Raw genomic sequence first — 72,089 nt, 5'->3', positions numbered from 1 at the left:
AGCTGTATATTTCCAAATTGGAGTAGTGACTAGTTGCAATAGATTATTGAAATTAATCAGGGTTCTTCTATTTCTAATTGATTTGCAGTAACTTAGTTCTCTAACCAACACTGTTTCTTCAGTGTGAGCCGGAAGCATGAAAGTAACTAGAAAGGTTACTTGTACTTTTTGTAAATGGTGCAATTGATTAAATTGATGGCCGTATTGTTACAAGAGCTGATGGGGTAAATGTTTTTGTAAAGTTTAGTTAGACAACACCACCATTGATTCTATTGGTGTATAAGTTAGATATTAGAGGAATATTGAATAAATTATTTGAAGCCTTGTACCAACTATCGTGATCAACTGTCAGTACGTTGAGATCTTCTAGGATTATAGAATATTGCATGGTTGTTCATCATAAATTTTCAAGTAATAATATTGGGATTTCGTAATTAGACCAGTCCTGTATATCTATTCAGATATTAGGTGATAAGACTGTCATTCGATTCAGTCGCGTGACAAGGGAATTGATGCTTGAGATTTGATAGCTTGGGCAGTAGCGCCTTATATCCTAAACCTAGAAACTGCTAGAGCTTAGCATCAGCATGGTGATACGACAACATAATTATAGACATGTCATATTCAATTGTTCGAGACAGGAATATGCATATTATACTCAAGTAATTACGTTTCATGTTTAATGTAGAACGGGAGATTTTAGATGCTAGAAATTAATCTCGTTCACTAGATATATTTAACGACTAGTAGAGTGACTAAGTGAATCTTTGGCGTGGAAGAGCTTAATAAAGAGATGCTTCAGTTCCAAATATTATGGAATTTCAGACATGTTTTGTGATTGGATTAGACTATGTTTTAATCCAACCACAAAACATGTCTGAAATTAAGTTCAATATTTTTGGATGGTGTAGTTAAGGGATTAGAACGTATATGTATTCGACAACGTATATTGGTTGTTGAGGATATATTTTTATTTTGGTGTAGATCATTAATCAGCAATTTTGGAAATCATATTGTGGGTACATTATCAGGGTTGACCAAGTCCTGATTTCGAGGAAGAAACTTAAGGTGGGGAAAATGTAGTAGTCCAATTTCCAAATTAAGCTATTAAATGTCTAAGCATGTTTAGAATGGTTAAAACATGATTAAATAATCTTCGGTTGAAATTAATAAATAAAAAATCGGATTTAAGACGTTAAAAAATGCTCCATAGGATTTCAGGTTCGAGTAGCGGAAGATCAAAACTTGAACCAAGAACAGATCGGTGGTTCCAAACCTTGCGAAAGCAAGAATTGAGTTTGGAAGCTTCAGGTAGTTCGGAAGCTTCGATCCTCAGTTCCGAATATCCGAACTTCCCCCCGACAAACATATATGGGATTTTGATTTGTGATTTGACAATGGTGCATTCGGAAGGTTTGAACATTGTCGATAGCATGAATTGTCCAATCATGGTACACGTGTTCGGTGGACAGTGATCGAAAGCTCCGATCAGGTGATTGGAAGTTCCAAAGTGCGATCGGAACATCCGAACTCGCGATCGGAAATTCCGATCGATGCCTATAAATAGGGGCCGAGATTTCCATTTTCAAATGTCATATTCTCAGCATTCCTCTCTCATTATTAGTCCATATTTGGGGCTTTTTAGGCATCGTCTCAAGGGTGGGTTCGGGCGATAAAAAGATGCTACCGGGGTCGTAGAGAAGTTCTGCCTAGAATTTAGGGCCATCTTCATCAGTGGGCTAACGACGAATACTAGGCCGTTCACCTGGACTTGACCTATAGAGGTACGTAAGTACTGACAGAGATATTCAGCTGAGTATTCATTCTTATGTGTTGCATTTTATCTTCCATGATATGCATGAATTATTGTTCATATGTTACATGTCCATGTATCACATTGAGTCGAATCTCCTTTTGAGATAGCCATGTTTAGTAGGGTCGCTTATCCCTAGTTTGTGGATGGTTGGACATGATGAATCACATGGCCAACGGGCACAGAGGTATGTGATGCTTCCAGGATATTTCTAGATCCACGTCCCATGTTTTGTGCTAGTTATCCAGATGGGTATTTCAGTGTTGGTACTATGCACTCTGGCCTGTTGAGCATGAGTTTTTCTCTGTTGATCCAGTTACCCAGTTAACGTCATATGCATACACATATATGTTTGTATACTCATATTTATTGTACTGGATGTTAATGCTCACATCCGTGTATTTATTTGGACACCTCATTGGGTGGGGAATTTTAGGGGCCAAGGTTTTTGATCAATATGTAGTTGGCGACCAGGGGTTTTGGTCTCAGTTGATGCCAGTAGTTTTAGTTAGGATTGATCCTCTTGTACTTTGGATATTTTGATTGGGTTGTATATTATTTCTAGTTTTAGTTATTTACCGGTTGTATACTGTTGGGATAGTATTTGATTTAATTTTTCCGCAGTTATCTCTGATTATTGTTGTTTAAGTTTAATTGCATGCTTACGTCTATGTTAATAGGTGATTTCGGAGCGGGTCAATACAGGTACGGATGTACTATCCGAGCTATCCCAGTTGAATATACATGTTCTATGCAGTTCATGTTTATCTTGCATGTATTATATGCATATATTATGTCATGATTATTATGTTGCATGCATTATTATGTTGAGCTTATACCTTTTTATAACCTGTAGTGGGGTTGCTCAACCCCTTAATATTTGGTGGATGGTTGGACCCATTAATACGGGATCAGGTTACCTTTATCCACAGACTCTTTCTGGTGTGTGAGTCACCTCCTGATGTGACGGTCTAGAGTGCACATACCATGTCTCATTTTCAGACTAAATAAGTTTTCGGTACCCTGTACATTTGTATTCACGTACTCATAGCATGTGTATACTCATATTTCCTACTGAGCGCTGTTATAGCTCATGTCCTTGGTTTTTTCTTGGACGCCCCATTTCATGGGGCAAGAATTAGGTTGGATCGATCTAGTGGTCGCTGACGCTGAGGTTGTAGTTGTTTATGAGGATCAATGTTTATTTCCCGATTTAGTTGTCACTCGATATTTAGTGATGGTTGTATTATGCCGATTGTACTGTTATTTTGGTTTCATATGGATTTATCTGCTTTTGTTTATATTAAGTTAATTTCATGATTTTAATTTATTAAGTAGGTGATTCGGGAGTGGGTCACTATACTACCCCAGAATTACAACTGAATTTGTATAAGGTTTTCCCTACCTAACCAACTTTGAGGAATCCACGAGCACTACAAATTGTACTATTTCCAGAAAGGAAAAGTGACATTGACAAAGACAAATTTAATGGCTACTATATTTGGAACGGATCTATTTTTCATTTTAGTGACCGTTACTTCAAGATTGCAATAAATAGAAGTGAAGATCAGTCTAGTTAGCTATATTAGTTCTTCAATAATCTGCGTACATATTCAAGTTTTCAAAGAGTTTAACTGATCAAAAAAGTCAAGCACACTCTTCATAGATTTTACATCTGATCATTGAGGATCAATTCTTAGAAATTTCAATGTAAAATCAATTGTAAATGGACAGGTTTCCACACTATTCAAAATTGTAAAGTTGAGTATTAAGAGTTTCAGTTTTAGGATGTGTTACGAACTAAATTGAATTTAGATTTTGCAAGCTGTTGTAATCTCCAATGTCTTCTAGTGATATCCTTCCCAAAAAAAAGGGTGACGTATGAGTTTTTCAAATCTCCGAACATCCAAAAATAATCTTGTGAGTTTTACATTCTAGTAAGTCTACCTTAGTTTTCATATTCAAGACTTTTTTCTATCCATCGGTTGGCTATCTTCCACACAAATATATTTTTTTAGCCATATTATATTGATATAAGATAATCACAAATTTCAGTTGCTAACTCAGCTGAATTTATTTTAAAAAAAATTAATGTGATCGTTTATTCAAGCCCCTTCTAAACCAGTCACTTGATCCTGACACTATTTTTTCCAGAAATTTTTCTAATTTTTTTTTGAAGCAAACAGATCCTTGTCTAGACCTGCATAGAGTCTGGGCATTTAGTTTTGAAAATTGTTTTTCCTTTTTTCTTATGATTTTTCTTATTTTCTAGAAAATTTCAACACGACACCGTAAAGTTTGAGTTTTTTTTTCCTTTTTTGTGCTTTTATTTCTCTTTTTTTGGTATGTTTCCCACCTTTTTAATCAAATAAAAATGTTTGTTACTTGAAATCCTAAAATCGACACAAACAAAATTAAAAAGACATATAATATCATTCAAGAAATAACAAAATCAATGTTAAATCCTATAAAATAAAAGTGCAATCAATGATTTTGAATTTTACACACATAAAAGAGAAGTGAGGTTTCTATTTGGTAAGTATGTCTAAGTTTGGGGCTGACACAACATTAAATCCTATAAAATAGAAGTGAAATCAATGATTTTGAATTTTACACGCATAAAAGAGAAGTGAGGTTGCTATTTGGTAAGAATGTCTGAGTTTGGGGCTGACTAGATTTTTGTAGACAAATAAAAAAAAAAGAGTGAAAGAAAATATTCAAAAACAAGAAAGTTTCTTATTTCAAAAAAAAAAAAATCAAGTTACCATGTAAAACCTATAAAGATGCACAATGTGGAAAAAAAACAAATTCCCATCAATCTCAATAAAAGTAATGTGGGTAATTTAATAATATCCTCTCAAGAAAGAAAAATAAAAAACAATTCTAATATAATCTACAAATTATTATAAGAAAACAAGATCAATTTATAAAGAGATAACGCTTTTCTTGAAGACTTTCTTTGTTCTTTATTGTTCAAGTTGAAATAATTGTTTTAAAAGATATTATTTCAAAATTGTATTGTATCTTCAATTTATAACTGTATTGAAACCTGTTTTCCGTTTTCAATAATCTATATAGCTAGAGTTCGGATAACCTTATTCGATCTTGAATTTGAGCTTAATTTTTTTTTTTATTCAATTCGGTTTGTTTACATCCCTATTTAGAATTTACCTCACGACATTTTGAATATATCGTACAAATTTTTTGCCCAATCTAACAATTAAATTTTTTTCAAAAGCCTTCGCGAGTATACTTTGCAGATTCTATGCCCAAAACAACAACTTTTTTGAACGTATTGATCAAATTTCCCTCTCACGATTAAATTTTTTTTCCAAATACATGTGATCCAGACTCATATCTAACCAACACATGTTTGGATATGTCTTCATATAAAAAATTTTATTTCATAATTGATTATGGGATAATTTTCCAGCAAATGTTTAATGAAAACTAAGACAATCAGTACCATTAATTTTGATGGAACCGAATGTTTGTGATTTCAATAAAAATGAAAGATCTCATGTTGGAAATTATATATGATACTTGAAAAAACCAAAATGAACATGTTCCTAAAACGTGAAGGAACGAAGGAACCAAAGTAAGAAAAATCATAGCCGAAAGAACCAAGAACTTGGTGAACCATGGTGTGAGCAGTTGCGTCTATTTATGGAGTTAATTCAGGTTTGAAATGAACAGATCCGTCTGGTCATGAAATTCCTTTGTTGTTTGGCAGTTTTTTATGATTCAAACGAATGAATATCATCAAAGTGACATCCCATTTCCTGGTAAAAGCTCTCATAACCTTCATAGAAATTTCTTGATTACTATAAGTCTTAGCAAAAGTAATAAGTTCACAAATGATACTTCTAATTAACCGTTTGTCGAACTTAGCCATGGTTTCCCATGGCTTCATCTTGGCACTATCGAACTTCTAGATAGCCACAGTGAGCTTGTTTTCCTTCATTTGGTCATTTCCCTCGCTCAGTTGGGTGAGATTTTCCCAGATCTCTTTGGATGTGGACTTAGAGCTGTCAGACGGGCCAACAAATGGTGAGATAGTCTGGTCCACCAAAAATCCACCGTTTGACGGGTCGAGAGCGGGCAGGCCCACCATCCCGGCAGGCTGAAAGTCCTCAACCCAACCCAACCTAAGGTGGGTTACGGGTTAGGCAGGTCGGCCTGCTGGTTGGCTCACTACAAATAAACATAAATAAAAAATAAAAAAATCATTATAATTAATTATAAATTTTATTTCATAAATAAATATTAATAGAAACATATTAGTAAAATATCAAAGTATTACACATCATATTATATATAAGGTAATTATAGAAAAAAATTCACAACTTTCATTAAAAAAATAGATATATTACCATAAAGTAAAAAAAAATTAATTCTTTTTATCCAGGCCCGCGAGCCAACCCTAGCCTGCCTCGAGTTGGTTTGCTTCAGGTTGGCCCACCTAGGCCCGCAAACTGCGTGGGTTAGCCCACCTAGGCCCGCATTTAGTTGGATTAAAAATATTTCAACCCAACCCACTTAAATTGTGTGGCGGGATGGCCGACTTGTTGGAAACTGGCGAGTTCCCAGACCAATTACGATTGATACCCGGTGCAGCGGAAGTTTAAAAATTTTTCATGGAACGTTTCCATGGTATGGGTATCAACCGTTCATCGATTGAATTACGTGTGTGTAAAATTTAAATAACAATTAAATAAATTTTACCTCAAATCTCGCAACGAGATTAATGGACACCAACAGAACAATTCTGCTCTTGTTGTCTCTCCCTGGAACCGATGAACGCCTTCAATCAGGTCCACGAACAGAGGTTTAATCCCTCTGATAGATTGCACTAGAAAATCTATCAGAAGTTTTCTGCGAAGAGAATACACGAATTTGATTCGTTATTCCTTACTGCGATTCAAAATCACAGACCGGAATTTCTCGGGCAGAGCAAGGAGGGGGCGGCCGAAATATGTTTGAGAGAGAGGGTAGGGTTTTCGAAAATTGCTCTCAAAATAATGACCTGTTGTGTGTAATTTCTGTACTGAAATAACTTATTTATAATGCAGGCCACTAACACCTTAGGGCCCATTAGTCATAAGCTGGGGCCCGACAAGCAAAGCCCGCTCGTTCAGAAATTAATATAAAATTCATCGTGACTCCGATTGATGAAACGATTTCACCAATGTGCACAGAAACCATTTCTGCACGTTTTAAAGTCAAAATAAATTTTCCTGAATCCGAATTCAGTGGTTTCCAAAAATGTCCATCCCTATGTCATTTTAGGAAATCCTACTCCCTTACTCTTATTTAAGAAGTCCAACTCCTTAGTTCATTAAATTTAACTCTTTAAATTTAACTATCTCAACGGGGATTAAAACTCCATTACACTGTGTGACCCTCAATGGTTCAGGGATACAGCTAGCCGTGGGCTCACAACTCCTTGTGACTCGGAACAACACTTTCCGACTTGCCCAACGAATCATGGTAAAGCGCCTAGCAACATCGCCCCATGATTCCCTAGGTATCACTGATAGTGCCTACAAGAACCAGTAGATTTTGGTTAGCGTACAGTACGGTCCCTTCATCCATATATCCCGATCGAATCAACAACCATTGGTATATCGAGAGTCGCTCAAGATTCGATAACTATGCAATGCATCTTGAAGATCAAATTAGTGACATCGCATGTGCTACTAAGAAACCATTTCTTAAATCACATCAAGTACTCTGGCCAGAGATTTGTCACACTAATATCTCCTCAGATCGCATAGGATATCCACACTCGCAAGTATGTGGTGAATCCTTGACAACAATGCATTGACTCCTATATGTGTCGTAACTGTACCCAATCTCGACACCTGATGACCCCCTCAGAGTCGGTAAACGAGTCAAAGCACAGTACTAGCATATAGAGTCTCCATGATGTTTCAAGTCGTAAGGACTAATGGTGTACAACCAAAACCGCGGACTTTATCCACTCGATAAGTGATAACCACTTGGAAAGTCCGGATAGGGTAGTTCGACTATTCATCCTATGAATATCCATTTGCATGCTTCGAACATCTCCATGTTCCCTACCAATGAAACGTGGTACTCCGCATCGCAAATGCTAGTCTCAAACTCGAGCGATCCTTATCCTTATTATCGGACGGCTCAATCGACTAGGAACGGTTTTAGAATATACAGTGACTATAAGATGTATTTCATGATAGACATCTCCATGTTCTACCACATCTTACATACACTATAGTATATTCAAGGTCTTTATCAAAACAACAATAGTATATCACAATATAACAATATGAAGTAATATAAAGTCATTGCCATAAAAGTGTAAATAATATTAAACAAAAGATTGTTTATACAAAGAGTCAACAAAGCCCATAGCCACACAGTTGGCTCACTGGGCACCCACTCTTACAATCTCCCACTTGCCCTATAGCCAACTAGTCATACTACGTAGACCCATTGCTTCGCGATGTTTGTCAAACAATGGTCCTGGCAAAGGCTTAGTAAGTGGATCAGCGATATTGTCTGCAGAGGCCACTCGTTCGACACTGATGTCTCCTCTTTCCACAATCTCCCGGATTATGTGGTATTTCCTCAGTACGTGTTTGGATCTTTGATGAGACCTTGGTTCCTTTGCTTGAGCAACGGCACCCGTGTTGTCGCAGTACACCGGGACTGGACCAACAAATTCAGGAATGACGCCCAACTCTTGGACGAAATTCCTCATCCAAACGGCCTCTTTAGCAGCAGCTGATGCTGCAATGTATTCAGCCTCAGTGGTGGAATCCGCTGTGGTGTCTTGCTTGGAACTCTTCCAAGAGACAGCACCGCCATTGAGCATGAACACAAATCCAGAGGTTGACTTCGAGTCATCCACATCACTTTGGAAGCTAGAGTCGGTATAGCCTTCCAGTTTGAGTTCTCGTCCTCCATAAACCATGAACATATTCTTAGTCCTTCGCAAGTACTTAAGAATGTCCTTCACGGCTTTCCAATGCATCTGACCAGGATTAGACTGATATCTGCTCGTGACACTCAGAGCAAATGCTACATCCGGTCTGGTAGATATCATCCCATACATGATACTACCTATAGCTGACGCATATGGTACATGTGTCATATTCTCTATCTCTGCATCAGTCTTGGGACACATAGACTTGGATAGAGAAACTCCATGACACATGGGTAGATGTCCTCTCTTGGACCCATCCATTGAAAACCGTTTCAATATGGTATCGATGTAGGTTGATTGAGTGAGTCCTATCATTCTCTTAGATCTATCCCTATAGATCTGTATCCCAAGAATGTAGGATGCCTCACCCAAATCCTTCATCGAAAATCTACCTGATAACCATATCTTTGTTGACTGCAACATCCCTACATCATTCCCAATGAGTAGGATGTCATCAACATAAAGTACTAAGAATGTCACCGCATCCTTAACTACTTTCTTGTACACGCAAGGTTCCTCCGGGTTCTTGATGAAACCAAAGTCTTTAATTGTTTCATCAAATTTCTGGTTCCAACTTCTTGATGCTTGTTTTAGACCATAAATTGATCTCTGAAGCTTGCATACCTTATGCTCGCTTCCCATGGATGTGAACCCCTCAGGCTGCTTCATATAGATTTCTTCCTTAATGTCTCCATTAAGAAAAGCAGTCTTCACATCCATTTGCCATATCTCATAGTCATACCATGCAGCTATGGCAATAAGGATTCTTATGGACTTGAACATTGCAACTGGTGAAAAGGTTTCGTCATAGTCAACTCCTTGCCTTTGAGTATAACCTTTAGCCACCAATCGCGCCTTGTAGGTCAATACCTTACCATCAGGCCCAAGCTTTCTTTTGTAGATCCATTTACACCCTATTGGAACAATTCCATCGGGAGGATCCACTAAAGTCCAGACTTGGTTAGTATGCATCGAATCCAATTCTGACTGCATAGCTTCAAGCCATAAATTCGAATCCGCATCAGAAATTGCTTCCTTGAAGCTTCTTGGATCACATCCAATGTCGGGTTCATCTTGACCCTCTTCAAGAAGAAGACCATATCGAACTGGAGGTCTAGAAGTCCTCTCGGATCTTCTAGGTGCAGGCGTGTCCAGCAATGGTTCCTGAGGTGTGGGATCATTATTTTGTATTTCGGGTTCTTCTCGAACTTCTTCGAGTTCCATCATCTCGCCTTTCTTATCCAATAAGAACTCCTTCTCCAAGAAGGTGGCATTCCGCGAAACAAACACCTTTGTTTCAGCAGGATAATAGAAATAATATCCGATTGAATTCTTCGGATACCCCACAAAATAACACAGGCTGGATCGACTATCCAACTTATCTCCCACTGTCCGCTTCACGTAAGCAGGACATCCCCAAATCCTCAAGTACGAATACTTAGGAGCTTTGCCATTCCATAACTCGTATGGTGTTTTGTCCACTGCTTTAGTGTGGACGTTGTTCAACAACAATACCGCCGTTTCAAGCGCATAGCCCCAAAACGAAGGTGGAAGCTCAGTGAAGCTCATCATGGATCGAACCATGTCCAACAAAGTTCGATTACGACGCTCCGATACACCATTAAGCTGTGGTGTCATAGGAGGAGTCCACTGAGAGAGAATCCCATTCTCTTTCAGATAGTCCAAAAACTCGGTACTCAAGTATTCTCCACCTCGATCCGATCGAAGTGCTTTAATACTTTTACCTAGCTTGTTTTCTACTTCAGCCCTGAATTCTTTGAACTTTTCAAATGCTTCAGACTTATATTTCATTAAATATAAATACCCATACCTTGAATAATCATCAGTAAAGGTAATGAAGTAGGTGTGGCCATGTTGAGTCCCTACTCTAAATGGACCACAAACATCTGTATGGATCAAATCCAACAGATTTTGACTACGTTCAGGCTTCCCCTTAAAAGGAGATTTAGTCATTTTCCCTTTTAGGCAGGATTCACAAGTAGGTAGAGAGTTAATATCAGACATATCAAACATGCCCTCTCCCACTAGCTTGTTCATCCTCCTTGAGGAAATATGACCTAGTCTAGCGTGCCAAAGGTTTGCCGGGTTTTGACTATCGATTTTCCTTTTGTTTGTTGTTGCCGGTTTGTCAATACAATTCACTGGAACGTCTTTTAGTTTTAAATTGTATAGATCGTTTTCAAGTTGTCCATTTCCAATTAAACATTCATTCTTGTAAATACTGCAAATCCCATTCACAAAATTACAAGAATAACCATCTCTATCAAGCATAGAAATAGAAATAATGTTTTTAATTAAATCTGGCACAAATAAAACATCTCTCAACAATAATTTAAAACCATTCTGCAAAATCAAACAAACATCTCCAATGGCCGTAGCTTCAACTCTGGAACCATTCCCGAGCCTCAGCTGGGTCTCACCCATTCTAAGCCTGCGACTTCTTGTCATCACCTGCAAATCATTGCAAATGTGAGAACCACATCCGGTATCCAATACCCAAGAAGTTGTATTAAGTGACATGTTTATTTCGATATAGAACATACCCTTTGCAGTTCCCAACTGCTCAAGATACTCCTTGCAGTTGCGCTTCCAATGACCCGGCTTCTTGCAGTAATGGCAAACATCCTTGGATTTTCCATCGTTTGAAGCCTTTGTCTTTTGCTTCTTCTCGGGTTCCACTTTCTTGGGTGGGGCAGAACGTTTCTTGCCCTTCATACTTGGCCCCTTCTTAGCAGAAGATGAGGAGCCCACCAAGAAAGCTGGCTTATCCTTCTTAAGTGTGGATTCATATGTAACGAGCATATTGACCATCTCTTCAAGGGTGGCCTCTATCTTGTTCATATTAAAATTTATCACGAATCCATCAAATGAAGAAGGAAGAGATAGAAGCAGCAAGTCCACATTGAGTTCATGCTCCAACACCAAATCAAGGGTCGCTAACTTCTGTATGAGCCAAATCACTCGTACCCCATGATCACGGACCGAAGTCCCTTCACGCATGCGGCACGTCATCAACTCCTTAACAGTAGAGAACCTTTCAGCCCTCGACTGAGCCCCAAAAAGTTCCTTGAGTTGCGTGTGAATGTCAGCAGCATTCACCGTGTCCTCAAATCGCCTCTGGAGTTCATCAGACATCGAGGCTTGCATATAGCATTTGGTCTTGATGTCATGGTCACACCATGCATCAAGTTTGGCCAATTCCTCCGGACTTATGTCAGCTGGTGCTTCCTTCGGAGGTGCTTTCTCTAACACGTAGAGCATTTTCTCCGAAGTTAAGACAATCTTCAACTTCCGGAACCATTCCGTATAGTTGGCGCCAGTCAGCTTGTTTTGTTCGAGGATCGAGAATAAAGGATTTCGCGAATTCATTGTATGAAATACTGAAAAGAAAAAACAGACATATATCAATGATTGTTTAACAATTTACTAAGACATAAAATAGGCGAATTTAATTTTATGAATCTCACTCCCACTATTTTAACGATTTCACCACCCTCTAGTGAAAACGGGAAACTTTTTCCTTAGTGAGAACATGGAGTCCAATTGACAAACTTATGGTCCCGAATAATATCAGCCAACCATAATTCTCAAAAGGTAGAGCCCAATTGCTTCCAAAGCAACCCCCATGTATTTACCTCATGTCCAATAAGGGCCCAATAATATGACGCCGTTTAAAGTGACATGTCAAGATGACCCATCAATATTAAGTTGTGATGGACGGTCGCCATGTGGATCCCCCAATAATATGAGCCGATCCCATGGGAGTTCCACCCAACTTACAACATTTTTCGATCCAATGTACAGCTTTCCGACGAACGGGCCCCCCCAATAATATGAGCCGGACCGTATCCGCGGGTAGCATCACATACATTGACCGTTGATGGAAGGTAGGAACATTTAAACAATATTTAAATTTCCTTTATTTATCTTGATATAAATTTTAAATCATATTTAAAATGAGGGATTTTATTTATAAAAATATTTGTCTCATCATTTTTAATTTATTGCATGCATTGCCGGATTCACGCAATTTATGTCTAAACATGCATACAATCATAATATATTATATAGGATGATCGATTCCATTTCTAATTGACCCGTGGTTGCCAATCACGGGTCTTAGTCCAATCCTAGGTAATATGCAGTATGCAAATGCAATCCTATTACATATGCTTCCAATTTACATTTCTTCAGTCTTCATTGTCTGCTGGGCCCACCATCTTCAAATCTTGATCTCCCACTAAATCTAATGTATTTACAATTAAATAACAATGACAAGTAGGGGATACATTTTTAGGGGGTGGGAACGGGCTATAAACCAAGCCCACTTTTATTACATATGACATTCATATCGGGCCATAAACCAGGCCCATTAATAAAACCAACAACAATAAAGACAAAATGTAAATTCCTAACATACACCTACAAAATTGGTCATGGCAATCGATCATCCTTATCCAATAACATTTAATTCAAAATTAATTTATTGGATAACATGCTGTGGCAATTCAAATTTAAACAAGATAAAATCATATTTTATATATAAAATCACATTTCACATATAAAATCATATTTTATCTCCATATCAAATAAAATCATATTTTATCTATAAAATCCAATTTTACAAATAAAATCATATTTTATCTAATATATCATAAGATCATATCTTATCATCAATTGTACCAAAATAATTGATTTCAAAATTCAATTTACGGATAAAATATTAAAATTTTCCAAAAATTCAAATTTATCCAAAATCAATTTTAAAATTTACGGACTCGAACAATTCGATCCGAAATCTCGTGAACCAATCAAAAACAATTTTTGACCGTACCAAAAATAAAATTTTAAATATTAAAATTAATAATAATATTAAAAATTAATTTTTCCCGCGGGCCACCCGGGACACTCCCGGGTCGGCCCGCACCCAGGGCGCGGGCCGGGGGCAGCCCGGCTGCCCCCTTAGGGCAGCGCCTGGCGCCGCCCCTGGGCGGCGCCGTGCGCTGCCCTGGGCGGCGCCGAGCGCCGCCCTGCGCAGCGCCCAGCGCTGCGCTGGGCAGCGCACAGCGCTGCCCTGGGCGGCGCCGTGCGCCGCCCTGGGCGGCGACGGTCGCCGCCTTGGGCGGCGCTGTGCGCCCCCTTTGGGCGGCGCCGTGCGCCGCCCGGGGCAGCAACAATTGCTGCCCCACCGGGCAGCGATCCAATCGCTGCCCGGGTTTTGCCCCGAAAAAATTTTTTTTTTATTAAAAATCTTTATTTTGTTTCATAAACCGAGACTCAAAAATTTTGTACAATTGATTAATTCAATCGATTGATCTGAGCAACCTGGCTCTGATACCACTGTTGGAAACTGGCGAGTTCCCAGACCAATTACGATTGATACCCGGTGCAGCGGAAGTTTAAAAATTTTTCATGGAACGTTTCCATGGTATGGGTATCAACCGTTCATCGATTGAATTACGTGTGTGTAAAATTTAAATAACAATTAAATAAATTTTACCTCAAATCTCGCAACGAGATTAATGGACACCAACAGAACAATTCTGCTCTTGTTGTCTCTCCCTGGAACCGATGAACGCCTTCAATCAGGTCCACGAACAGAGGTTTAATCCCTCTGATAGATTGCACTAGAAAATCTATCAGAAGTTTTCTGCGAAGAGAATACACGAATTTGATTCGTTATTCCTTACTGCGATTCAAAATCACAGACCGGAATTTCTCGGGCAGAGCAAGGAGGGGGCGGCCGAAATATGTTTGAGAGAGAGGGTAGGGTTTTCGAAAATTGCTCTCAAAATAATGACCTGTTGTGTGTAATTTCTGTACTGAAATAACTTATTTATAATGCAGGCCACTAACACCTTAGGGCCCATTAGTCATAAGCTGGGGCCCGACAAGCAAAGCCCGCTCGTTCAGAAATTAATATAAAATTCATCGTGACTCCGATTGATGAAACGATTTCACCAATGTGCACAGAAACCATTTCTGCACGTTTTAAAGTCAAAATAAATTTTCCTGAATCCGAATTCAGTGGTTTCCAAAAATGTCCATCCCTATGTCATTTTAGGAAATCCTACTCCCTTACTCTTATTTAAGAAGTCCAACTCCTTAGTTCATTAAATTTAACTCTTTAAATTTAACTATCTCAACGGGGATTAAAACTCCATTACACTGTGTGACCCTCAATGGTTCAGGGATACAGCTAGCCGTGGGCTCACAACTCCTTGTGACTCGGAACAACACTTTCCGACTTGCCCAACGAATCATGGTAAAGCGCCTAGCAACATCGCCCCATGATTCCCTAGGTATCACTGATAGTGCCTACAAGAACCAGTAGATTTTGGTTAGCGTACAGTACGGTCCCTTCATCCATATATCCCGATCGAATCAACAACCATTGGTATATCGAGAGTCGCTCAAGATTCGATAACTATGCAATGCATCTTGAAGATCAAATTAGTGACATCGCATGTGCTACTAAGAAACCATTTCTTAAATCACATCAAGTACTCTGGCCAGAGATTTGTCACACTAATATCTCCTCAGATCGCATAGGATATCCACACTCGCAAGTATGTGGTGAATCCTTGACAACAATGCATTGACTCCTATATGTGTCGTAACTGTACCCAATCTCGACACCTGATGACCCCCTCAGAGTCGGTAAACGAGTCAAAGCACAGTACTAGCATATAGAGTCTCCATGATGTTTCAAGTCGTAAGGACTAATGGTGTACAACCAAAACCGCGGACTTTATCCACTCGATAAGTGATAACCACTTGGAAAGTCCGGATAGGGTAGTTCGACTATTCATCCTATGAATATCCATTTGCATGCTTCGAACATCTCCATGTTCCCTACCAATGAAACGTGGTACTCCGCATCGCAAATGCTAGTCTCAAACTCGAGCGATCCTTATCCTTATTATCGGACGGCTCAATCGACTAGGAACGGTTTTAGAATATACAGTGACTATAAGATGTATTTCATGATAGACATCTCCATGTTCTACCACATCTTACATACACTATAGTATATTCAAGGTCTTTATCAAAACAACAATAGTATATCACAATATAACAATATGAAGTAATATAAAGTCATTGCCATAAAAGTGTAAATAATATTAAACAAAAGATTGTTTATACAAAAAGTCAACAAAGCCCATAGCCACACAGTTGGCTCACTGGGCACCCACTCTTACACGACTCGGTGGGACCAACCCAAATTGATTGCTCTAGATGTGGTGCAGGTCTTGATCTTGATGACATGGTCTTATTCAGTGTCTTGTAAAGTACGTCCTTAGCCAAATTGTCAAGATTGAATTTCTTTTTTTCCTAAATGGTCCACTCCGACCGGTTCTTCTCCACCATCTGAGATTCACCACTAGATATAGCAACGACCGTGTTGGCTATAAGAATCTTCATAGGGCCATCTGTGATAACATACCACATATCATCGTCTTGAGCAGAAAGATGTATCTGCATACGTATTTTTCAATCATCATATTCTTATTTTGAGAACATAGGGATCTTGTTGTAAGAATTCATGTTTTGAGCATAAAAATGTCAGAGGTCGAGATAAAACCCGCTTTGATACCACTTGTTGTGATCGGTTGTTTGTGTAGAGAGAGGTGAATATACACTGTCATATCCCGTGATCGAGACGTGTCATCGGCATTATTTCAAATTCGCACAAATTATAGAAACAACCAGCCTTGTAGTACAGTCTAAACCAAACAAGTATTTTTCATAAATAAACTCCAAAATACTGTCTTTACAACTCAGAAATCCAAAAACAAATAAAACTTGCGGAAACATCTTATAACTTTAAAATAATAAAAATACTGACGATAGAAGTCCAAAATTAATAAAACTAAATCAAAAAGGTCTTTTTCATAACCATCCCCAAAACATGTTGTGTTCCTTTATTTTAGCTGTTTCTCAGTATCATTTGGAAGGAAAAGTAAGGGGTGAGCGATGTGGGCGTCGCTCAGAAAGTGAGAGCCGATCGATCATACGACATTAAAATATACATACATATATACTCTTGACAAAATTCAAACTTGGCTTTAAAACATAACATAATTCATAGACATATTCATAGCACATGTCATCATAGCATAGCATAACACATCATAGCAAAACTTGACTTATGAAAACATAACTTGACATATCTTGACTTGACATGACTTGGCACTGAAATTCATCTCCTTATCTATAGCGACCCAACCAGTACCACTACTTAATCAGAGTTAGAGCATAATTAAGCATGCATTTAAAATAAATCGCTGTGGAAGACTTAAATAAAAGCTGACTGGCAGAATACAACCGGTTTAAATAAACCAATATACAACCCAATCGAATAATTAAGCCTAAGGACAAATAGAACCTACAGCTAATCCTGCTGCCTCCACGGTCACTGGCCACTCCAAGATACTGGGTACACCACCTGTAACTGTATCTGCCCCATCAAATGGGGTTTCCAGACATACAAAATACTGGACGTGAGCGACTACTCTCAATACAAAAGTACGGGTAAACATACAAACATGATGCATGCAAGTAAATGTGACAAGGTATACATATATGGGATAACTGTATACAATCTGCTCAGAATGGCGCCAAAGATATGAGTGGTACAACCTGGGACAACCCACTGAGTACACTCCTCATTCCTACTGGACGTGGACCGTGTCCTACAGATGCTAGTGTCGGCTAACTCGTTGGTCGTGGGGCGCTTGACATCAATCGTTCGAACAGGGCTGAGCGGCCCTATATGGCTCATCTCAAAAGATGTACAGACTTAATATGATATGAACATGACGCATAATAATCCATGCAAAACATAGCACATAAATGCAACACATAAGCATGCATACCCGTTGGCTATCTCAGTCAGTACTTACAAACCTCACTAAAGGCCATCCTAGCAGTCACAATCTAGGTTCCCAGCTTATCATCAGCTCTACAATGAAAATTACTCATGCATCAATAATTGAGCTCTAAAAGCCTGAACTAAGTTATTGCATACTCCAAATAATTTAAGGAGGCCATAGATATACCTGCGTCCGTCGTCAGCCTATTGATGACGATAGTCCCAAAACTTAGGCACAGCTCCGCTACTAGCACCGTAGCGCCTAGCCACTTTCGGCTCGTCAATAGGACGCCTAGAAAGCCCCTAAATTGCTAAAAGACTACAATAAGAAGAGAGGAATGGAGGAAAAAGGTGCGAGGATAAATGATCTCGGCTACCCTTTATATAGACAACGATCAGACCGTCCGATCCGCAACTTGGATCCTCCATTCCTGATCGGAGTTTCCGAACCCTCCGTCCGAACTCCCTCAGCCAACCACGTGTCTAGCTTCCAGAGGACGCCTTCCGACATGAGTTCGGAGCCTCCGATCCACCTTCGGAGCATCCGAAGTCCCATTGGTGACATCATCAATGATGTATTATTTCCAGACAGCTGGTCATGCAAGTTCAGAGCCTCCGATCTGAATTCGTAGCCTCCGAACTCATCAGAGCATCCGTTTTTGGCTATTGGCTCCGTTCTAGGTTCGGAGCATCCGATCTCTCGGAACCTTCCCGACTATTTCGGGTGTTCTGGATCCACTTCAGGACTTCGTTATATCATCTGGAATTTCCTTAATCATGTTTTTACTTAATCTAAACATGATCATTGAATTAATTGCAATTAATCCTTAATTCAAGATACGGGTAACTACATTCTCTCTCCATTAAAAGATTTCGTCCTTGAAATCTAGGGTAATTCTCGAGAACGTACTAGAGAACCTTGCTCGAGTGTCTGGTCGAAATAGCTTCCGACACATTCAGGCTCTTGTCTAATTCTCTGCAAGCTTCAACCGTTGAACAACTTTCAGCATGCCTTAAACTCCTGGGCTTGGTTCTGAAAGTCACTGCGCTAATATATGAAAGTCAACCCTTCCTTGGCACTTAATGTATCATAACTGTGACGCCTAAAATCCAATCTACTAAATCACATGCATTAAATTAAATAAATATTAGGATTATTATTTTTAAGTTTAATTGATTAAATCATTTATGTGAATTATGTGTTAATAAAATATTTTTACTATTTATTCAAATAATTTTTATTGGACAAAATATTTAATTAATGTTTTTAGTTGTTTAGGTTTATTTATCTAAATGATTTTATTGTGCAATTTAAATTATTTTAAATATTTTAAAGGTTTAAGCTTGCATACTTAAATTATTTTAATTTTAATTTTTAATAGTTTAGCTTATTCTTTTAAATGATTTTAACTGTTTAGCTTATTTTTTAAAATATTTTCGAGTGTTCAACTTATTTATTTTAAATAGCCTAAGTTTAGCTGTTTGTTATTTTAAATTATTTTAAACTATTTTAAATATCTAGCTTTTTATTTAAATTCTTTTAATTGTCCAAATCATTTTAAAGATTTTCATTTTCGCTGGTGAATTTATTTAAATTACTTTTAAATGTTAGTCTAGTTTGTTTAAATTATTTTAATCGCTCTGCTTGTTATTTAAATATTTTACTCGTTGCCGTAACATTGAAATATTTAAAGTGCTTAATTCTTAGAATTTTTAAGCTTGTATTTTTATTTAGTGCGATTTAATTTGTAGTTCTAATTTTCTTTATTGGTTTGGCATTTTTTTAGTGTATATCACTTTTCCCTAAATTTCATAACACTTCCATTTTTCTAGTGTTTACCTACATGTACACTTAAGTTCAAGATTTAATCCTAGCCACACACACTCTAAATTCACCCTAAACTCATGCACACACACACACCTAAAACACACACACACGAAGCCGCCTCCCCTGTTCTTGGATAAAACCTGCGCATTATTCCATTCTTCTTCCTTTAGTTCTTTAATCTTCATTTCTTCTCCGGCAAATCATTCCTAGGCAAGCTGGTCGTGATTCTTGAGCTCGATTTCAGCTCCCTCCAGCTCGAGCTGTCCATTTTCGCTGCTTCGATATTTCGGCTCCGGGCTCTTATTTCTTTCGATTTTCTTTTGATAGGAAAGGATATGGTTTTTCCTTCTTACACCATGTAGTATAGCATATTTGTATGTGTTGCATTCCATGAAATTTTTGTAATATATGTATATATATGCCTTGCTCGATGTTTTTCTCATTTAGCCGAGAGTTTCTTTTCTGCGTTCATGCTTGGAAAATCATGTTATACGATGAGTTGGTAATGTATTTGACATTGGGTTGTGAATGCATTGTAGATATGCTAGCTTCGAAATCCCCAGAAATTTTGCTAGCATGAGGGATCGATTTTTTTTCAGTATTCCCTTTTGCTTGGGGTGTTCGAAATCTTAGGATATACGTATAGCTTGGTGTTCGAACCAAATTCTGGATTTTTGCCTTTTTGATATGTGATTAAATTTTCAGATTTTTGTTGGCTTATGGTTCGAGTCGAGTTTCTAGATTTTATATTCAAGTTTTGGTTCAAGCACTTGGTGATGGTTGTGTTGATTTGGATGGTGATTTAGAGCTACCATGGATGATATAAAGTTCACATGGTAGCTTTTATGTGAGCTTGTAGTTGGCTTGTAGGATTGTTTGGAGGTGCGATCGAAATTGGGGGTAAGAGGCTCGGTTTTGAGGAAGGGCTGTGGGCTACCTTCGAGTTAGATTTAAGGTGATACAAGGTGAGTTGTAGGTGCTGTAAATAAGGTAGAATGTTGGCCTTGGTCCTAGGATTAGAGGTTTGGAAGATTGGAATATTTATAGTTAAGTTTTGGTTGAGTTTGAGATTTTAATCTTGCGTGGAATTTTTAGTGGGCATTGGGGTTGTCCGGGAATACGTGATTAAGCCAGGGTTAAAGGTGAAATTTCATTAGGGTCTTGGGTCTGGAAATTTTCCTAGATGTTGGGAATATGTCGGTTCAAGCGGAAATCAATTCGGTTATGTCTTGGTTGAGTTCTAGATTTTTTAATGTAAAGGTGCAGAATTCTAGACTTTTAAGCTTGCTGCCCGGGAATGGAATTTTTATAAAATTATTGTTTAGGAAATAAATTCCAAGGATGATTTCTATACTTAGTTCTTAGTGTCTTGGTGTAGTGGTTTCAAGCGGAATCCTTTTTGGTTAAGAAACGAGCAAGTTAATAATTTTACGGGAAAATCGCTCGAATTTATCGTAAGTGCAATTTATGGGTTAAATTTTCCATCCTTTGGTTTAGTTCCTAAATCACCATCCCGATCTTCCATGTGTGAGTCATATGCATGATTATCAATTAATATTTTCATGTACGTCATATTTACATATGCATGCTAAGTCTCAGAATCAAGTATGAAAGAATGAAAGAAAATATTTTTAGGAACAAAGTGAGATGATTGTGACTATAGAAAGTATGGGTTTGGACGGGCTGGGAGACATTCTGGCTTCCCTTAAAAAATTTATGGGTTTGGATGGGCCGGAAGAAATCTTAGCTTCCCTTACCAAGTATGGGTTTGGATGGGCCGATAGAAATCCTAGCTTCCCTTACCAAGTATGGGAAAGACGAGTTGGGAGAAATCCTGACTTCCTTGCGGCATAGTGCACTGCAGTCATGATCATGATCGAAATCACAGAGTCACAATTCAAGGATCTAAGTTCAAATATTTATGTCTATGTTCCAGAACAGTTTATTCAATTTCAGTTACAGTTACAGTTCAAAATATTTATGACTATGTTTCAACAGTTTATGCAGTTACATTGATTATTTATGACTTAGCCATGCATATGTTATATTCATGTTCATTTATTTTAGAAGTCTATTTTGTTTAAAGTAAGGGCACAAAACAAAGGTATTTTTAGTATATGCTACTTTAAATCTGCGTGTGCTTGTATTTTTTCGTAGTACTCGTTATCTCCTCATATTCTTGCTGAGTCTTTTAGACTCACTACACTTATTGTTTTCAGGTGAGGAGTATTTCATTTAGATCGAGGGGCAAGACTATCGAGTGGACTGTGATGAGGGCACGACACATCCCTCCGACCTATTCTCGTCTTCCGCATAGTTACTAGAATTTATATGTTATGAAACATTTATTTGCTTATTTGTCAAATGTATATGAAATGCTTAGTTAGAATTGTTTTGGGCATGTAAACATTATATTTTTAAACACTTTTGAATATTTTTTATGTCGAATCTCTTCCTTGGGTTCTCGTTCTTTTCTCAGTTTAGTTTACTTGTGTCGTCGGTTGTTTATTTCTTTCATTTTATTTTGTTTGTTGTCTGAGACATGCGGGTTTTCACTTAAATAAATAGGTCATGCCGAAATATTTTTATAAAATTTTCTGAAAATTCGTATTTTATTTAATTATTATTTAAAGTAGAGTTAGGATCGTTTCAATAACACTGATACATCTTCCGTCCTCAAGGCACATCTCCTCGAGACCCTTTTTCCTAGCTGACACACACACCCTCTAGTTATTGATCTTGTACCAACTGATCACGAGCAAATAGAACACAAAGTCTTGTTTGCTCAAGATCCCCATCCAAAGAAAATATTTTATAGACAAAACCCCAAGTCGAAATCTATATCCAACTATCGAGAGGTTCCCCAAAAACCTCTGTGTAGAACACCCATAGTCATGAAACACCAATCCCGACTCTTCTCTTGACACAGCACATCATGAATCTCTCCTCAAGAGGATTCAGTTGACGCAAAGCTATACTCCAACTTAACTGCTTAACAACGATTCCTAGACTGGTTATCCTTCCAATGCTCCCTTGAACAAACAAGCTTCCCAATAAATACTGGGAATTCAGTCCACCATGTCTAGTATGAATCATAGTTCACGTTCCTCAGTATAACTCATCACTATGCTCTGAATAAAACTATCCACACTTGCCAGTCATGATACTAAGTCATCTCTTAACCATCGGCCTGCGAAACCATGCATACGTCGCGATGGTAGTCATCACATCTCAAATGAACTACATCATCTTGACCACAGGTTACTCCCCTATGAGTCTCATTCGATAGACTATTCAAATATCTCTGTAGGATTCATTTATTGTTGGACATCCCCCTGATAAGTTATACATACTTGCAATCACTGTACACACATCAAGACTAAGGCAAGATTCCATAAAAATGCTCGACTGGGACATTCCACAGTACACCGGCATATGGAAACACTTCCTATTTTGTCTCGAAATAGACAATCATTTGCGCCTGGTATAACTCATCTCAGAGTCTCTGATGCCACCATCATTGCTAATTCTATCATTGCGAGATCTGACCAACTGATCTTAAAGGAAACCAATCCCATCGGATTCAATATTTCCACTAACTCATGTTCCTGCTGAAACGCATCAGCCCTAACATGAATCGAAAAAGACTAAGATTCTTGACAAACACGTCATCTCACAAACAACATGGAACAACTAATTAATCCCATCTCAAAACTGATCAACCATTGCTACTACCAAGAAATGTTCAGATCAAAGCTGAAAGCTTCCCAATCCAAGGAAACACTTACCTCATCCATCACTGATAACCTCGACCAAGATATCAGACTACTCACGACCACATGAGTCGAAATACCATCACTTCTCGTGATTTACAGAACCTATGAAATCCATCTGACTGCGCTCCGGGAAATCTCAACGACTAGAGAATCCTGAATGCACCTAAATCTCTTACTGATTCATGGCATTTACCTAACGGACTCAACTCATAAGCACACCGGCTTATAGTACTGTCCCAAGTACCTCTGAATTCACTAGATCCCAAATCAATCACTGATTTGACTATACTTATTGACCATGTCGCACAACCTGTCAGTATCAACCAAAGTTAGGCAATCGTTCGCCAATTCTTGGTTACTGAAAGTCTCACATGGCTCGATCAACAACCCTGATCTCGCTGCCATAATTTCACTAATCCCAAACACTCGGAACTACAAGAATCACACTGGATTCAACACACCTATCTCTGACAGAGTCAAAAAATAGCTACTAGTAGTCACTGGTATAAAGCATGCATACTTCTGGACCTACTATCAACTGTTGATGAACATGCTCCTGTTAATTATATCTCTTGCTAAGACTGTGCAATGAATCAAATACTGAGGTAGTCTCCTACTGATAGCCCACATCTGGAAAAACCTTCCAGAGAACACTGGCGTAGGTTGAGCTCCCCCTCCCGGATATGCTTAGAGAGATGACAGATCAAGTAAGGATCATTCAAACGAGAATGAAGTCAGCCCAAGATAGACAGACAAAGTATGCGAATATCAGACGTAGACCTCTGAGTTTAGAGTAGACAGACCGAGTTTTCCTTAAGAATTCTCCATTCAGAGGCACTGTTAGATTTGGTAAGAGATGAAAGTTATCTCCGAGATTCATCAGACCGTACGAGATTCTGGAGAAGTTAGGCGATCTTGCCTACAGTCTTGCACTTCCTCCGTCTTTACCTGGTATTCACAAAGTCTTTCATGTCTCTATGCTGCGGAAGTATCATCCAGATCCTTCTCATATTCTTCAGCCTGACGAAGCCGAGTTAGACGAGACTCTGAGCTATTTTGAACGACCAAATCAGATCCGTGATCGGAAGGAGAAGCAGCTCAGAACCAAGTTGATTCCCTTGGTGAAAGTGCAGTGGAGCCGTCACGGGATCAAGGAAGCAACTTGGGAGACAGAATCTGACATGAGATAGAGATTTTCGGAGTTATTCGGATGACGTGAGTTTTTCTTACTGTCTTTTGTCCTTTATTCTATCTTATGTGATTGATTCTTATTGATTTCGAGGACAAAATCTCTTCTTAGAGGGGGAGAATTGTAACGCCCATATTTTATCTTAATTGAGTTTATTTGAGATAATCGGAGATTACAGAGTTCAAGAGCCGACTTGTTTTTGATCAGGGTCCATTTTGAAAATTTTGGATTTTTCAGGGACTAAAATGAAAATATCAAGTTTATTAGATATTTAATGGAGCTTTGACTTGTTTCATCATCTTCACCTCCTTCCCCAAGCCGCCTCCCTCCATTAGAAGCGCCTCCAAGCTTTTCCAAGCTTTGGGATTTCAGTCCAATCTCGATCCGTCCGTTTGAATTTATTTTTGAAGGCAGTTTAGCGATCACTGCTGCGAGAGCTCCGTTATATCGTAAGTATTTCTCCGATCAGATACATTCTATTTTTAGGATGTTGTTAGAATCGATTGAGTTTCGTTATGTTGTTTTTGGCAGAGTTCTGATCGTATATTCTCTGTCGGTTTTGAATTAGAGCATCGTTCGGAATTGTTATGATTTTTGGAAGCCTATTTTCGAGAATCTAGTTTTGAGATTGGTTGGGTTTGAGCCTTTGTTGTTGTCTTAGCATTGATATGAGTTGATATCGATATTGTACTGTTGTCTGCATTTTCGGTTTGTTCAGTTTATAGTCGTTATGCCGCCGGTTTGAGTTTTAGAGATTTTGAACCATTTTGAATTGTTGAACTTTGGCTATTGAGTTTTGATCGTCATTGTTGATCTTCCTTGCCTCCGTACAGATCCGTTTGGAGTTTGTCAAGCCCTGTGTTAGCAGCATTCGATCGTCGAAGTGTTGGACGAAGAGCGGTAAAGAGTTTACCTTGAGCCTTGTTGTTGTTTAGGTTGTATAGATTTTTGATATAACCTCTTTTGTAGCTTATCTAGAGTCGGAGCTTGTGGGGCCTTGGGTTTCTAATCTCATTCTTAAGGCAATTAGCAATTAAACATCATTAATCAAACAAGGAAGGAATAAGATAAAAAAAAAAAAAATTTCAAACTTGGGTGCGCTCGATCGGTCAAATATCGCCGACCGAGCGCCCCATCTTAACCCAACCTTCGGGTTGGAATTTAGGGGCTGCGCTCAGTCTGCCAAAAAGAGCAGACCGAGCTCAGCTCTGAGCAGTCATTTGCTCTGTTTTTCAGCAGCAAAATATGGTCCTTCCAATCACTCCAATCCATCATATTGAAGTCCTAAAACATGAAGACATACATAGAACAAGATCCAAACATGATTACAAGAAATTGATACATCAAACTATGGGTTTGGAATCTCACAAAAACCATAAACTTATACAAGTGTTCATCAACTTCTCAAGAACAACATTCATACGTGTTTCTAACATGCTTGCTAGTCTTCTAAATTCATCAAATCAACTACACAATCCGAGTCCACATATCTATCTTCTCTCATGAGCTACCCTCGATGACTTTGGCCAGCTCTTGCCCCATCTGTTTTCATGTACACATACAAAACAAGACAACAGCCGAAAACGTACGGTGAGAATACAATCTCAGTATAATCAACATATATACGCATTAAATAAAAACAAATCGACTCTAGACATTTCAACTCAAGAATAGAGTAAACGCATATATATAATGAATTGATTCCTATCACACTCTTTGCCATCAAGATTCGTATACGATCTTGACATGGATATCCATATATCGTTGTCTCATCAGACTCAAAAATAAGGTCGCCTCAGACCTTGGCATAAGAATCAATTCATATCTCATTTTGTATCATAATCATAAGAAATAATGATCCACTACCTGAGATGGATCGACAACATCATAAAAAATCAAAACAATAAACCAGTATGTGATTTTGGCGGGACAACTCAAGAAGCTTCATTTTCGAGTTTCAAATACCTGACTTGCGATGTCATCTTATACCTTCTGATGTTGTCGATTTTGAACACTTAAAATCTGAAATATAACATCAAATATTCATATCAAACTTCATTCAGCTCTATCATTTCAGAAATCATCAATAGATCCTCAATCAAATGACTTCAAAACTCGACGTCTTCTTCTTCGGTTCAAAATCAGAGTCTTGAGTCGTTAGCCTTCAAAACTCGTCTGAAACTGAAGAATAAAATTGCTATCACCGCAGCAACATCTAAATGAAGATTTCAGCTTAATCATAGGCTATCAAAACGGTCTCAAAACACGAATCGACGGCGTAGCAATTGAAAATCGGTAACCGACAAAATATCGAATTCCATATCAATCTCATATCACGTCTAACACATATATATCATCATATAATCATAATAAAACTCATACCAATAGCCATAAACATTGACTACAAGCTAGAAATCATGATGAAGTACAAATAGCATAAACTCTTCGATTTGGTTTCGATAGCGGAACATATAAAAGTTCAAGAACGTATACATAACACCACTTTCTGATATCTACCAGATTTTGATCTTCAAAACATGCCGAAATAATTAAAAACTTACACTAGATCGAAGCCCTTGTCGCTAGGATTCCAGAACAATTTTTGGAATCGAAATCAGACGATCGAATCAAAAGTTACGGCAATTGGAAAATCAGAATTATCAAAGAAATAAGAAGATCTCGGCTTCTCTGCTCTAATTTTCTGAATTCCTCAACATATCACATGTATACATGCTGATACATCAAATAAAAATTTGATAACTTCAATCCAAATTGCATTTTAGCCCCTCAATTTTGCAGTATTTGCAATTCGGTCCTCGACCCTTATTTTAATTCAATTTCAATCATAGATAATTTAAGAATATTAGAATTTAAATCTAAACTCTAAATATTCCCAAATTAAATATACTCGAATTAAAATTAAATAATCTCGGATTAAATCAAATAATCCCGGGCCTTACATTTCTCCCCCACTAAGGCATGAGTTCGTCCTTGAATTCATAAAAAGTCAAGATATGTAGTCTGTATACACATAAAAATAAGGAATAAAAGAAAACTAAATAAGAACTCACATCAATGGAATAACTCGGGGAATCTCTGTATCATATCATCTTCAACTTCCCAAGTAGCCTCTTCAATTCCATGCCGATTACACTGAATCTTTACCAATGGAATGGTCTTGTTTCGGAGTTGCTTTTCCTTCCAATCAAGTATCTAAATTGGTTTCTCAAAGTAACTAAGAGTTTCATCGAGTTTAGCTTCATCAGGTTGCAAGATATGAGATTCATCAGATATATACTTTCGAAGCATCGAGACATGAAAAACATCATGTATTCCAGATAAAGACATAGGTAATGCGAGTCGATAAGCAAGATTGTCTATCTTCTCGAGTATCTCATACGGCCCAATAAAAAGTGGAGATAATTTTCCTCGCTTGAAAAATCTGACTGTGCCCCTGAATGGTGAAATCTTCAAGAACACTCTATCTCCCTGTTCAAAACATAATGGCCGACGTCGAACATTTGCATATCTGGTCTGTCTGTGTTGCGCTGTTCTCATTCTCTACTGAATCAACTTCACCTTCTCAGTCATTTGTCTAATCATATCCGGTCCCAACTCAGGTACCTCTGACACATCATCCCAATACAATGGAGATCGACATTTCTTTCCATACAATGCTTCGAATGGAGCCATCTCTATATTCGTCTGATAGCTGTTGTTATAAGAAAACTCCACAAGTGGTATGGAATCTTGCCATGCAGTATAGAAATCAAGTACTGCAGCTCTAAGCATATCCTCAAGAGTTTGAATAATTCGTTCAGATTGTCCGTCTGTTTGAGGATGATAAGCGGTACTCAAATGTAAGCGCGTACCTAGAGCTTGCTGTAGGCTATGCCAAAAGTGCGAAGTGCATCTCGGATCTCGATCAGATACAATCGATTTTGGTACACCATGTAATCAAACCACTTCTCGAACATATAAATCTGCCATTTGATCATGACGATAAGTCATTCGATATGGAATAAAACATGCAGATTTCGTCAACCTGTCAATGATCACCCAAATAGCATCACATCCTCGGGATGATCGGGGTAACTTCGTCACAAAATCCATGGAAATGTGGTCTCATTTCCATTCAGGAATCGATAAAATCTTCAATAGACCTCCAGGCTTCTTTCTCTCAGCCTTCACCTGTTGACAATTCAAACATTCAGATACAAATTTAGTCACATCAGACTTCATTTGTTTCCACCAGTACTGATTCTTCAAGTCGTTGTACATTTTTCTGCCTCTAGGATATACATTAAATCGACTACAATGGGATTCTTTCAAGATATTCTGTCTCAAATCTGAAAGATTGGGAACAACAATTCGGTTATTTACATATAGAATACCATCTTCACTAACCTTATACTTGGATTGATGCCCTGTTCTGATCATTTCAATCGACTTCTGAACACTTAAGTCTGATTTATGTGCTTCTTTGATTTGAATCAACAATTCAGGCTCAGCACTGATAGCACAAATTCTCATTGATCTTCTATCTGTCTCAAATATTAATCCAGAACTACAACAATCTTCAATCAAATGAGATACATCTATAGTAGACAAAGATAAAGCACATATCTTTCTACTTAGGGCATCTGCTGTTGTATTTGACTTTCCTGGATAATATTTGATTTCACAATCGAAGTCTTTCAATAAATCAAGCCATCTTATTTGTCTCATGTTCAGCTCAGATTGTGAAAACAAATACTTCAAACTCTTATGATCATAAAATATTTCAAACTTCTCACCGTACAGATAATGTCGCCAGATCTTCAATGCAAAGACGATAGCTGCCAATTCAAGATCATGAATTGGATATCTAACTTCATGAGGTTTCAGTTGTCGTGAGGCATACACAACAACATGTCCTCTCTGCATCAAAACACATCCCAAACCTTGTGAGAAGCATCGCAATAAACAACAAAATCACCAGTACCTGAAGGGATTGTCAAGTCTGGTGCTGTAGTCAATCTTTTATTCAGCTCAAGAAAACTAACTTCACAAGCTTCAGACCAAACAAATTGTGCATTCTTCTGTGTAAGCTGAGTAATAGGCTTCACAATAGACGAGAAATCTCTGATAAATCGACGATAATAGCCGGCTAAGCCCATAAAACTTTGAATTTCTGGCACAGATGTCGGTCTCTATCAACTGATCACTGCTTCCACTTTGCTTGGATCAACTGAAATACCATCTCCTGAAATAATATGACCCAAAAATACCACCTGTTTCAACCAAAACTCACATTTGGATAGCTTAGCATACAGTTTATCCTCTCTCAACGTCTTCAAAACTGTTCTCAAGTGGTCAGCATGATACATAGGTTCTTAGAGTATATCAAAATATCATCGATAAATATAATCACGAAGTCATCTAAATACTTTTGAAATACTCTATTCATCAATCCCATAAACACCGCTGGGCATTTGTTAAACCAAAAGGCATAACAATGAATTCATAATGCCCATACCTCGTTCTAAATGCAGTCTTAGGTATGTCTTCATCTCTTACCCTCAATTGATGATAGCCGGATCGTAAATCAATCTTCGAATATACTGATGAACCCTGCAATTGATCAAATAAGTCATCGATTCGAGGTAAAGGATATCGATTCTTTACCGTTGCTTTATTCAATTGCCGGTAGTCAATACATAATCTCATCGATCCATCTTTCTTTCTGACAAACAATACTGGAGCCCCCCAAGGAGAAACACTCGGTCTGATATATCCTTTGGGTAACACATCTTCAAGCTGCTCTTTCAAATCTTTCAATTTAATTGGTGCCATACGGTAAGGTGCTTTCGATATCGGTTGCGTACCTGGCATCAATTCTATGCTAAAGTCTACCTCTCGAAACGGAGGCAATCCCGGAATCTTGTCAGGGAAAACATCAGCGAACTCACTAACCACTGGAAAATCAGCCAATTTCGGGCTAGTTTTCAATACATAAACTGTGTAAATAAGGAATCCTTCTGCCCCTTTCTGCAATAAATCAGTCATAGCAAGAACAGATATCAAAGGAATTCTAGCTCGTGAACCCTTACCATAAAATTTCCACTCGTCAGCCATCTCCGGTCTGAACCTCACAATTTTTTGAAAGCAATCAACTGTGTCTCTGTACTTTGTTAACATGTCTATACCGATAATACAATCAAAGTCGGATAATCCAAGCACAATACAGTCTAATTCAATCTCATTACCGTCATACTGCAATGAATAGTTTCTAACTGACTTCATGGATACTATACATTTTCCCAAGGGTGAGGAAATAGATACAATAACAGATAATGACTCGACAGGTAATGAATGCAATAACGCAAATTGTTCATAAAGGTATGAGAAGCTCCTATATCAACTAGTACATAAGCAGGATAACCGCAAAGAGAACAATTACCTGCTATCACATCATCAGGTGATGCCTGTGCCTGCTCCTCAGTCAATGCAAACACTCTCGCTTGCTGTCTCGGAGGTTGACTCACAGTCTGACTTCCTCCTCCTCTATCTTGCTGCTGAGTTTGTGGTTAGAATGAATGAACAGAAGATGCAGATTGAGCCAATGGTCTCGATGATCCCGCACCTTGTGAACCTCCAACACCCCGCTGTGGGCAGACCCTCGCAATATATCCGGTCTGATTATAGATATGACAACTGCCAAACACTCCTCGACACTGTTCGCTGGCATGACGACCTCCACACTTAGTATATTACACCTCAGAACCACTAGACTTCTGTCCAGATTTGAACGGTTTAGATCCACTCGAGCTTGAAGAACTACCTCCAGACCACTTAAACTGTTTTGCTTTCCCTTTAAAGAAATTCTTCTTACCACTGCTAGAACCTCCTCCTTCAAAACGAGGCGATGGTGGAATCTGTGGCTGATCAGTAATTGATACATGTATAGCTGGTGCTGACACAAACAGTGCTCATCGTTGCCTCAACAACCCATCTTCAGCCCCCTTAATTTGCACGATCAAGAGCATCGGCAAAGTTGTTTGGTCGTCCCACATTCGCGAGAGTAAAACATCTGAATTCAACCCGTTAATGAATTGGTCAGCTTGAGCTTCATCACTGTCTGCTATATGGGGAGCAAATTTCAACAGACTCATAAATTTAGCAACATATTGTTCAATATTCAGTTGCCCTTGCTGCAAGCTAGCAAATTCCGCTCCTTTCTCCTTCCTATAAGATACTGAGTAGAATAGTTGATAGAAATCAGTTTTAAAAACAGCCCATGTAATGACCGTACCTCGATGCTCTAGAGCTCTTCGTGTTGCTATCCACCAACCTTTGGCAACTTCATGTAGTTGGTGTATAACAAGTTTGACTCGAAGATCGTCTGCATAATCAAGGGACTCAAACAATTCTTCAATATCCTCGAGCCAACTCTCACATTCCACAGATTTCTTAGTTCCTTTCAGTATTGGCGGTTTAAACGACTGAAAGCATTTCAACAGAGTTTCCATCGGAGTAGCAGTCGTATCCCCCATGTCTCTCGAATTACTTCCCTGTTTAGTTCTAGGCATTTCTGTTGTCGGTGGCACTATCGACTCTACTCTCGGTGCTTCAGTTTTTTGTGGCACTGTCGGTTCCATCGCTGCCTGTTTTGGAAACGGAGTTGGGCCAGTCTGTCTAGTCACTGGTCTTCGAGGCATATCTGATTATCAAACAGATTAGTACATAATTCAATCCCAGATATACCAAATCTGTTTCAGTCCTCCTCTGATTAGCACGATAATGTCTTCTCAAGAGATCGAGTTCTGATTCAGTCGCAATCAAGACATGCTTCCAATCACATCAGATAAACAGATAACATGAAATTCTTAAAGTTGGAAATCAGTTCATATAATAAACATGCTTCAAGAATAAATAAATCAGAATAAAAGACTCGATCTACCGCGCTCATTTACTACAGTTCAATCTAGGTCCAAGAGCAGCACCGACTTTGATACCACCTGTTGTGGGGCCTCAAGTTGCTAATCTCATTCTTAGGGCAATTAGTAATTAAATATCATTAATCAAACAAGGAAGGAATAAGATCAAACAAATTTTTTTTTTCAACCTTGGGTGCGCTCGGTCGGTCAAATATCGCCGACCGAGCGCCCCATCTTAACCCAACCTTTGGGTTGGAATTTAGGGGCTGCGCTCGGTCTGCCAAAAAGAGCAGACCGAGCTCAGCTCTGAGCAGTCATTTGCTCTGTTTTTCAGCAGCAAAATATGGTCCTTCCAATCACTCCAATCCATCATATTGAAGTCCTAAAACATGTAGACATACATAGAACAAGATTCAAACATGATTACAAGAAATTGATACATCAAACTATAGGTTTGGAATCTCACAAAAACCATAAACTTATACAAGTGTTCATCAACTTCTCAAGAAAAACATTCATACGTGTTTCTAACATGCTTGCTAGTCTTCTAAATTCATCAAATCAGCTACACAACCCGAGTCCACATATCTATCTTCTCTCATGTGCTACCCTCGATGAATTTGGCCAGCTCTTGCCCCATCTGTTGTCATGCACACATACAAAACAAGACAACAGCCGAAAACGTCCGGTGCGAATACAATCTCAGTATAATCAACATATATACACGTTAAATAAAAACATATCGACTCTAGACATTTCAACTCAAGAATAGAGTAAACGCATATATATAAAGAATTGATTCCTATCACAATCTTTGCCATCAAGATTCGTATACGATCTTGATATGGATATCCATCTATCGTTGTCTCATTAGACTCGAAAATAAGGTCGCCTCAGACCTTGGCATAAGAATCAATTCATATCTCATATCGTATCATAATCATATAAAAACAATGATCCACTACCTGATATGGATCGACAACATCATAAAAAAATCAAAACAATAAACAAGTATGTGATTTTGGCGGGACAACTCAAGAAGCTTCATTCTCGAGTTTCAAATCCCTAACTTGGGATGGCGTCTTATACCTTCTGATGTTGTCGGGTTTGAACACTTAAAATCTGAAATATAACATCAAATATTCATATCAAACTTCATTCAGCTCTATTATTTCAGAAATCATCAATAGATCGTCAATCAAATGACTTCAAACCTCGACGTCTTCTTATTCGGTTCAAATTCAGAGTCTTGAGTCGTTAGCCTTCAAAACTCATCTGAAACTGAAGAATAAAATTTCTATCACATTAGCAACATCTATACGAAGATTTCAGCTTAGTCATAGGCTATCAAAACGGTCTCAAAACACGAATCGACGGCGTAGCGATTGAAAATCGGTAACCGACGAAATATCGAATTCCATATCAATCTCATATCATGTCTAACACATATATATCAGCATATCATCATAATAAACCTCATACCAGCAGCCATAAACATTGACTACAAGCTGGAAATCCTGATGAAGTACAAATAGCATAAACTCTTCGATTCGGTTTCGGTAGCGGAACATATAAAAGTTCAAGAACGTATACATAACATCTCTTTCTGATATCTACCAAATTTTGATCTTCAAAACATGCCGAAATAATTAAAAACTTACACTAGATCGAAGCCCTTGTTGCTAGGATTCCAGAACAATTTTCGGAATCAAAATTAGACGATCGAATCAAAAGTTACGGCAATTGAAAAATCGGAATTATCAAAGAAATAAGAAGATATCGGTTTCTATGCTCTAATTTTCTGAATTACTTAACATATCACACGTATACATGCTGATACATCAAATAAAAATCTGATAAATTCAAGCCAAATTGCATTTTAGCCCCTCAATTCTACAGTATTTGCAATTCGGTCCTCGGCCCTTATTTTAATTCAATTTCAATCCTAGATAATTTAAGAATATTAGAATTTAAATCTAAACTCTAAATATTCCCAAATTAAATATACTCGGATTAAAATTAAATAATCTCGGATTAAATCAAATAATCCCGGGCCTTACAGAGCTAATCGTATCGAAAAGTACAAGTAGTCATTGTTAGCGGGATAGCATAATCGGGACACTTGGTTCTTGAGTTTTCCCTTAAAATCACATACTTGCATCAATACTTGTTCTAGAATGTGGAACTTGTATTTTGTGTTGTTTTAGCTTTTGTTATATGGCTTAATGTTATGTTTCTTATGCATTCATCTTGAGCCAAACCTTTGATTTCAGCGGGCAGAACGGCCCTTTTTGTTTAAGATGTTTTGGGGGCTATAATGCGAGTGGCCTGGGTGTAGAAGTTCACCTAGTGTCAGCATACTCCTTATAGTTGCACCAAAGTCTAGGGTAGTGGGATACGTAGCACCACCTCAATTGGGAGAGTCAGTGAGTCGTTACGTGATCTCATCCTTGGGATCCCAAAAGCATAGCAGCAATCCCTTGTTTATCAGCATTGATATCCCTATTTTAAAGACATGCATATCATTCGTTTTGATTTGATTATGTTGTCTTGAAAGCATGTTGTTGATACATTACTTGTATTACTTGTTATGTTGCTTTTACTGGGAATATCATTCTCACCGGAGTTATCCGGCTGTTGCTTGTTTTTGTATGTGTACTTGGCAACAGGTGGGGCAGGATCAAGTCAGCAAAGACCTGGTTAGCATCAAGAGAGAGAGATAGTAGTGGGACTCGGTTTAGAAGTCGTGTCAGCATGTCTATCTAGTTTATGTTGGAACATGTTTAGATCTCGAACTTCGTTGTTTATGTTGTATCGAATATGCGAGCTTTATGGTTAAATGTTTTCGTTGCATGTTCTATCCTTTTGAGCAGTTGATCAACTCTAGAACTTCATGTATTATTTGGAGAGATTGTGATTGTAATGCATGATTATGATTTGAATGTATTGGGTTTGAGTTTTATCAAGTTTCTTCAATATTTTTGCTTATGTGATGTCACCGCTCGATCGGTGAGATTTGACCGATCGAGCGAGTGACATTTTGCCATGTTTCTGTTCTTGTTTCAGGGTTCCAGCTCGATTGGTTGAATCTTATCGATCGAGTGGTGCTGGTTTTTATCCGAGGCAGAAAGTTTGAAACTTCTGGCTCGCTCGATCGGTTGAATCTTATCGATTGAGCGAGGCACTATTTCAAAAAAAAAATTTCTTTATTGCTTTTTAATCTTGGATCTTGTATGCTTAATTGTTGTTTAATCCGAGATTAGTGGTTTAGAACCGAGGTCTCACAGGGAGGCTAAGATTTATCCCAGCCCGTCCAAACCCGTCTGTTGGCAAGGGAAGCCAAGATTTCTCTCAGCCCGTCCAAACCTTATAGTTGCACCAAAGTCTAGGGTAGAAGTTCACCTAGTGTCAGCATACTCCTTATAGTGGCCTGGGTGTAGAAGTTCACCTAGTGTCAGCATACTCCTTATAGTTGCACCAAAGTCTAGGGTAGTGGGATACGTAGCACCACCTCAATTGGGAGAGTCGGTGAGTCGTTACGTGATCTCATCCTCGGGATCCCAAAAGCATAGCAGCAATCCCTTGTTTATCAGCATTGATATCCCTATTTTAAAGACATGCATATCATTCGTTTTGATTTGATTATGTTGTCTTGAAAGCATGTTGTTGATACATTACTTGTATTACTTGTTATGTTGCTTTTACTGGGAATATCATTCTCACCGGAGTTATCCAGCTGTTGCTTGTTTTTGTATGTGTACTTGGCAACAGGTGGGGCAGGATCAAGTCAGCAAAGACCTGGTTAGCATCAAGAGAGAGAGATAGTAGTGGGACTCGGTTTAGAAGTCGTGTCAGCATGTCTATCTAGTTTATGTTGGAACATGTTAGATCTCGAACTTCGTTGTTTATGTTGTATCGAATATGCGAGCTTTATGGTTAAATGTTTTCGTTGCATGTTCTATCCTTTTGAGCAGTTGATCAACTCTAGAACTTCATGTATTATTTGGAGAGATTGTGATTGTAATGCATGATTATGATTTGAATGTATTGGGTTTGAGTTTTATCAAGTTTCTTCAATATTTTTGCTTATGTGCTGTCACCGCTCGATCGGTGAGATTTGACCGATCGAGCGAGTGACATTTTGCCATGTTTCTGTTCTTGTTTCAGGATTCCCGCTCGATTGGTTGAATCTTATCGATCGAGTGGTGCTGGTTTTTATCCGAGGCAGAAAGTTTGCAACTTCTGGCTCGCTCGATCGGTTGAATCTTATCGATCGAGCGAGGCACTATTTCAAAAAAAAAATTCCTTATTGCTTTTTAATCTTGGATATTGTATGCTTAATTGTTGTTTAATCCGAGATTAGTGGTTTAGAACCGAGGTCTCATAGGGAGGCTAAGATTTCTCCCAGCCCGTCCAAACCCGTCTGTTGGCAAGGGAAGCCAAGATTTCTCTCAGCCCGTCCAAACCTTATAGTTGCACCAAAGTCTAGGGTAGAAGTTCACCTAGTGTCAGCATACTCTTTATAGTGGCCTGGGTGTAGATGTTTACCTAGTGTCAGCATACTCCTTATAGTTGCACCAAAGGCTAGGGTAGTGGGATACGTAGCACCACCTCAATTGGGAGAGTCGGTGAGTCGTTACGTGATCTCATCCTCGGGATCCCAAAAGCATAGCAGCAATCCCTTGTTTATCAGCATTGATATCCCTATTTTAAAGACATGCATATCATTCATTTTGATTTGATTATGTTGTCTTGAAAGCATGTTGTTGATACATTACTTGTATTACTTGTTATGTTGCTTTTACTGGGAATATCATTCTCACCGGAGTTATCCGGCTGTTGCTTGTTTTTGTATGTGTACTTGGCAACAGGTGGGGCAGGATCAAGTCAGCAAAGACCTGGTTAGCATCAAGAGAGAGAGATAGTAGTGGGACTTGGTTTAGAAGTCGTGTGAGCATGTCTATCTAGTTTATGTTGGAACATGTTAGTTCTCGAACTTCGTTGTTTATGTTGTATCGAATATGCGAGCTTTATGGTTAAATGTTTTCGTTGCATGTTCTATCCTTTTGAGCAGTTGATCAACTCTAGAACTTCATGTATTATTTGGAGAGATTGTGATTGTAATGCATGATTATGATTTGAATGTATTGGGTTTGAGTTTTATCAAGTTTCTTCAATATTTTTGCTTATGTGCTGTCACCGCTCGATCGGTGAGATTTGACCGATCGAGCGAGTGACATTTTGCCATGTTTCTGTTCTTGTTTCAGGATTCCCGCTCGATTGGTTGAATCTTATCGATCGAGTGGTGCTGGTTTTTATCCGAGGCAGAAAGTTTGCAACTTCTGGCTCGCTCGATTGGTTGAATCTTATCGATCGAGCGAGGCACTATTTCAAAAAAAAAATTCCTTATTGCTTTTTAATCTTGGATCTTGTATGCTTAATTGTTGTTTAATCCGAGATTAGTAGTTTAGAACCGAGGTCTCACAGGTAGGCTAAGATTTCTCCCAGCCCGTCCAAACCCGTCTGTTGGCAAGGGAAGCCAAGATTTCTCTCAGCCCGTCCAAACCTTATAGTTGCACCAAAGTCTAGGGTATAAGTTCACCTAGTGTCAGCATACTCTTTATAGTGGCCTGGGTGTAGAAGTTCACCTAGTGTCAGCATACTCCTTATAGTTGCACCAAAGTCTAGGGTAGTGGGATACATAGCACCACCTCAATTGGGAGAGTCGGTGAGTCGTTACGTGATCTCATCCTCGGGATCCCAAAAGCATAGCAGCAATCCCTTGTTTATTAGCATTGATATCCCTATTTTAAAGACATGCATATCATTCATTTTGATTTGATTATGTTGTCTTGAAAGCATGTTGTTGATACATTACTTGTATTACTTGTTATGTTGCTTTTACTGGGAATATCATTCTCACCGGAGTTATCCGATTGTTGCTTGTTTTTGTATGCGTACTTGGCAACAGGTAGGGCAGGATCAAGTCAGCAAAGACCTGGTTAGCATCAAGAGAGAGAGATATTAGTGGGACTCGGTTTAGAAGTCGTGTCAGCATGTCTATCTAGTTTATGTTGGAACATGTTAGATCTCGAACTTCGTTGTTTATGTTGTATCGAATATGCGAGCTTTATGGTTAAATGTTTTCGTTGCATGTTCTATCCTTTTGAGCAGTTGATCAACTCTAGAACTTCATGTATTATTTGGAGAGATTGTGATTGTAATGCATGATTATGATTTGAATGTATTGGGTTTGCGTTTTATCAAGTTTCTTCAATATTTTTGCTTATGTGCTGTCACCGCTCGATCGGTGAGATTTGACCGATCGAGCGAGTGACATTTTGCCATGTTTTTGTTCTTGTTTCAGGATTCCCGCTCGATTGGTTGAATCTTATCGATCGAGTGGTGCTAGTTTTTATCCGAGGCACAAAGTTTGCAACTTCTGGCTCGCTCGATCGGTTGAATCTTATCGATCGTGCGAGGCACTATTTCAAAAAAAATTTCCTTATTGCTTTTTAATCTTGGATCTTGTATGCTTAATTGTTGTTTAATCCAAGATTAGTGGTTTAGAACCGAGGTCTCACAGGGAGGCTAAGATTTCTCCCAGCCCGTCCAAACCCGTCTGTTGGAAAGGGAAGCCAAGATTTCTCTCAGCCCGTCCAAACCCGTCTGTTGGTAGGGGAAGCCAAGATTTCTTCCAGCCCGTCCAAACCCGTCTGTTGGTAAGGGAAGCCAAGATTTCTTCCAGCCCGTCCAAACCCGTCTCAGTGGTAGGGAAACCAAGATTTCTCCCGGTCCCTCCCTACACGTCTATGTCATAAATCAACTTACTTCATTCAAAACTTTTACTTTCCTTGACTTGGAACTTTAACTTTACTTTTGATGCAAAAGAAAATACTTCAACTTGTTTTAACTTTACTCAACTTGAATTTGAGAACTGACACACACGAATATGCAAATTTAGGGAATAAAAACCCAACTCAAAATAAGAATATTAGGTTAGTGAGTGGCTGCCCCTAAGTTGTTTACCCAACTTATACATTATTTCTCCTCAAACATGTCTTAACCCAAGAAATCAACCGAAAAGCCCTTAACTCGTTCTTACGATGTAGCGACCCAATCCGGATCCACTACCTAATCACAGTTTGGAACATAATTAAGCATGCAATTAAAATAAATACATAAATTCGCTGCGGAAAACTTAAATAAATGTTGGTCAGCGGAATACAACCGACTAAACAAATTTGATATACAACCAAATCGAATTATCTAAAACCTACAGCTAATCCTGTTGTTTCCACTGGTCACTGGCCTCTCCAAGCTACTGGGCACACTACTTGCACCTGCATCTGCCCCGTCGAATGGGGTGTCCAGACATACAAAAAATACTGGACGTGAACGACTACGCTCAATACGAAAGTACGTGTAAACATACAAACATGATGCATGCAAATGAATATGACTGGGTATCCATATCTGGGATAACTGTATACAAACAGCTCAAACTGACGCCTAGGATATGAGTAGTACCAATCAAGGAACCAAACCACTGGGTACTTCCCTCATTCCTACCAAACGTGGATTGTGTCCCCCAGATTCCAGTGCCGGCCTACCCGTAGGTCGCGGGGCACTCGACATCGACCGTCCGAACAGGGCTGAGCGGCTCTACATGGCTCATCTCAAAAGATGTACAGGCACTATATGAAATGCACATGCCGCATAATAACCCATTCAATACCATGCATAACATGACATATAAATGCAACACATAAGCATGCATACCCGCTGGAAATCTCAGTCAGTACTTACGTACCTTACTATAGGTAGTCATAGCAATCCCACTTTAGGTTCCAAGACTATCATTAGCTCTACAATGGAAACACTCATGCATAAATATTTAAGGTCTAAAAGCCTTAACTAATCTATTGCATACTCCTATAAATAATTTAAGGAGACCATAGCTATACATGCGTCCGTCTTCAGCCCGCTGATGGCGACTTCCTCAAAACTTAGGCACAGCTCCGCTACAACGCCGGGATCCCTCCGCTACTTCCGGATTCCCAATAAGACGCCTAGAAAATCCTAGATCTGGCTAGAAAGTCTAAGGACGAGAGAGAAAAGATAGAAAAGGGCGAGTTGAAAGTGAGCCTTGGATCCCATATTTATGGACAGCGATCGGACCGTCCGATCACGCCATCGGAGCGTCCGATCATCCATCGGAGCATCCGATCTCCACCACGCGTCCATCCAATCTCATGCAACCACACACCTGTCCTGACGTACGATCGGAGCATCCAATCCTGACCACCGGACCGTCCGATGTCACCTCGCATGCGTAAGCAGTGACGTTGACATGTTGACATCACAGATGACATCAGCCCTAGCAGAACGGAGTGTCCAATCTTGCAAACGGACCGTCCGATCTTGCTTTGGCTCGAAACTCTACCAGTCTATTTTCGAGCATTCTGGATCCATTTTCGGACTCCGTTAATCCATCTGAAATTTCTTTAATCATGTTTTACTTAATCTAAACATGATCACTCGATTAATTACTATTAATAAATAATTCCAGATACGGGTTACTACAGACGATACTGTGAATAACTACTGGTAGAAATCCTTCTACTTACTAGATCTATATGTCTAGTAATACCAAATTAATAGATCAAAACCTTATTTGCTCAGAACGATCACTTGTCAAGGAAAATTCCTTCCAAGACTAATTCTGACAGCATAAATTCAACATATGTATCTCTGACGATGTCAGACGATAACTAATTTCCTTGAATACTAAATCTCAATATTAACTAAATCTTAACGAGAGGATCCAAATATCGAATATCTATACCCCCACTGTGGTTGTTGAAAAACACAAAACTGAGGTAGTCTCCCCCAAAATAACAATCTGAAGCAAGAAAAGCTCCCAGAAATCCTCTGAAGCACGAAAGGCTTCCAGAGTAATACAAACATTGGGTCGCACTTCCTCTCCGTCTAGTCATATATCCACACAGTCCACAGCACTTGGTATAATTCATCACTTTGCCCCTGATGAAAACACATCATCCTTGGAAAATACTACGTCTCGATAGAATATTCTAAGTAATACTTATAGAACTATTCAACTGAAAACATGCATAATTCAATCCTAATAATACACAGATTACAATTACAATAATTGAACCAATAACCCAGGTTCTATACAATCTTTATTACAATCCCATGTAATAAACAAATTTTGCAAAAGATTACAATTAAAAAGATGTACAATACAACAAATACTAGTACATCAAATATCTAAAATACATCTGAATCAAATGCTTACAACTAAAATACTATTTACAATAAAACTTATACAGTATTTAAAACCCAAATACAACTGAAATCTTACAATCTGACTAAATGCGGAAATCTTTCATTTCGTCTACTGATCTTGAACATGAGATTTCTCTTCTGCCACACACGAAAGCATCAATTCAGGCATGTCAGTAGAACTTCTCCCTCGCAAGATCTAAAAGATTTAATCTTACTACCGAAAACTACCAATTAAATGGTCTATTCTCCGGCAGGATCTTCTGACAATCTCTCCAACTACTAGTGGAGGGTTTTTAGTGGTGGCTTCCTTGGTCGAAGCTGAATGGATGACTACATGTCACACATTACATTCAATTCCAAGAAGTGTCTGGAGTTGATAACTGGATCTTCTCTTCCAGCTCAATCTGGGATCCACATAATACGAAACTTTGATGCCAACCTTAGAAATGACGATCTTGGAAAAGTCTAGGTATCCTGCTATTCCAATTCCTGATACTACTATTGTCATTGAATTCAACTTGCAATCTACAAGGATAACCCAAATGTCAATAATAAGTACCAAAGAATCTTATTGCATGATCTGATACCATAAATGTAGTGACCCAAATCGGAATCACCTACTAATCAGAAGCTTAATCATGCAATCAATCATAATTAGAGATAAACTGCGGAAACTAAAATAACTAACATACCAGCATGGTAAAACCTAGTGACTGACCCCGCAATCCTGCCTTGTTCACCACCTAATTTCCAGATCTTTAGGTAAACTACCTGCAACTGTCCCATCGAATGGGGTGTCTAAAAGCAACAGTACGAGAACGTGAGCATAAAATGCTCAGTACGAGAGTATGAGTATACAATATTATATGTTCATGTATGCAAGTATATGGGTACCAAGACACGAGGCCAAGAATATCTGGTCAAGAACAGACTTGGGCCCTGTGTAGGTAGCACGTTGTGCCGTCACTTTAGGAGGTGACCTACATACCCAACTGATGGTGGCCTAACATAATTCTACGTTTCCAACCAATATTGGTGACCTAACATGAGTTTATATGTCCAACCATCTACTGGCAGGATAGGGTTAACACCCTACTACAGAATAATCACTAGGATACAAGCTCAAGATGATCATGCATGCAACATAATAACATTTCATAATATATGCAGATAAAATCATGCCATGTAAATAATGCAACACATAATACATGCATACTCAGTCAGTGTATCTCGAACAGTACTTTCGTACCTTTCTAAGGCAGATCTTAGAAGCTCCCATCTAGGTTCCAAGCCTACCATGCAGAACTACAATACATAATACCCATGCATTATCTATTATGCCAAAAATCATATAACATGCTCTAAAATCCTTAATTAAACTATAGCATACTCTCTATTTTTTATAAGGAGCCAGAGCTATACCTTCGTCCGTCGTTAGCCCGCTAATGTTGAATTCCACAGAGCTTGGGCACAGCCTTTCTACGACCCTTGGACACCTCGCCAATGCTCCACTGCTTGGCCACTACTACGTACATTGTCCGTTTTATATAAAAACAACTACCTACTCCAACTCTTAAAATAAGAGTACCCAAAAGCCCTTAAAATATAGCTAACATGGGTAAAGGAGAGGTTTGGAATGTTCAAAATAAGGCCATCTCGGCCCCTATTGATAGACTACAATCGGAAGCTCCGATCCCCTGATCAGAAGTTCCGATCGGTGCATGTATGCAACGTGTCCATCGGCTACGATCGGAAGCTCCGATCTGTACTTCGGAGGTTTCGATCTCCTGCATGCAGATACGTGTACAAGCTCTAATGCCACGTCTTGGATGATACAGATCGGAAGCTCTGATCTCCTGATTGGACGTTCCGATCGTCCACGTTGCTTCCGAACTGACTTCGCTGGTTCCGATATGATCAGACGTTCCGATCTTGGTTCGGAATTCCGATCCTATTTAGGCCCAATAATCCCATTAACATTTCTCGGGCCTTCTGAATCTAATTCTTTGGTCCGTTAGATTATATTAAAATCTCTTAACCATGTTTTATTAAATCTAAAAATGATTAGAAAAATAATCTTGTAAAATAGAATCGGGCTACTACAGATTTAATTTTGACGAGGTCCAATTTTATGTACGAAATCTCATCCGGATTATGAACCTGACGGCTCTGATACCACTGAAATGGCATACCCTGCGACCGATACATGTCATCGGCGTTGTTTAAAATTCACACAAATTATAAAAATAACTAGCCTCGTAGTGCAGTCTAAACCAAACCTGTCTTTTTCATAAATAAACTCAAAAATATTGTCTTTACAACTCAGAAATCCAAAAACGAATAAAACTTGAAGAAGCGTCTTATAACTTTAAAATAATCAAAACTAACGATAAAAATCCAAAATTAACAAAACTAAATAAAAAAGGTCTCTTCTCATCAACATCCCCAAAACATGTCGTGTTCTTTTTCTTCTAACTGTTTCTCGGTATCATCTGGGAGAAAAAGTAAGGGGTGAGAGATCTGAGTGTTTCTCAGCAAGTGGGGGCCGATCGATCATACGAAATTAAAATATACATACATATATACTCTTGATAAAATTCAAACTTGTCTTTAAAACACAACATAATTCATAGACATATTCATATCACATGTCATCATAGCATAACATAACACATCATAGCAAAACTTGACTTATCAAAACATAACTTGACATAGCTTGACTTGACACGACTTGACACTGAAATTTATCTCTTTATTCGTGGCTAACTGATCAGTTCCCTATATGTAATCTTTCTAAAGGGCGAGTTCATAGGTAGGTTATTATTACCCACCGCATCAGGGCTTTAACTTATCATCGTTTGGAAATTCATTTTCCATTCTTAATTTAAATCATAACAGTGCCGTAAAAATACACTTTTCACAAAATCGTATCAAGAATGGAAAGTACTCAGCAATGTTTCAAAATATTATGAACGATCGAATTTTAACGCATACATAGTATTTTAAAACACAAAGCCCACTTATCAAAAATTCTGTCAATTTTCAAAAAGGTCAGATACATATCATACCGTCGGATCGATATGAAATTTGGTGTGACATTCATAAGGGCGTTATCTAAATTTTGAACGGTGGAGATCTGGTTTGATGGTCGTTTGAATCCATTTCTAGACCACGAGAAGAAGCTGCTTCTTTCTGAGTAGAATCTGTGCAGAATCCTTGCAAAAATTGTAAGCAGGATTCTAGCCGTTGGATCAGGCTGAAATTTGAAATTTATATTGATAACATCTTATGCTACAATCCGATTGGTGAAGATCGAATTCGGATCTTCTTAGCATTGGAAATAGATCCTAGACATAGTGCTGCCTTTTCAAACATGAAAAAAAAATCTCTGCAACGTTTCGCATCTTCCCTAACCCTAGCTTACTCGAAAATTTAGAGAGAATTCTCGTCGTCAGGGTCTGTGGGTTTATATTTATAGGCACCAATAGTAGTTGGGTTCAACTAGGACACCTAGTTTTCAAAATTTGAATAGCATTCTATCTCCAAGATTTGACTCCTTCTAGATCTCTGATAAGCTGATTTATCTTTTACATAATTTATCGTGGTACATAATTAAATAATAATATAATTTATCTCTTTTAAAATTAAAAGTCCTGATTTTCCTTACCAATGGGCTTCTTAAAAATCTCGTTTTTTACACACACACTTAAAATATTTTACTTGAAATGACCAAATATTGCGGTCGGTGGAGTTAGTTTTAACCAAATTCGTCCAAATATCTCAACGTCTGACAATTATCAAACAACAAGTAGTGAGGATATAAATTTATATTAAAATTAAAATTTAATTTATGAAAGCCAAGTAATTTGATCACACTAATTAAGTTATCTATGTGTAGTAAATAATCATAAAATCTAATGTCAATCTATAACAATATACTGTTTAAGAACCAAAACCAATTTGCTAGTACCGGTTCCAGTTTTGATTTCGAAGACGCCTACTACATTGACTAATTCGCCCTCATTGGCAACAAAGAATATAATATAATAATAGCTCACCAGCAAAAGTGATAATAAACAACAGAAATGTAAATGAGACGAACAGTTCGCAAATTGTTCGGGTCTTGGCTCGTTAAAAGCTCGTTCGAGCTCGTTTAATGAGGCTCGTTAAGGCAAACAAACCAAGCTCGAGCTTTACAATATTCGGCTCGTTAGCTCGTGAACATGCTCGTTAACAGGCTCGTTAACAAGCTCGTAAGTCATCTCTTAAACGAAAAAATAATAGTATTGATATTTAATTTATAAATTTACACTTTACTTATGAAAAATATTGAAAAATCTATAAAAATTAATTTATTAGAATAAAATTACAAATTTTAATAATAATATTATATTTTTTTCAAATATATAATTTAGTTTTAATTAATTTAATGAATATTTAAATTTATAGTTTAAATATATTAAGCTCGTTTAGGCTCGATAAAAGCTCGAATAAGCTCGTGAGCCATGAATATATTCGTTAAATAAGCTCGGGCTCGGCTCGTTTATAAATAAACCGAGCTTGAACATTCAAAAGCTCGGCAGCTCGGCTCGTTTACATCCCTAATAAACAACAATCGAACATCAATTTTAAAAAATATGTTAAAGCAATTTTAATTTAATAAAAGAATTTAATTACTCTGTTTACTAGCCTTTACAGCAAAGAGAAGAAAAAGAAATTTACAAGGGCCCCAACATACCCCTTCTTTATCAAGTTTGGTAGCTTTGTTATTGTCAAAAGTAGCCGTTGAACCTCTCCCCCTTTTTTCCGTTAAAAATCCTCTCATTTTCTTGGTAAAAATCTCAACTCCGCTCCTCTCTCTCGAGCCCTGAATTATATTTCATTTTTTTTGTTATATACTTTGTTTGATCTTTCGGGAATTCCCTCAACGACTCTCTCATTTTGGTTTTATATAATCCTGTCCATAATTTTTAATTTGAACTCATTTTCTTGAATCTGTCTCGCTTTCATCTTGATTCATTCCTTCGTCATACGGCTTTCTTCCATTTTGGTTTTATATAATCCTGTCCATAATTTTTAATTTGAGCTCATTTTCTTGAATCTGTCTCGCTTTCATCTTGATTCATTCCTTCGTCATACGGCTTTCTTCCCAATTTTCTACAGACTTGTTCGATCAAGAAAATGATCCATCCTAAGGGTCCTTCGATTCAAGATACGAATTTGGCCACTCCATTGTTGTCTTCTACCTCAACGCCAAGCAACAGCAGCGGGAGAAGCAGTAGTGATACAGATGATAGCCCCGATACTTCATTTCGATTCGAGTTGGAAAATCCCAATTTCAAGATTCCAAGCTCACCCATTTCAGGCTTTGAATCCTACAAATCTTTGGCAGTTCTTTCAGGGCATATTGGGTCGATTTCTTGCTTAGCCCTGTGTGGGGAATTCATTCTCAGTGCTTCCCAGGGAAAAGATATAATTGTTTGGCAGCAGCCTGATTTGAGACAATTCACCAAATTCGGGCAAGGGGACGGCTCCGTTAAGGCTCTGATCACCACAGGAAACCGGGTTTTTACCGCACATCAAGATAGTAGAATCAGAGTATGGAAAGTTTCAAGAAGCTCCGAAAACGTGATTAAACTAGTTGACACTCTTCCAACTACTAAAGACTATTTAGGGAAGTTTATGAATCAAAGCAATTATGTCCAAACCAGGCGGCATCACAAGCGTTTGTGGATCGAACACGCGGATAGCATTTCTTGTTTAACCGTCTCAAACGGGCTATTATACTCCGGTTCTTGGGACAAGACTCTCAAAGTTTGGAGGATATCAGATTTCAAGTGTTTGGAATCTATCAAGGCTCATGATGACGCAATAAATGGGCTATTTTCTTGCAACGGGGTCGTGTATTCGGCCTCTGCGGATGGGAAGATCAAGGCTTGGGGGCTAGAAGGGAAGAACAAAATGCATTGTCTCAAAGGAATCTTGGAGGGCCACAAGGACATTTCATTGAATTGTGTGGTGGTTTCAAATGATTCGAAGGTCGTTTTCGGAGGGGGGTCGGACGGATGCATAATGGGATGGACTGGGAATCAAGAAATGGATAGTTGGAGGATGATTTGCGAGGTGAAAGCTCATAAAATGGCAGTTCTGTGTATGTGTTTAATGGGAGATTACATATGCAGTGGTTCAGCTGATAGGACCATTAGTATATGGAAGAGGGAAATGAATGGGATGCTAAGTAGACACATGGTGATCCAAGGGCATCAAGGACCAATCAAATGCTTGCAAGCATCACCAACAAGAGTAGGATGTGGATTCATGCTATATAGTGGAAGCCTTGATAAAAGTGTTAGAGTTTGGTGGATTCCTAGTGCTTCATCTTCACTACAACTTACAGAGAAAAAGTGTGCATATCTTTAAATCAAAGGCATTAATATTCATTCTTCGATCGGTTTTCTCCATCTGTGGTTTGGATTAATTTTTCGGTTTCGTCCACGAATTTTAGGTTGTCTCCATAACTTATAATTGACATGATTGAGGATTCTTTGAGGTTTCATAGAATGTAAGAAGGCAAAATCAATGCCTTCAGCTCATCACAACATATGTTTTTTCTTTCTTTGTTTGTGCACGAGTTTTATGTTTTTGGGAACTCATTCTTTACTCTTTAGGGCGTTGTTTGGAGATTTTATCGAGTGCTTGTCGTAAATCAGATTAAACAGTACTTGTTGAAAGTTGAAAAAAAAAAACATTTCTCTTCTTTGTCAGTTTTCTTCATTAGAGTAGGTAAAGGAGGGTTTAGTCCTGCGGGTGACGTGTAACCCCATGATTGGTCAAAATTAGTGGGTCTCATGTAAGGCCCACTGATTTTAACCAATCATGAACCGCCACGTCACTCGCAAGGCACTACCCTGCGGGTAGCATCGATTCTACCGGAAAGGAGCTAGGTTTTATGGAGCTTCAATTTTTAATATTTATATTATTCTATTTTCTATTCTATTAAAAGACCATTTATTTATTTATTTATAACTCGGTCGGCTTTAAATTTTAAAATATTTATTTGACTGCTACTACAAACTTGGGAAAAAGGACATTCAGACGAAGGACCGGAAAACATGGAATTTTCTAACAAAAAATTTTATACCGTGGAACTCCATGTGCTTTTGGAATTATAGATTTCAAACATATTTTTGTTGTTTAAAAAATTAAAATTATATATTTTAATTTCATTACTTACAACTTTATAAGGTATTGCATGTTAATTAGAATGAATTTGATATTGATCCAGTAATGAAATCATTTTAAATTCATTATATTTTTTATTACTAATTTGTAAATAAGTAAGATGCTTTAATATAATATTTAATATATTGATTAATTGTAAACAATAAAACTATATATAATCGAAATCCATAGATTTAAATTTAATCAATCCAAATACAGCCTTACATATTTAAAACTTTAAAACTCAAACAAATATACGGCTTGTGAAAACCATTTTTTTCATGACTTTTGTGTTACTGGCTAGCATGTAATGCATTGGTCACATATAATTATGAGTTACAGTAAAACTTCTATAAATTAATAATGTTAGACCATAAAATTTTATTAATTTATAGATGTATTAATTAATCAATAAATTAATAATTTATTATTTTAAAGAGTACGTTTTCAATCTAACTAATATATATTAATTAAATTGATGTAGCATTAGAAGTTTTCGTAGTATTTACTAAAAAATGCTTCCATATTATCCAGATGAAAATGGACGTGTTCACAATTGCAAAGCTTGGAAGAAATTATAGGCAACGCAATTGAAAATCTCACTGATGATAAAGTTTGATATACTAAATATTTTTGAAACCAGTTACTGAAAGGAAGCTTTCATACATATATAAACAACTTGTAATTTTAATTTATATTATTATTAATTTAGTATATGACCATATATTAATATAAGAGTTTTCCAAAAATTTATTATCTTATTAATTTATCAAAATTATTGATTTAATTAATTGCTCTTCCCAAGTCGGGACAAGAAAGATACTGTTAGAAATGAGACTTGGACCTAACTCACCTCAAAAGCTAGCTCAAGAGGTGAGGGTTGCCCTTGTCTATATTTGAAAAAGTTAATAATTTATCGATATTAATATAGAGAGTTTTTATTGTATATTATATTGAGCTTGTTCCAATTGAATTACGAAACTTTATTTGATGTAGTTCTTATTATTATTGTTTTTTTGAGACTGCTGTCACAGTGAGTTAATGTCGACGTCCTATATATATTGTGATCCAATAAATAAGAAAAAATAAGTTTTTTGGTCAAATAAATTTATCCCCTTTGGATTTTGGTCCATTAACTTTCTGGTGTGGGTTTTGGTACACTAACTTTTTATTTTCGGTGTTTTTTGGCCCAACTGCATACGTGTTAGTTTCTGATTGGTCCACGTCATCATTTTGAACCAATCAGAAATTGACATGCATGTAGTTGGACCAAAAAACACTAAAAATACAAAGTTTGTGTACCAAAACCAACGTCGAAAAAGTTAATGGACAAAAATCAAAACATGGAAAAGTTAATGGACCAAAAAACTTATTTTTTCAATAAATAATTAATCAATAAGATGCATGAACTTCTTATATAGCTAGCTAGCTAGCACATGCGGTTAGTGTTTGAGCTAGAAAGATAGAAATTAAAAGTCGAGTTTAAACTTATCCTCGAAGGTGTTCACAAAATAGCTAGCTAGCTAGCACATTTTGTGTCGTGTTCACAAAATGGTGTGATATAAGTATATAACTCCCAACAAGTACCGAAGGTGTTCAGAAATATTGATAGCTGATAGATAATTCGTTTGGTTCCAGAAGAAAAGTCATTTAAATACTTATTTAAAAAGACAGTTGCCTAAAATGCAAGAAAACTAGAAAAAAGATGGTATTTCAGATGACTGTTATATTTCAAATAAATTAATCACTAATGGTCATCAAGAAAAATTTATATATAAGAATCAGGTACGTTGTTTTGAAATGGAAGTTACTTAACAATGGCCTAACAAGTCCAAGAATGTGATTGATGGAAAGTATATCATTAGTTTGAACAAGAATACAAAGTGTAATACATATATAGGAATAAATATTTATATTGGTCATCGGTACATTTTTTTCTTGAAAGAAACGAATCATAAAAAGTATTTGTGCCCATTTCGCAAATTAAACTAAGAAAAAGTTTAACCAAAAGAAGACTATATGCCTTTTTTTTCAAATTTATTTTTGACATTTCAAGAAATTGTGGACTTTATATTGATTTTTTTCAGTTGAATATTTTGGGCTTCGGTTTCATCTTGAGAATCGTCACAATTAAAGAAATGCTTAAACGCTAACAATCTGTAATCACCGTTAAAAAGGATATATTTTTAGAAAAATGCACCTTTAAAACTACTCGATCTTCGTAAAGTGTGGTAATTAATTGTCTACAAACACATACGAGAGGTTAATTCGATCCTATTCAAATACTTTAACAGCTTATTTTTAAAATAAGAGGGTGTTTGGCTAAACTTATTAAAAACAGCTTGTAAGCTGTAGGAGCTTATAAGCTGTTTTAAGAGCTTATAAGCTGTTAGGTCTTATTTTAAAAATAAACTGTTAAAGTGTTTGGATAAACTTATTTTAAACAACTTAAAAATGTTGATGTGTTTCGCTTTATAAGATCTTTTTATTGTCAAAATTACCAAAATGATATAATAATAATATGAAGGTGAAGTAAATATTATATATCTACAAAAATAATTTTAAAATTTTATGATAAATGTTAAATGTTAAAATTAAATAAAAAATATTTTATATTTTAATTTATATAAATCTTACACTATGAATTTTTTTTAAAATAATATATGTGTTATTTTAAAATTACTCAATAATATCTTGATAGTATAGCTTTTTTTTAATTATAAGAAAATGATAGAAAAAAAATTATTTAAAATTATATATATTATTTTATATTTAAATATATAAAAATCGTATGCTTTGATTTTTTTAAAAAAATATTTAATGTTAAAATAGTATCTCGATAGTTTAGTTTTTTAAATTATAAAAAAATTATTGAACTAAACATTATTTTTTTTGACCGGGAACAAAATATTATTTTAATATATATAACAAATTGATAAATAAAAAAACTGTAATTGAATATATTATGAAATTGAAAAAAATATATAAAAGGATAATAGTGGGAAACAAAATATTAAAATAAGATATTTTCTTAAAAAGTAGGGGTGTATCTACTTTTTTAAAAACAGCTTATAAGTTGTCAAACAACTTATTTTGACAGCTTATAAGTTGTTTTAAAAAAAAATTACCAAATAGTTTTAGAGAGCTTAAAAGCTCCAAAACAGCTTATAAGCTGTTTTTAAGAGCTTAAAAGCTCACCCAAACACCCTCTTAATACCTATGAAGGGAATATTTATTTTCGTATAAACATCAATCCTAATTTAAAAGATTATTTGATATTTTTTGCCTTTCTTATACTCAAAGTTTAAATAGAATTATTTTCTTAGTTCATAAGATATGATATATTGTGTACTTATGATATTATCTTATATTTATCATATCTTAATCTTTTGTTACCTTATCTTGACAAATACATTCTTTGATCAAAGTAAATAAAGATCGATCTCTCTTTTGATAAATACAAGGAAAGATAGAAGAGAAAGATTCTTTTGTCTATATTTATGTACGAGGAGTGTACAAGAATGAAGGGAGACAGACGACCAAGAGAGATTTCTGAGAACTTTCCATGTGTGCAACTTGAGAGAATTCTGGAGATTTTCTGAAGCACATGTTGGTCGTGTTTACTTGATTGCCTTGAAGATTTGGAGAACACTCAGAGATCGAAGATCATACAGTGTGTTGCTCTCGTGTTCTTTTGGCATCAAGGATTCATTTTCTTTGTTTGATTTTCTTATTCTATTTCATATAGAATTTTTAGGAGATGTTTTATTCTTTATTTTCTCACATGTTTTGAGAAAATTGAGTTTTACAATAATTCACTAGTTTTAGGGTTTGTAAAACACTTTGATTTATTTTCTAGTGAAAGTTTTTCCCTGAGACGTTGCAAGAGTATTTTATACTCTTGCTTAAATATTTGAGTTTGATTATTTGGTTTCTAGTTTATTTTATTCACGCTTTTATAGTTTTTCGCTGCATGTTATTGAAAATGTTGTCAACATCTAGTGACAACATCTGATCTGAGTTTATGTGCAACCGATTATTCCTTACAAGTGGCATCAGAGCCAAAATCTTGATACACTAAGAACTGATCTTGGTTGATATTTATTTTCATGGAATAATATGGACTCATCTACCACAGTCAATTCGTTTTTGAAACCTCCAGTTCTTGATGGCACAAATTATGCTTTGTGGAAGACGAGGATGCGCTTCACTATCAAAGCGATGGATGTGCGTGCTTGGCAGAGTATTCTAACTGGTTGGACTCCTCCAAAGATACTAGATCCGGAAGGTGAATACATTCTCAAGCCAGAATCCACCTGGACCACCGAGGAGGCTCAAAGTTCGAGCTACAATGCTAAAGAAATAAATGCAATTTTCTCAACCGTGGACATGAGGATGTTTGGTCTCATAGCAGACTGCACCATTTCCAAGGATGCGTGGGAAGCTCTTCAAGAACACTGTGAAGGGACTGAAAATGTAAGAAGAACTAGACTTAGATTTCTAAACACAAAATTCGAGAATCTTGGGCTGAATGAGGATGAAACTATTGCAGATTATGACAAGCGTCTTAGGGAAATAGCCACAAAGGCTTTTGCTCTTGGAGGACCGATTTCCAACGAGAGTATGGTGAACAAGGTACTTCGATCATTGCCAGATGGATTCAATGAGAAGATTTGGGTGCTTGAGAAAGTAAAAGACTCCTCAAATATGAAGTTGACAGAACTAATAAGCATTATTCAAGTGTTTGAGATGAATTCTACATCATAGAAAAAGGATAAAGGAAATTCAATAGCTTTTCAAGTTTCAAATGACTTATATGAAGACTTTGTTCAATTGCGAAAAGAAGTTTTTCAGTCTGATCTAGAGGATGATACGATTTCACTCATCACCAAAAGTTTAATGACTATCTGAAGAAGATGAAGGAGATCAAGAAATCTGATCAGAAGCTTAAAGCTCCAATGTTTTCTAACAAGACTTTAAAAATATCTGGGCCAGATCAGTCACCGAGGAATTTTCATGATTCCCAGAAGCCTCGAATAATGTTTGAAGGGAAGAAGAAACCTGTTTCAAAGAGGATAGATAGTGTGCAGTGTCATGCATGTCAAGGTTATGGGCATTATGCAAATGAGTGTGCAAATACTCTTCGAAAAGAAATGAACACATCTTTGAGTGATGAAAAGTCTGAAAAAGATGAAGAACGGGATGATGAAGAAATTCACACAGCCCTATCAGCTTTACTGGAAAGCAAGAAGTTATTTCAAGTCAATCCCTTAGGTGTTGCCGTAGGTGTTTCCACACCTGGCCGCAACATCTTCCAAAGGTCAGTATGTTTGACTTCTTCTACTGCTAATGATAAATGCAATTCTCATGCAGGTGATGAAACAATGTCTATGGAGGATGTTCGTATGATGTATGAAGAGTTGTATGTCGATTGGATTGAAAGGAATAAGTCAAATACTATTCTTTAAAAAGAAAATAATAATTTGAAGGTTTCTGTGTCAAGACTTGAAGTTGTGCTGAGTAAGAAGGACATGGAATTGTGTCAGGTAAAGGAAGAACTTGTGAAAGCTAAGGGTACTTTAGCCAAGTTTAATTCAAGCACAACCAAGATTGATTCTTTGCTGATGATGAGAAGAGATGGTAAGGCAGGATTATACTTTGAAAACAGTATATTTGAAGTTGGTGAATCTTCAAAACCTCCTGTGTTTATCAAAGAAAGTATTTGTACAGGAATCTCAACCAAAAAAGTCGCATCAAACGATCCACCAAAACCGAAACCACAACCTACTACACCTATAAAGTATGGAAGGAAACGTATGTTTGTTTGTCACTACTGTCATAGACCTGGTCATATCAAACCATACTGTTTTAAGTTGCAGGAAAACTACAGACAGAGATCTGCATCTAAGGTGTTGCATAACACCTCCCACAACATCTCCAGGACCAGATCTACTGTAAGAAAGGTTTGGGTACCAAAAGATGAAATTCATTGTTATATGATCTATACTGCTTTGAGAACTATGTTTCAGGTGCTTGGTACTTTGGTAACGGTAGTTCACGTCATATGATAGGTTCCAAAATGTTTCTCACTGATTATGTTGAACAGAAGAGTGAGAAAGTGACATATGGAGGAGGTTAGAAGGGAAATATTGTTGAAAAAGGCACACTGAATGTTTCTGGCTTACCTAAGCTTCGAAACGTGCTTCATGTTGAATGATTAACTGCAAATCTAATAAGAATTAGTCAACTTTGTAATGATAACTTGCATGTACAATTTGATAAGAAATTATGCAAAGTTTATGATAGTTCTGATATATGTGTATTGACAGGTATAAGGTCATCTGATAACTGTTATCAACTTGGAGAAGAGATGGCTTGTAGGCACACAAAGTGACAGAATTTGACCTATGACATAAAAAATTGGGGCATGCAAATTTCAAAATGATGAAGAACTTAAGTAATCTTAATGCTGTTAGAGGCATGCCTAATATAAATTCTAGAATTCCATTTGTTTGTGAAGCATGTCAAAAAGGGAAGCAAATCAGGGTGTCACACTAGATGTTGTCAACATCTGAGACAACACGCTATCTTGAGCTTATACATATGGACTTAATGTGTAACGCCCCAAATTTATCTTAATTTAGTTTATTTGAGATAATCGGAGATTACAGAATTCAAGAGTTAATTTGATTTTGATCAGGGTCTATTTTGCAATTTTTGGAATTTTCAGGGACTAAAATGCAAATATCAATTTTATTACATATTTAAGAGGCTTTGAATTGTATTATCCATTCTACCTTCCTCCTCCATCGCTTTTCCTTCATTAGAGACGCCTCCAAGCTTCTCCAAGCTTTGTGATTTCGGTTTTTGCTCGATCCGTCTGTTAGAATTTTAATCCAAAGGCAGATTAGCGATCACATAAGCGAGAGATTCGTTCTATAGTAAGTATATTTTCGATTAGTTATACTTCTATTTTTGGATGTTGTTAGAATCTATTGAGTTTCGGTTATGTTGCTCTTGAGATAGTTCTTATCGATTATTCTCAGTCGGTTTTGAATTAGAGCGTCGTTCGGAATTGTTATGATTTTTGGAAGCCTATTTTGAAAATGGGGATTTTGGGATGTGCTGGATTTGTTTTGTTGTTGTTGTTTATCATTGATTTGAGTTGTTTGCAATGATGTACTGCTGTCTGTGTTTCCGATTTGATCAGTTTATAGCCGTTATGCCGCCGGTTTGAGTTTTGGGATTTTTGTACCGTTTGAATCGTAGAACTTTGGCATTGGATTTGTTCATCGTTTTTGATCATCTTTTGCCTCCGAATAGATTCTTTTGAAGTTTGTCGAGCCCAGAGTTAGCAGAAGTCAATCGTCGAAGAGTTGGATGAAGAGCGGTAAAGAGTTTACCTTGAGCATTCGTTGTTGTTAGGGTGTATAGTTTTTTACATAACCTTTTATTGTAGCTTATCCAGAGTTGGGGTTATTCGTATCGAAAGGTACAAGAAGACATCGTTTTAGCGGGATAGCAAACTCGAGACAGTTGGTTCTTGAGTTTCACTTAAAATCACATACTTGCATCAATACTTGTTCTAGAATGTGGGACTTGTATTTTGTTGATTGAGCTTTTGTTATATGTCTTAATGCTGTATGTTTTTCTTATGCATTCATCTTGAGCCAAACCTTTGATTTCAGCGGGCAGAACGGCCCTTTCAAGAAAAGAATGTACCGATGACCTTTAAAATAGAGCCACGTGGGCAAAGGAGAGAAGTTCTGAGTGTCTGAAATATGAGCCCCTCGTCCCATATTTATATACATGGGTTCGGACTGTCCGAACCCCCCTTCGGATTGTTCGATCCCTGCATGCATGACATGTGTCTCGGCCAGCTCTTTGGACCGTTCGAATGGGACTTCGGATCGTCCGATCTCGAGTATTATGTCATCCGTGACATCACCACTTCGAACACCTGGCTTGGCTACTGTTCGGACCGTTCGAACCTCTACTTCGGAGCGTCTGAAGTATGATTCTTAGCCAATCAAATAATTTTTTATCTTATCTTATCCGGTGGAGATCGAACCGTCCGATCCTAGTTTGGAGAGTCCGAACTCTACCGATCCGAACTGGTTCAGGGCCTCCGAACTCAACCCCTTTGGACCATCCGATCCTTCCGAAGACTTGGACTCCCTTCAGGCTATTTTCGAGTGCTCTAAATCCATTTTCGCATTCCTTAAACCCTTTTGGAAATATATTAATCATGTTTTACTTAATCCAAACATGATCACTTGATTAATTATCGATTAATCATTATTTTCGGGTACGGGTTACTACAAGAAACATCTATTTATAGATACTAGGAAACAACATGTGCGATGTAAGTGAAACATTTATAATTAAATATGTGTTTATTAATATCTTTTTTTTTTTAAGAAATCCGCCTGTTGTGGTAGAAGGTTTGGAGGACCCCTACCTGTTTATTCCAGTAAATAAAAGGAAACAAGAGAGTAGGACTAAGCCAAGACCTCTAAAAAATACCCCGAGTTACAATTACACAACTTTTGAATTAATTCTAATATAATGCAACCCGAATCTGTCCAGTATACAAATTCCTTTTAGACTCCCCTGGATGTTTTCTGGTCGAAGGGTGGCCCATCCAAAATCAAACCCCATATTATCCAAATGATCTGCTGCGGCATTGGCTTCCCTGTAGATATGAGATTTCTGAACCTAGAATCTGTTCATGATCCCTTGTATATGAGTCAACATAGAGGAGAATTCCCAACATGTCTTGTCAGCATTAATAATTGCTAGAGCAGTCATCGAATCAACCTCCAGCTAGAGTGGGAAGAGGTTGTAAAGCTTACAAATCTGGAGCCCTTTTAAAATAGCAGCTAATTCTGCTTGAGTATTAGTACCTACCCCAATATATTCATGAAAAGCAATAACTGTGATACCAGAGTCATTCCTCACGATTCTTCCAATTCCTGATTCACCTCCATCTTTAGAACACCCATCAGTATTAAGCTTGTACATTCATGGGGGAAGCCGCACCCACCTTACCACTCGAATGAGAGATGTTTGATTGATGCTAAGATGAAGCCTCATCCTAGCCGCAACAGAACCAAACCCAATCCAATGTCTCGCCTTAAGCACACCCGCTTTGGCAAGCTCCAAAATGTTGTCGTTGATGGTCCAGATTATACGGCCCGACTAAATTCTCATGCTCCTGTGTTTCTAGTCGTTCCTAGCCTTCCATAAAAACCAGATTATAAGGAAAGGAAAAATTTCTTTGATGTGGCCCTCTCTCCACCATTCCATGTCCACCTTCCAGTTGCTGAATGCATGTGGATTCTGGACTCCAAAAGTGTAAGAATAAAAATCCTATACGAACTTGGCAGGTGTGCTAGAGTAGAAAATGTGTTCAAATGATTCGTGGCCCCCGCAGCACTGACACATCGAGGTCAGAACCACCCCTCAATATTGTAATATATCATCAATTGGAGCCGCTTGTAGAACCAACTCCAGCACAATATAGAGATCGGTGGTCGTAAGAGCTTGGAACAACATCCTTTAAACCAACCAATCTTTTTTTTTTTTTACTGCGAACCACCTCCCAATAATATTTCACACTGAACGTTCCATTGGAAGAATATTTTCAGACATCCTTATCCTCAGCAATATGGTGGATAGGAACGTCCATAATCTGGACTATAGATCAGAAGATATCAGAGGGTATATTATACAGCGGGATTCGATATAGATGTATAATAATACATTTCAGTTTTATTTGGCTACAATTGAACTTGGTTGTATCACTACAGTTTGGGTTTTAGTACCGATTGTATTTTGCCGGTTTATGTCTATTATGGGATATGTTTCCGCAAGTTTTACTCTGTTAATTAAGTATTTTAAATTAAGCTATTTGCATGCTTAAGACTGCTAGTTAGTAGGAGATCCGTGCGGGTCACTGCAGACTTCTTTTGCATGTGCCTCAGGATAGTCCTGTCTCGAAACCCCTGCTCCGTCCAACCTGAGACCTGCTCCGTCGAATGGGTTGTCAAAGATAATACTAAGGACGTGAGAGATTAACGCTTAGTACGTAAACATGAGTAAACATATAAATATGATGCATGCAAACGTGCTTAATGGGTATCGGGTCATCCATTAAATCATGCTCAAAACAGGCGCCAATGAGTATGTTGTAGTGACCCTGCATGGAATCACCTACTAACTGGAAACTAATAGCATGCATTAAACTTAATACAGCAATATACTTAACAGAGTAAAAACGTGCGGAAACTTAACCATAAATTACATATCAGCTTAGTAATATAATTCAGGCTTAAATCTGTAGTGATACAACCATATCGAAATTCTTAAAATTAAACATTATACAGCTAATAAATCATGCTGTATAAAAACTTTCAAAGCTCCTGCTCCCTAGTCCTGTCTTGAACTACCAGCTCCGTCCATCCTGCGACCTTCCCCATGGAATAGGGTGTCCAAGATAACAACTAGGACGTGAGCGCTACGCCCAGTACATAGACATGAGTAAACATATGTATATAATGCATGCAACATGATGACTGGTAAAAGATCATCTGAAAAGTCATGCTCAGAACCGGCGCCATATGAGTGCTGCCACCGCACGGATCAACCTCTAGGTGCAACCACACTCGTCTAGTACACCAGAGTAGACAGACATAAATGCCCCCGCCGTCGCGGTACTCTCAGTGACAGACTATCGAGTATAGAGCTGAGCGGCTCTATAATCAGGTATAACAAGGTATAGGCTCAACGTGTATATGCACATGACATATGAGTATAGAAGACGGTAAAGCATACATCATGCCATATAATAATGCCAAATAAATGCAACATATAAACATGTATACTCGCTGGCAATCTCAGTCAATGTGTACGTACCTCAAGGCTAGTTCAAGTAAAGTAGATCCTAGGTTCCAAGCCTATATTCAAAAGTTCACCGTATCACTACACAAGTTCTATAAACCTTAACTAAGCTAATAAGTACTCCCAAAACTTAAATCGATTCCCGGACCATACCTTCGTCCGAAGTAAGCCCTTTGAAGACGCTAGTCCCGGATGACTATAACCACAACTTGGTTATTCCAGAACTTCGATTATAACCGATAGGGCCCTCAAGTGTATATCTCACACTATATAACTGAAGAAGGAAACTCGGGAATTCGTAATTGAAAATGAACTCTAAACGGCCCTATATATAGCCAAATTTCTCGGCCAGGATCGGAACTTCCGATTTCAGGATCGGAGCTTCCGATCCAGCTCATTGCGTGCATGCAGGACACGCCAGGATCGGAACTTCCGATCTACGATCGGAGCTTCCGATCTGCTCTATGATCGACACTTGTCAAAACTCGCGACTGAGTCATCGATCATTTCTGGCAGCTGGGGATCGGAACTTCCGTTCCAGGATCGGAGCTTCCGTTCCGATCGGAGCTTACTATCTAGGATCAGAGCTTACTATCCGGGATCGGAGCTTACTATCCGGGATCGGAACTTACTATCCGGCCCAAAATTAAAAAGCTCAAATTTTACTTCTGAAGTCCAATAACACTCCGAAATTGGTTAAATACCAACCCTTAATCATGTTTAACATATTATTATCTTAAAATGGTATCTGGGTTACTACATTCTCCCCACCTTTAGATATTTCGTCCGCGAAATAACATCAAAAGACAAATCAAGATAACAATATGAAACATCAAACCATGTCTTATTAAAATAACGGTAATTACATCTTACATGGTAATCAAAAATACAAAGCAAACAACTCAGGATATTCTGCTCGCGTACGACTCTCAGTTTCCCAAGTTTCTTCTTCAACGCCTCGGTGCTGCCACTGTACCATCACAAGTGGTATAGTCTTGTTCCGAAGAACTTTCTCCTTCCTGTCTAGGATACAGATTGGTCGTTCAACAAAAGACAGATCTGGCTCTAGCTGAATATCAGTAGACTGAATCACATGAGATTCATCAGCTATGTACTGTCGAAGCAACGACACATGAAAAACATTGTGTATACTGAAAAGAGATGGCGGTAAAGCCAAACGATAAGCAACATCTCCGATCTTCTCCAGTATCTGGAAAGGCCCAATGTAACGAGGAGACAACTTGCCTTTCACACCGAATCTCATCACCTTCCTGAAAGGTGATACTCGCAGAAAAACATATTCACCAGGCTCAAACTGAAGTGGCCTGCGGCGAATATTCGCATAACTGGCTTGTCTATCTTGAGCAACTTTGATCCTATGCTTGATCAAATCTACCTTGTCTACAATCTGCTGCACCAATTCAGGACCCTCGACTTGTCGTTCCCCGACTTCATCCCAAAATAACGGAGTACGACACCGTCGACCGTACAATGCCTCGAAAGGTGCCATATCAATACTACGATGATAACTGTTATTGTAGGCAAATTCGATCAAAGGTAACTGATCCTGCCAAGATAAGCCAAAATCTATGACAGAAGAACGTAGCATATCCTCCAGTGTACGAATCGTCCGTTCTGACTGCCCGTCAGTCTCCGGATGATATGCAGTGCTCAAACTCAGAGTGGTACCCAACGCCTGCTGAAAACTACCCCAAAAACGTGAAGTAAATCGTGGATCTCTATCACTGACAATAATCACTGGAATCCCATGTAATCGCACAATCTCATGGATATATAAGCGTGCCATGCGATCATAAGAATATTCCCGGTTATAAGGAATGAAATGTGCTGATTTTGTCAAACGGTCAACGACAACCCAGATAGCATCACACTGACGTGAAGTCATAGGCAAGTGGGTAACAAAATCCATAGTCACATGCTCCCACTTCCATTCGGGAATCTCAAGATTCTGCAGTAATCCACCTGGTCGTCGATGTTCAGCTTTGACCTGTTGACAAACCAAACATCTCGAAACAAATTGATACACACTTCGCTTCATCCCCTTCCACCAGAATCTAGTTCGCAAGTCCTTATACATTTTCATACTTCCAGGATGAACTGATAATCGACTCCTGTGAGCTTGAGATAGAATATCATTCCTGAGCTCCGCAACATTAGGTACAACCACTCTATTGGATAGGCACAATAAACCATCTGCCTGAAAATGGAATCCAGATGTATTAACTCCATTGGCTATACGTGTCAATCGCTGAGTCTTAGCATCAGATATCTGAGCATCTCTGATCCGAGAATACAATGCTGTCTCAGATAGAATAGTATACAAACGAATCCCATTCCTCCCTTTCTTGTGCTTGAGCGTAAAACTCAATGAACAACACTCTTGAATCATATGAGATATTTCATTAGTCTGAAGTGCAGACAGTCTCACCTGCCGACTCAAGACATCAGCAGTAAGATTAGCAGAACCTGGATGATATTTGATTTCACAATCATAATCCTTCAGGAGATCCATCCAGTGTCTCTGTCGCATATTCAACTCTGCCTGAGTGAATAAATACTTCAAACTCTTGTCATCCGTAAATATCTCAAATTTCTCGCCATAAAGATAATGTCTCCAAATCTTGAGCGCAAATACAATGGCGGCTAACTCGAGATCATGCACTGGATAGTTATTCTCATGCGTCTTCAACTATCGAGAAGCATAGGCAATAACATGTCCATGTTGTGTCAACACACATCCCAACCCCTGACCAGAGGCATCAGTATAAACAACATAACCTCCTGATCCAGAAGGTAGAGCTAGCACAGGTGCAGTAGTAAGACGTCTACGCAGCTCGTGAAACGACTCCTCACAATCCGAGGACCAAATGAAGGTAACATCTTTCCGAGTAAGCTGAGTCAAAGGCCTGGCCAACTGTGAAAAATTCTCGATGAACCGACGGTAATATCCAGCTAGACCCAAGAACTACGAATCTCAGCAACCGTCATCGATCGAGACCAGTTCAGCACTGCCTCTATCTTACTAGGATCAACAGATATCCCTTCACTCGAAATCACATGATCGAGAAATACTACCCGATCAAGCCAGAATTCACACTTGCTCAATTTCGCATATAGCTGCTTATCTCGTAACGTCTGTAGAACAATCCTCAAATGTTGTGCATGCTCATCCTTGTCATGAGAATAAACAAGAATATCATCTATGAAGACGATGACAAATCTATCCAGATAATCTCGAAATACCTGATTCATCAGATTCATAAAGACTGCCGGTGCATTCGTCAAACCGAATGGCATCACCAGAAACTCATAATGCCCGTATCTGGTCCTGAAAGCAGTCGTAGATATATCTGAGTCTCGTACCCGCATCTGATGGTATCCAGATCTCAGATCTATCTTAGAATAAATAGAAGTACCCTGTAGTTGATCGAACAGATCATCAATCCGCGGCAAAGGATACTTATTCTTGATGGTGACACGATTCAACTGCCTGTAATCAATACATAATCGCATCGATCCATCCTTTTTCTTGACAAACAAAACAGGTGCTCCCCACGGAGAAACACTCGGACGAATATATCCCTTATCAAGCAGATCTTGCAACTGCTGTTTCAATTCCCTCATCTCTGACGGTGCCAGACGATAAGGTGCTCGGGATATAGGCGTAGTTCCTGGTACTAGATCAATACCAAATTCAACCTCTCGAACCGGAGGAAAATCAGGAATCTCATCAGGAAATACGTCAGGAAACTCGCTGACAACCGGTAGCTGATCAATACCCGTACTACTCATGGACATATCAACTGCATAGATGAGGTAGCCCTCCCCACCTGACTCTAAGACATGACATGCCTTCAGAGCCGAAACAAGTGGCATCGGAGGTCGCGCACCCTCACCATAAAAGTACCAGCTATCACCCTCAACGGGATGAAACTGTACCAGACGCTGATAACAATCCACAGTAGCGTGATACAAAGTCAGCATATCTATTCCCAAAATACAATCAAAATCCGTCATCGCTAATATCATCAAATTAGCCGATAACACATTACCCTCAAATTCCAGAAGACAACCCATCACTAGACGCTTAGTTACTACCTCCTGCTCCAACGGAGTAGATACAACTAAATCCATATCTAATGATACGTAAGGTAATCTATGTCTCTTAACGAAGCGACTAGAAATAAAGGAATGCGATGCTCCAGTATCAATTAATACAAGTGCAGGAATACCACATAACAAGAAGTTACCTGCCAACATGCGATCGCTTCCCTCCGTAGCCTGCTCCTGAGACAGAGCAAACACCTGCCCTTGAGTCTGGGGACGATAACCAGAAGAACTCTGTGGTGTTGGCTGCTGACGTGGAACAATAGAAGCCTGAGATCCAACCTGTGATCCCGATCCACTAGCAGAACCCATACGCTGAGGACAATCTCTCCGCAGATGTCCCTGCTGACCACAAATATAACAAGCCCCAGTAGCTCTCCGACATGAAGCTGCAGGATGCTTCCCACCACAGTGGCTACAAAACTCCTCCTTCTTTTTCTTCTTCCCAAAGCGGAAAGTACCTCGTGAACCACGAGAACCAGACGAAGTAGTAGGAGTAGAAGAAGACGTAGGTACAGATGGCACAACAGATTGAGCTCGAGGCTCAATAAATCCACTAGGCTGTGCTGGCATCATCAACTGTCCACGCCTGTTGCTGGTCTCCACAAGACGGCAACGGTTCACCAAAGTCTCATAAGACACCGGGTCATCACAGACGACAACCTGTGAGTAGATATCTTGGTTCAGGCCTTGCAGAAAGATATCATACTTCGACGCATCACTCGCATTGATATGAGGACTGAAAGGTAGCAGATCAAGAAATCGCTGCTGATACTGATCAATAGTCATTGATCCTTGCCTCAAAGTAAGCAACTCCATAGATCGTGCTTGGCGAACAGCCAGAGGAAAATATAATTTCTGAAACTCCCGACAGAAATCCCTCCAAGTCACCTGTCCTCTCTCAGTACATGCCTGAGCAACCTTGGCATCCCACCAAAAACGTGCATGCAGGACACGCCAGGATCGGAACTTCCGATTTTAGGATCGGAGCTTCCGATCCAGCTCATTGCGTGCATGCAGGACATGCCAGGATCGGAACTTCCGATCTACGATTGGAGCTTCCGATCTGCTCTATGATCGACATTTGTCAAAACTCGCGACTGAGTCATCGATCATTTCTGGCAGCTGGGGATCGGAACTTCCGTTCCAGGATCAGAGCTTCCGTTCCGATCGGAGCTTACTATCTAGGATCGAAGCTTACTATCTGGGATCGGAGCTTACTATCCGGGATCGGAACTTACTATCCGGCCCAAAATTAAAAAGCTCAAATTTTACTTCTGAAGTCCAATAACACTCCGAAATTGGTTAAATACCAACCCTTAATCATGTTTAACATATTATTATCTTAAAATGGTATCTGGGTTACTACATATGTAGCACCATCTAAGAATCTGACCGCTGGGTGACTCACACACTCGTCTAGATCACCGTAGTATCAGTCTCCGCTCATGCGGTAACTCCCGGTGTCAGGCAATATAAACAGGTGTAGAGCTGAGCGGCTCTACTATTATGGCTATCTCAAAGGAAATAGGCTCAACGTGTATATGCACATGACATATGAATATAAAAATAGTCAAACATACATCATGCCACATAATCAGGCCACGTAAAATGCAACATATAAACATGAATACTCGCCGATCTCAGTCAATATTTACGTACCTATACGTAACAGTTCGAGTCTACGTCAGGACCTAGATTTCAAGCTTACAATCAAATTTACTGTATCACTAATCATGATCTACAAGTCTTAACTAAGCTAGCAGATACTCCTATTCTTAATAGGATTCTAGGATCATACCTTTGTCTGTCGTTAGCCTTCTGATGTCAAAAACTTAGTTTCTACTCTCAACTGGATGCTATTCTCCAAGCACCTCACTTATACCATCGGACCCTCAATTGTATATTGACTCAAGAAGGAACACTTGAATTCGTGCTTCAAAATGTCATCTGAAGACCCCTTTTTATAGGCAAGGGATCGGATGATCCGTTCTGGGGTTCGGATGATCCGAACTATGCATGCATTCCACGAGTAAGAGCATTTTGACATCTGGTTCCTGGCTGAGTTCGGATGATCCGAATTGGTTTGGTCCTTCCAAATTCATTTGGGTGCTTCCAAACTATCCGAGACCCCCGTGACCCTTCCTATCATTTTCGGACGTTTCGAAGCTGATTTTCTACTTATTTTCACCAAATAATGATTCCTTAATCATGTTTTGCCACTTTTAAAATTATATATCATATTCTAACATGTGAATTGGGACTCAGGTTACTACATTTAAATGTAGCGATCCGCCCGGTGATTCCAAAGTCCAGAATTCATATTTTAATATAATTTAATCCCTTGATCATTACTTAGTAACCCTTTAATCATGTTTAATATTTAATTAACTTAAAACAAGGTACGGGTTACTACAAAGTATCTACAGATTCCAACTTCTTCCATCCATAAACCAATTAACCGATTTATTAAGCATTCCTTGGACAGGAATCGAATTTGCTAGAGGACCCTCCTGGATCCAAGAAACCAAAAACTGGTTTTTTCTGCACCAATAGTCCAACCGATCCCTCCCTCAACCCTGTCTCTTATTTTCAATATACGGCGCCACGTGGGAGAGACTATCTGCTTGAGTTGTACCGTAGAAGGGGAAACTGTCTACAGTAACGTAAATGCAGGTAATTTCTCCAAATAGAGTCCACCGTTCGAAATCTGAACCACAGTTTGAAGGAAAAGGCCGTCACATAATCCTTCAGCCTACAAATACCAAGGACACCTTCCGAAACTTGCATACAAACTTTTTTCCAAGCCATCCAGTGTGTTTTCTTTTCATCCAATTTCGACTCCCGCAAGAATTTCTTACATAACATCTCAAAGCGAACGGCTCCAGGTGGTTGTAGCACTTGAAGGAGAAAAATAGGCATGGAATAAAGGACACTCTTTATCAGAACCAACCGACTACCATAAGATAAAATATGAGTTTCCCACCCTTGCAGCTTCTTAATAGTGTTGGAAATGATGTTGTTGAATTAAGAGCTCTTTCTGCCCCCAGAAGTAGAGAAGCGCACAAATATCGAATGGGAAAGGCCCTTTCTCCAAATCTAGTAATCGAATAGTACTTCCCTCTAAGCTTCGGGGAGCAAGTAGTAGGAGCGATGATAACACTCGTGGCATTACTAATATGCTGACCAGAACATTCCTCGTAATGATAAAGGAAATTTCTCAATTTCTTGAAACTGGGAAATGCCCCATTCAAAAATAAGATTAAATCATCCGCAAACGCCAAATGAGAAAGCCTGAAGGGCCGCCCTGTGTGATAGTTTAGACTTTTATATTGAACAAAAAGATTATCCAACCCTCAAGAAAGATACTCTGCCATTATCACAAATAATAACGGAGATAATGGGTCCCCCTGCCGAAGACCCCTGTGAGAAGCAAAGAAGCCAGAGAGATTACCATTTATGCTCACACAGAACCAACAATTCTGAACACAACGAAGAATCAGATTGCAGATCACCTCTGAAAAACCGAAGGCTAGGAGCATCTGATAAAGGAAGTCCCACCTGACTCTGTCATATACTTTTACCATATCCAGTTTCAATGTAATATTTCCCCCTCGAGAGAGGTAATTATGGTGACTAACCATTTCCTGAGCCATAAGAATATTATCTGAAATCAATCTGCCTGAGACAAAACCACTCTGTGATGGTGATATAACTTTAGATAACATCGGGCGGATCCGTAATGTGATGATCTTGGTTATTATCTTGCTGCTCACGTTGCATAAGCTGGTTGGTCTGAAATCCGACCAACTCTGAGCATCATCGCTCTAAGAATTAAAATAATGGTCTTTGAGATAATACCTCTGGGAAGTGCAGTCCCACTCCAAAAGTCATGAATGGAATCAATCAAATCATCTTTTATAATCTCCCAGCAATGCCTGTAAAAGCTAGCAGAAAACCCATTAGGACCCGCAACACTGTCAACGTGCAAACATTGGACGCATGCGTGCACTTCCTCTTCAGTGATCGGCCCCATCAACCAATCATTATCCCGATCATTGATCACCGCAGGGATGTTACCAAAATCAGCCCGATTAAGTGTTGTAGATTCCCCCAAAATTAAAGTCTCAAAATACCGCACTCCTGGCTCCTGAAGCTTGGTGGGATTCTCCAACATCTTCCCTTCTTCCCAAATCCGATATATTTATTACCGGATCTCCTCCTATTCACCATATTATGAAACATCTTATTCTTTTTCTCCCCTTCAACAATCCATTTAGAAGAAGCTTTTTGTTTCCAGAAGGCCTCTTCCATGGCCAAACCATACGAGAGATTAGCTTGAGCCAAGGAGAGAGTAGCTCTACGGTTGTAAGTTGGCCCCAAGTCGAACTCAGATTCCGCTTGATCAACAATCTCGTTCAGCCTATGAATTTTATCATGGATGTTACCAAAGACCACCTGATTCCACCATTTTAGATGACTTTTCAATCTCTTCAACTTGTAAACCAATCGAGACAAACCCCTCTCAACACAAGGGTTATTCTAGTTTAATTAGACTGTCTGCAAAAAAATCCTGATGTAGCGGCCACATATTCTGGAACTTGAAAGAGGTCGTGGGTTTGGGCAAGAAAGGAGCTGAGATATGGAAATTCACAATTCGAAGTGGTATATTTTTTTAACAGAATTTTGAAATTTTGTAAAAGTAAAATTGAGAAATACTTGTTAAAAGCTCTTTCAAACACTACTTTAATTTCAAACACTACTTTAATTTGATAAACTTGTGTTTCCTACCCATCACTAGTAACTATAAATTAATTAAATAAATACGACCTTCAATCACAGCATTATGTCTAATATTCTCTACTATTTTATAAAGATTAAGCATTATATATACAAAAATTGTTTTGATATGCCATTCCACGCCAAAAACATTTTGACCAATTCTTCCTCCAGCATATGTTTATCGTACGAGTGATTTTTATGGCCTTCTTTCCCATTTTATACCAACAACTTAATTTTCACATATCCTCCACATTGTGACACAAATTTAAATATAATTACACTTTTAATATCCAATTACCTTCTCACTAACTATTTAAACAAATGCAACTAATAGATAATCTATATTATATATTTTTGAAGACATCTCTATTAATTACTATTTATTACTAGCACTCTGATACATACTTTGCATGTTTATAAAAAAAATTTTAACGAAAACAAAAAATAAAAATAAATGAAAATTTTAAAAATACAAAAATGTAACATATCCATAAACAAGTAATCATCAAATCATAATGGATTAATCAATTTTTGTTATAAATATATTATTATTATAGATGATTATCTTATTAAAGATATGTGATCAAGATAAATATGTCAAGATAATATTTGTAAAGATTAGTATTTTGTAATATTTCAATATTGATATTTTTGACATGAGATCAATTTCTTCAATGATATTTTTAGATATTTGATATTATATAATTTCTTCCCTATACAATGTTTGGTACGCAATTACAACCTCCTAAGCGCCCAAAAAAAAAAAAAAAAAAAAAAAAACTCAACCCACACACACCTCTACTATGTATAATTAAAAAAAATCTTAAAAATAAGATCAATATATTATATTTGTTAGTTGTTATTGCTCCGGTTTTTTATTTTTGAAAAAGCAGACCCTGACCTCGAGCCCACTGAACTGGATTCTCCATGGGTTATTCACAAGCGCATGAATGTGAGTCCCAAAATATGAAGAATAAACCCAAATCCATTTTTACAAACAGTTTTGCAATTACTAAAAAAAAAACTGATTGTTAGACTTTTGATTTAAAAACTCACTTTTGAGTACTTTTTAAAGATTGTTTGGTAAAGCTTCTACAAAGTGCTTCTTAGCTTTTTGAAACGACCCTAACTCTATAATTAATAAATATATATGCGGAAATTTTTTTTTTTTTTTATACTTACTAAATAAAATATGTACATATATGCCCATACATATATGCACAGAATAAATAGTTTTAAAATAAATAAATAAATAAATAAATAAACAATTAAACACTTAAATAAAAAAATGCATTCTTTAAAATAAAATAAATATCTGAGTCAAATATTTAATTAAAAAAAATACTGCATAAATAAAATGATTAAAATTTGCATGCACTAACAATATTCCATAAAAATATTCAAAATTCCCAACCACTGAAAAAATAATATAAAATGAAGCATGCTGACATAAATAAACATGCACGTGACTCAGACATCTATCACGGTCATGGGGTCACTGCATGTCCGCTCATACGTCCTCGCCTCCGGTGGGTACAACGTCCTCCTCAACGTACTCACCTGCACCATACCAGTATAGTGAGCCTAGAGGCCCAACATGCTAACATAACAAGGGTTTAAAATAATTTAAAACAATTAAATACTAATACATACATATACATGAATGAGCATGCTAAAAAAGTACATAACATAACTTAACTTAAATAAACTTAAATAACATAATACATAACATTGTTGAGCAATTAATTTTCTAACATCGCATGGTTGTATCCGTAGTGTAACCTTAAATCATACATTAAATACTGATCAGCGTGGAAACCAACGTACGTGGCCGGTGACGAATCACCTCTTAAATTGGCAGTAAACTGCCCTTCAATCATATGGGGACGAATCCCCCATTAAATTGTCACACTACTTCAACTTCCAACATAAAATATTTACTTGCTCAACCTTAAACATTAAATCATGCATAAAATATTATTTCATGAATGCATGTACTTGAATAAAATGTGTCCTTCATATATATTTAATTTAATTTCTTACTAACATATAAATATTAAAATAACTTCAATGCATAAAAATAATTAAATATATAATCAGGACACATGCAAATTTCTCATGGATGGTCCTGGACTGCTGGCCCTAACACTCAAGCCCATTTACTTAAATCTGGCCCATTAACACTGAGACTGGCCCAATAACATACTTAAGCCCAATAAAATTATTCTAAGCCCAATTAAATTAATTCAAAGCCCATAAAACATTCTAGGCCCAATAACAACTTAAACTGGCCCAATGGGCCCAAAAGCCCATAAAATTAATGGACTAACTTAATTAAAATTTTAAAAGACCAAATAAAATTAATTGGGAGTCCAAATAATTTTATTTCAAAAAAATTGACCCAAAAACCCATTAATTCATAAAATATTTTAAAAATAAAAAGACTCGAGCCCGGCCCACCAAACCCGGACCCGGACTCACTTAACCCGACCCACTAACCTACTGACCCGACCCAAGCCCCACAACCCAACCCGGAACCCTGCAGGACCCTAAACCCGACCCCCCCTCCTTGTTTCCTCTCGGCCGAGAGCAGCAGGCCTTCTTGGCCTGCTGCCGGCCGGCTCCGGCCACCCCTGGCCAGAGCACCGCCGCCCAGATGTAGCCCACATCTGGGCGGTCCCAACCTGTCATGGCTCAGCCCCAGCCATGGCCCCTAGCTCGAACCCGAACCACTCTTCCACTTAACCCTAAACTGCACTCACAACCCCTTCCAAGCAAAACCGATCGGCTAGCCCTCACCCAACCTGCAACCTGACCATGGTTCGATCCTTAGGCACCCAAGGACCCCTCCTGACTGAACCCTCAGCCCTGAACCAAGCCATGCCATCAAAACAACGTGAACCATGAACATGAATGCAAACAACAAGCTTCAACCATTTTCTGAAAAAAAATATTCTAAAAATATTCTGATGCACACGCACACACCCGCATATACACTGGTACGACACAAAAATATAGAGAAAAGATCATGCCTTGCACCGTAGAATGGAAAGATCGAATTGCGTAGAACGTTTCCGGGACGACGGGGCGATGACGACGAGCTTCGGACCTACACAAGTGTGGCTATGGTGTTCTTGAGCTTTCTGGATCGAAGGAGCTGATGAAGATGGTGGGGTGAGGTGGCTGAGTGAAGGTGAGTAATCGGTTGAGGGAATTTGGGCGATGATTTGGGTAGTGTAGGATAATAATTTAGGTAGATAATATTTTAATAACTAATTAGGAGATATTAACAACTTAAAAAGATCTCCTAACTAAATCAAATACTAGCTAACTTAATAAAATAATTAAATCCCGAA

The 72,089-nt window shown here is 38.0% G+C and overlaps 2 protein-coding genes across 2 annotated transcripts; both read left to right on the top strand.

The window, feature by feature from the left end:
- The first annotated feature begins 46,579 nt into the window (after positions 1-46,579).
- LOC140884938 (protein JINGUBANG) lies at positions 46,580-48,306 on the top strand. The gene has a single exon (XM_073291846.1). The coding sequence runs from the start codon at positions 46,882-46,884 to the stop codon at positions 48,118-48,120; it is 1,239 nt and encodes a 412-aa protein (XP_073147947.1). The 5' UTR covers positions 46,580-46,881; the 3' UTR covers positions 48,121-48,306.
- Positions 48,307-53,040: 4,734 nt separating this feature from the next.
- Positions 53,041-53,688, top strand: LOC140878746 (uncharacterized). Its single transcript, XM_073282361.1, has one exon. The coding sequence runs from the start codon at positions 53,041-53,043 to the stop codon at positions 53,686-53,688; it is 648 nt and encodes a 215-aa protein (XP_073138462.1).
- Positions 53,689-72,089: the final 18,401 nt, after the last annotated feature.

Source organism: Henckelia pumila, chromosome 2 (assembly GCF_033568475.1).
Source record: "Henckelia pumila isolate YLH828 chromosome 2, ASM3356847v2, whole genome shotgun sequence".
In the NCBI taxonomy this organism is placed as follows: domain Eukaryota; kingdom Viridiplantae; phylum Streptophyta; class Magnoliopsida; order Lamiales; family Gesneriaceae; genus Henckelia; species Henckelia pumila.
This window is presented reverse-complemented; position numbering and strand designations above follow the sequence as displayed.

Coding starts and splice junctions, on each gene's coding strand:
- LOC140884938 (XM_073291846.1), top strand. CDS start 46,882: ATGATCCATCCTAAGGGTCCTTCGATTCAAGATACGAATTTGGCCACT.
- LOC140878746 (XM_073282361.1), top strand. CDS start 53,041: ATGGACTCATCTACCACAGTCAATTCGTTTTTGAAACCTCCAGTTCTT.